This window comes from Cryptomeria japonica, chromosome 4, assembly GCF_030272615.1.
Source record: "Cryptomeria japonica chromosome 4, Sugi_1.0, whole genome shotgun sequence".
Lineage (NCBI taxonomy): Eukaryota > Viridiplantae > Streptophyta > Pinopsida > Cupressales > Cupressaceae > Cryptomeria > Cryptomeria japonica.
In genome coordinates, this window is record NC_081408.1 from 598,527,282 (window position 1) to 598,599,370 (window position 72,089).

Here is a 72,089-nt window from a genome sequence, read left to right on the forward strand (position 1 = left end):
ACTAGATAGGCCCCCAATAATGAACAATCCCCTGTAGAAATGGTGAGTGCTTGAAGACAAAACATAGTCCAATGCCTACAAACAATATTTCTCCCCTTGGGAAGAAGATACACCACGTACAAGTGTAGGAATGCTTCCCATTTTGGATAGGAATTAGGAAGTGGAATCCAAATGTAGGATGATGATGTCTCTAAAATTTTCTAATGTGTCACCAAGACCTTGGAAGATGATGCCACAAACCAATCAAGTACACACCTAATCATAAGAGAAGGTGACAAACAAGGAACCAATGTAAACTGATCTTGAGCAAGCTCCAAAGACAAAGATGAAATGACAATAGTTATACCACAACTATCATCAAATAGGAGAGTTAAACCCTCAAACGTGTCTCCCAAATTTTAAATGTGAGACTCCACAAACAATGAGCCAATGTTTGACAAATATGAATCCCAATTAGGAAGACAATGATAATACCATGAATTAAGAATGATGGAAGTCTCTAGTGAAGGCATATCAACTACCTCTAGTGAAGAATAAAGAAACTTTGAAGCATCTGCAACCTCATCTAATGTTTCCAAAAACTCCAAAGGATCATAAACGTAGATAATTATCTTTGAAGAATGAAGAGACACATGAGAATTGAATAGAAGATCATCAAGAGATAGCAAAGTAGCATGGTCACCATATACCTCCTAAATGTGAGTCCAAAGAGCATGTGGGTACTCAAAATGAATAAGTGACTCTAAAATGTCATAATTGTCATCATAAAAAATAAATCTAAAAACTCAAGCCTTATGACATTTCCAAATACTACGCTCACAAGGTGTGCTAAGAATAGGAACATCCTTATACAAATATGGTAGTAAACCACGCTCATTAAGATGAGAGATGATAAAATTATGCCATTGTCTATAATTCCCTTTCTCCAAAGAAAAACCCATTAGTATGACATCAAAGATACACTTCTCACATCATATAGAGATCAAAAAGATATTATGCAAACTAAGATTCAAAATCCAACGAACAAAATTTGGCATCAAATAGTGAAATAAATAGTAAATACCCAAAATCAAATTGACAAAAAATATTTTTTTGTCGATATCTTGTTTGCTAAAAAAATGCCTCTGTTTGCCCAAGTTATGAGAAAAACAAAAATACCCCACTTAGAGGCCTAAAGGGGCCAACATAAACCTCATCAGTTGAAAGTAACAAAATGTCTATAAAGAACATATGCTAGTTGCAAACAATGAATAGACAATGTCCAAATTGAATAGGGAGCACACACAAATCTCTATGACCGAGTCATGGATAGATCCGAGCATGCAATTATGTCGGTCAAGGAGTAACCACCTTTAAACAAGTCGATAAAGATCTCTGTGTGAGAAAAGAGCACCTGTGTATGTGGAGAAATTCTAACCTCCAATATATGTTGTGGACCATGATAGTGGAAATCGCCTGTGTCACAACGAGCCAAGAAAATATGGTGAGACAAAGCTTGAATCACCCACCAAACAATTAGCTTGAGCCAAAAAAAATCGATGTTGCAAAAACAAACTAATCACCCCACCAACGCACAAGGAGAGAAAATATCAATGATCTTGATCAAGGCAATGAACCTTGAATTGGAACTTCAGAAAATCAAATTCCCAAATGTGAATATGTGTGTTGTTGCCTTCAATAATCGAAACATAACATCTAGAAAAAAATAGCAGACCTATGAAGAGCCACCAAAATGTAATAATCTGCAGGATGACCAAACTATGAATCAATAAACACAACCATCAATATAATCGAGAATTAAATATAAAATGATAGAGCTGCACAAATGAAATGGTGCGTATATTGCTAGTTAATCTCCCGGGACCTCAACAAATTACTAATGAAGATTCTCAGTTGTTGAATGAATTTCTCTGATGCCATGTTGTAGTGATCAACCTCCTAGGAGCACCAAAAACTATAAATGTTTACACGAGAGAATAATATTTCATCAAATAGATGATTGTATTGAGATGATATGAAATTTACAAGCACTTTGTTTATAAAGGAAATGGATAGGATGCAAGCATCAATGAGGTGCAAGAGTAGGTATAACCAACTAATTGGCACAAATACCTACACACAATTTCAGCTCCACTACTTCCCTTAACATACAAAATTATTTCTTAATTTGGTCTCATTGCTCCTGTAGTAGAGATAGTTGCACATGAAGTTGATTTGTTTGGTCTCTGATGGAGCCATATTTATCCTTTCCAATGTCATATGTGTTGGCCAATTAAAAAAATTGCGACTCATTGAATCAATCTTCCCATTGATATCCTATGTGGAGTCTGGCCACCTCAGAATCCACAAAGGGTATTTTCCAAACTCCTTAAATTTCTCAATATGATCACTTGAAATTGTCCTTAAATTTCTCAACATTCTTTTCCAATAAAATATTTGCATTAGCACATTTATCAAAAATTTCAACTTTTCTTCCATCATCATCATCAAATTCAACACTCATAGATTCAAACTTATCTCTTTTTTCTTGTTGTTTCTTTCTTTGTTTCTTCTTCTCTGCAGGAGTCTTAGGTTGCTTTAGTACAATAGTAGTTGACCTTTTTCTACTAGGAGGTGTTGGTGTTACAATGGAAGGAAAAATAGTAGGAAGAGTGGCAATAGAAATAGTGAACCTTCCAGTTCTTTGTGGAGTAGGTGGTGATTGTGAGGCCTCAACAACCAATTCAGATGCCTCACCAGAGCCCTTACTAAGTTCCTTCTCTTTTATCTTCTCAAAATTTTGGCTATTTAAAATTTCATAGGTTCCAATCTCTTTGCATTAGGATATATGGGTTTGCTAAGTAATAGTTCAACATGGGCCACCCATTCATCTCTAGAAGCTCATATAGTAGCTTGGGAATCCAAGAAGTTCTAGGTTTAGTAGCCTCCATTTGACAATTGTCTTTATCAACAAAAAATTTGATTACCTCCTTATATTTTTCAACAACTTCATCTAGTATTATATATCTCATTTGCATACCCTGAAATTTTTTGAATAAACCCCAAAAGGCACTGTCAGTGACTTTTCCATCCAAAAAGCTATGCACATGATCCCTAATTTGTGAGGCAATAGACACATCTTTTTTGCAGACCACATTCCTTTTATTTGAAAATAATTTCATGAAGTAGATCTTTAGGCAGATGATTAAGGATCGATATTAGAAAGGGTATTTAGTTTCTTTGGTTTTCTACAAATTATCCATTAACTGTTGTCTCGATTTCTCACACAGATCAAAATCTTTTCCTTCCTTGACCATTTGACAGGTAGTATGTTTGGAAGTGGTAGAATCAAACCCTTCACTTTTGATGAAATAAATCTTGTAGGTGATGCGCATAGAGGCATATCAGACACCCAAAACAACAATGTCATTTATTGGCAGTGCCATGTTTCTAAAATCAACTCTTTTCAACCTAGTGACCACATCATTCTTTACTAACTTTAATGTAGGAACATCTCTGGTAGGACACAAGTCTATTACAACCCCGATAGCCTCTTTTGTTATCTTGTAGGTTTGGTCTAGCTAAATGAATTATTCATGTATCTGGCTCAATGCAATTCTGACCATATCCTTTTCATAGAACATGGAATAGTAGTTCCAAACATCCAACTTCTTTTCTTCTAAACAAGAATATTTTGGATTCAACAAAGACTCCTTATTTGCCAAATATTTATCCCTAAATTTTGCCAATTTCTTGTGATCATTTTCTGCCAAAGGATCATGAACATAACCCCAAACATCTTCAATATAAATTGCATTCCTCGATACACAGGAAAATGCTCCAACTATGTCATTTAAGATGGATTTGTGTGGTCATTTCTTGAGGATTGTTTGTGGTTCATCAACAACATCTACAACCCGAGAAGCAACCATAATATACATTTGCACTTAGGGTTAGTAGAAAACTAAGAAATAACTAGATGATTGTCAGTTAGGGTTTGTACATATATGCACTTGCAAGGATTTTTGCTCCTTAACACTTCACTCACTCTTGAATACTTCAAATGATGTCAACAATGACCAATAATAGTATATATACTATTTTTATATGCCCTATCAATACTACATTTATTGTTCATCTTGTTAAGCAACTTTTCTCTTTTTTGCCACGACAATGAATAATGAGACACTTCACAATTATTCGCAAGAGTATCATTCGCTACAGAAAACAACCTAATCAACTTGGTATAGTCAAATCATCATGTTCAAAACATCTTGGACCAATATGTTGAAGATTTCAACATCTTTGCTTCTCAAGGGTTGTAAAGGTTTGCAGATATAACTCCTCCTAAATAAGTATCTCTTTCAATTTGAGTTTATGGAAGGACCATCTACACCAATCTTAGATACAGATCCATTATCCACCTTATCATCTTCCTTATCTTTTGACTTCTTTACCCACATATTTTCTTTCTCTTTCTTTATTTGATCTACCTTCTTTTGTGGACATGAAGACTTGACATTCTTTCCTCTATGTATTTATTTATTCGATCTTCCTTATTTTGTGGACCTAAAGACGTGACATTGTTTCCTCTATGAAACTTAGCAGCATGTTCTTGTTTCTTACAATTATAACATGCGATACTCTATTGTGGAGCATTTCCACTTCTCTCTGCATTATATATTCAATTAGTTGCCTTATGCCCAAACTTGTTGCAAATATAGTAAAATTAATTGAAGGATTTAGTGATCCTAGCATTGCTTGTATTCATGAAACTATTCCTCATTAATTTACTTTTGAAATCATTTTCCCTATCACCATATATATTTCATAAGTACTAACCATTAAAAATAACTGAGGTCTAGAGGGCCTAAATGAGTTCATGTTCATTCTACTTCTACATTTTGGAGCCTTATGTCTAATCTTGTTGCAAGAAGAACAACTGCCATTAAAATGTTGAGGATACCTAGTTTGAGTAGATTTATTAGGAGTTGATCTTTTGAAGTTCTTTCTCTTGTTTCAGACTTGACCAAATTTATGTTGTCAATTGACACTCATTTGATTAGTTTCATATGTTGTCATTGATGGCAACATGTTTCGGCTTCATTCTTTGGTTTGTTTCTTCACCTGCACTGACAGGTATCTTCACCGGTAGGAAGGAATCTATGGGTACCGACATAGGAGGTCGACATCATTGGGGGATCCGACAATTGACAATTTCATTTTGATTATTTATGTATATATGTAATGAGTCGGCATGTATAATCATTTTGTAATTATCTATGTAAGCTGACATGAGTCATGAAAGATTGTAAGGGTATATAGGTCACTAGATTAGATCATTTTGTGATGTGATAGGATATGATAGTAATGATTGTAATAAGAGAAATGTTGATAATGCGAAGACCATGTATATGGGGAAATTTATGTAAGAGGTTATTCCGGTAAGGGTTTAAGGTTACAGAACTGAAACAGTCAAAGCTTGAACCAAAACTCAAACAAGCATAGCAGATGCATTAAATGAGTTCAGTCTTATGTTTTATTTTTCAAAGTGATTGTAGTCAATGAGACTCCTTTGTGTTGAGCAATGTGCTCTAGGCTGTAAGCAATTCCTGCATGTGCATGCCCCCATATTATGTAATATATTTTCATATGGGCAGTGGATTGACATTATGGGTCACAAATCCCACCGTGGTTTTTCCTCTTTGAGTTTTTCCACGTATAAATTCTCGGTGTTATGGTATTCATTTGTGTGATTGGTTCATTGATTACTTTACTTATTTCAATTATATATGTACCGGTTTACCGGTTGGTGAATGCATGTTATAATAAAGTTAAAAGTGAACATTCTGGTAGAACGCCGATTCACCCCCCCCCCCCCCCTCTCTCAGTGTTCTTGGATTCCAACAATTGGTATCAGAGCCTTGTGCCTCAGAGGAATTCTAACAGCTTGAGGAAGATCTTGAATCTGGAATCCATGGATATGAGTATGGAGAAGCAACTTGAGGTAGCACTTGAAGATTATGATGCTGAAAGGATGAAGAACTTGAAATTACAAGATTAATTGAATTCTGCCAAGGAATTCATTCTTATCCTATAGGAGAGGCTATCATCTGTTCAAGCTAGGAGGAAGGAACTTCTGCAAAATCAGGGTAATGAAGAGAAAGATGCTTAATAAAAAATGTTAGAAATTAAGTAAGGAGAATATGGTCATGAGGAATGAAATGCAAGCCCTAACTATGAGGATGTCAAAGGAGATTGAAGACCAGAAGATGAATGAAGAAAACCTTGGGAGACCTCTAAAAGACAGATTTGAAGAATGCATCTGGTTGGCTCATGAAAATTATATGTTGAGAACAATATTTGTACAATCCCAAAGAAATGAACAAGAAATTGAAAGATTTATGATAATCCTAAGAGATGATCTGGCTATTGAAAGTGAGTACAAGGAAAAATTCAAGGTTAGTTCAGCACAACTTGATGAATTATTGAAAAGTCAAAGACAAAATGGAGATTCCAGTGGACTTGGATTTGAACAAGGTCAAAGCTCTGGTACTGCAAATGAAGATCAAAACCAGAAGACACTGGTAAGGCAGCTTAATGCTGACAAATTCAATTGTAGATGTTTTGTTTGTAATAAATTTGGTCATATGGCTAGGCAATGTAGAAATAGAGAAAATCATAACTATAATTCTACTCCCGACCAATGTTCTAAATGAAATAAGCATGGTCATTAGACAAAAGATTGCAAAATGAATGTAAAATGTTATGCATGTGGAAAATTTGGACATATGGCTAATCAATGCAGGTCAAGCAATTATACCGGTTATAGAAAAATAATTCAAAAGAACAATGTTACATGTTATGCATGCAACAAGATTGGACACATAACTAAGTTCCATAGAAGCAAAAATCCATTGGTTAACAATGATGGATCAAATGATAAAGGGAAAGAAAAGATCAATGAAATCCGGAAAGATCATACCAAGAAATGGGTCAAGAAGTCTAGATCAATCAACAGATGGGAATGCTTCGGTTACTCAACTGACAAAGGAGATTGCTCCTGCATCAGTAGGAAGCTCATCCGGTTACTGAGGCAGATGCCTTAGGGGTAGGAAAATTTCATGAAAATATTGCATAAGCCTCGGAAAAGAGTTCAGGAAGATGTTCAACACATTGAAAAAGGTTTATCCAGTATGGAGATGTTCGACCGAGATTCATTATGTTCCACTAGAAGTCATTCATATCAATGACAGATTAGGGTTTCTTGAAGGTTAAAAGGTTGAACCCACTTCATTTTTTATCACCTTGCATTCAGAGTGATTAAGAGCGATATAGAGTGAGTCTAAGGCGATTTAGTGCGATCAAATATCTTCATCAACGATTTCACCAACTCTCAGAAGAATTCTCTAGGGATATTCACTGACAAGCATTTCTCAGGTACTTATCAAAATCATCTTTCATCATGGAAGCGGGATCATCCTCTACACCTACTTTCATTGCAAATCCTACTGTTGTTGAGGTTAAGGATCATCCCAGGCCAATTTCCAAGCAATGCCTGCATATTGCCACCTTAGATGATTCGGTTGGTGCATTTTTGCGTGTTTTGGAAGGAGTTGTTTATGTGGAAGACGTCAGAGCATATATTCACTACCACATTAAGGATCTGGGTACCAGTGACATCAAGAATATTTATATGAATGAGTTGATGGGTGACTCTGGAAAGATCAAGCCTGACGATAAGCACATTGAGGGTCTAGGGTTTACTGGCATTCTTGATATACCTAATTTTGAAGATGAGATCTTCTGATATGTACTGAGAAGAGTTAATGGAGAATTCATTTGGTTGGATAGGCCTTATAAGATCATGAAGGAGGCCATTAGGGCCATCACTGGTTTTGACACAGATTGGTCAGCGTCTGAAGAAAAAGATTTCAAATGATCAAGTTAACAAACTCACCAGCGCAACTTCGCACTAGTGATCGATGAGGGTCAACACCATCACTGATAGAGACATCAGATTTGGCAACATGATCATTGGGTATAAGGTAACTCAATCCAATCATCTCAATTCTGTTTCTAGCTCCTGCATATATGTCGCACATAAGATTATGAGGGAAAATGAGAAGATATATCTATGTGAATGGATGTTAGATGAGTTGTTAATTAACCTTGGGAAGATCAAAGGAGAGAAAAGGGGGATATTCCGGTATGGGAATCTTATCGTTTGCTTGATGCTACTTTTCCTTAATGAAAATCCTGATTTTGGTAAGAGACAGTGGGTATTTAATATCCCGATAGGCAGACAATTGAAGAAATCTATTGCTAGCTTAGGTAGTCAGCAAGATGATAAGGTTTGGGGTTATTTCAAGGCATTTCAGAAAGAAATGAAATCCAGGGAGAGGATTCCTAAACACATTGTTGAGAAATACTCAACTGAGATCTACTTTATGGTTAAAAAGGATGAAACCTTAATGGAAGCAGTTAAACCCTGAAAGATATGGATATAAGAGATGGGATATGAGGTTGATGCTGAGATTTTGGATGCTTATGCTAAAATGTTGATTGATGCTCCTATTGATGAGGCTGAAAACTGCAAAACAAAAGAAACAAGAGGTTCAAACTGAATTCAATCGGAAGAAGAGGGAGAAACAACAAGGGAAGGCCAACAAATTTTTTGAACAAGTATCCCAAGACATCACGACCTTAATGGATGTTGTTCCAGCAAAAGGAAGGAATAGGAAAAATCCTGAAATCTTCATTGAGTCTATTCCATCAAACTCTGGAACTGAAGATGACACTCCTTTAGCATTCAAGAGGGTATTGAGGAAGAAAGGTGAGGATTCTAAGGAGGAAGCAAGGAAGAAACTGGTAAGGAAGGTCACAATCAAGGTACCGACCAACCAACCTACAAAGAAAAGAGCCCCAAAGGAAACATCTCATACACCTTGTGCCCCATCCGGTGCTGGTAAAAGAAAGAAGATGGATGACACAAACCTTGCTATTGTATCTGGTAATGTAACTATAATCCTACCCAAGACTTGTGCAGAATTGATAGATGAAATCACTAAGGATGGTATGTTGAAAAATGTATGATTCTATTATGAGCACTTAGATGATGATGAGCAGTAAGAAATTGAGGAAACAATTTTGTTATACCTGGATATATTTAAGAAGGCTTTGTTAGAAATTGAGAAGCAAATACTGACACAACTATATGACAATCTAGATGCTAGGAGATTATCCACTATGGAGGAGGACAAGTACATAAAAATCCAAGAGTTATTAACTACTTGTGGATCCATTACTCCAAATGAGTTAGATATGACATTTGAAGTTGCAAACATAGCAAATTTTCACAACAAGCATAGGATAATTAGTCTTATGTCAGGTAGGGTTAATGAAATAATCAGTGAAACCCACAAGGAATGGGTTCAATTCTTTATTGACAACCCTGGTTTCTACACTTCACTGAAAGCTAAAACTGACACTACTAACATCTTGGTTGAAGGGAAAGGCAAAGGTATTGTGGGTGCCTCACCTACAATTTTGAAAGATACTAAGGCATTGGATGTAGAGCGTCTGACAAAATATAATGTACAAAACATAGAGGGGATATCGACAAAAGTGGATATATCGGTAGATTCACAGAATGTACAAGTTACAAATGTTAGAGAACCAGAACAGTCAGAGCTTGAACCAGAACTCAATCAGGCATAGAAGATGCATTAAATGAGTTCAGTCTTATGTTTTATTATTCAAAGTGATTGTAGTTAGTGAGACTCCTTTGTTTTGAGTAGTGTTCTCTAGGTTGTAAGCCTTCCTGCATGTGCAGGCCCCCATATTATGTAATATCTTTTCATATGGCAAGTGGATTGATATTGTGGGTCACAAATCCCACCATGGTTTTTCCTCTTTGAGGTTTTCCATGTATAAATTATTTGTGTTATGGTATTCATTTGTGTGATTGGTTCATTGATTGCTTTACTTCTTTCAATTATATATTTATCGGTTTATCGGTTGGTGGATGCATGTTATAATAAGGTTAAAATTGAACATTTCGGTAGAACACTGATTCAACAATGCAAAGGAAAATACCAACACACATTCGTAGAAAAATAGATTGTTCTATACTTAGACAAGTTTCAACAAGTAACCAAATGAGAGACTGAACTCAACCATCACAGTACTAACTTCATGAACATATAGACTTTGACCAATATTATTGCAACATATAATCAAGTTAGGGATCAAGTAAACCAATACATATTGTTTACTCTTAATCATATGAATCTCTAGACAGTCTTCTATGTCTTTGATCAGTGACAAAGCTACACTCAAAGTATTCAAAAAACACACACACACACACACACACACACACACACACACCATCTAATACATCAATAACCTCGAAACATACTCCAGTAATCTCCTTAGTGACAATACATACTATCAAACATCAGGTTGACATCAATGACACACATATTGCCAACAAGCACCGGAATTGAGGAATAAGATTTCATCTTCTGCTCCTAAGTCTACCCAATCTAAGTAAGTAGTGATTCATCTTTATTGCATAAACCTACATTTTTTTCATCTTGTATGCAGTTTCCTTTCACCAGATATTCTCTTCATGCAACCCCACCTTTTTAACAATATAACTATACACACTTCTTCCTTGGACAGAGGCCTAAACCTATTCATGTGGCCTCTAAATTCATTTCCTCTAGACATAATTAGTTTGAAATTTTTAAAGGCGACCTTGGAATAATTAATCTGAAGATTGTAATATCTGTTTTACCTTTTTAAAGCAATATTTAATAGGTTGGTTTGAGATAATTCCATCACTAACTTGAACCACATAGAAATGGATTCTTTTATAGTCCACGATATTGGGCAATCTATTTATGGGTCTACAAATAAATTATAATAATATGGGACTACCCCACACTTCTTGCAGAAGGCACCTAACTATGCTACAAATGAGGCGTACATACCTTAGCTCTTGTATGATTTGAAGTTGTGACCTCTTTTCCAAGCATATAAGATCTACACCACTAAGCTAACTCTGATGTACATCCACGTTTTACTATTACTAGTACTCATGTGAATCCCTTCAGACTAAATACCATATTACTAGTACTTCAATATCGCTTTCTTCCCCTTTCTAATTTTTACTTAAAAAGATCATCCACAGTTTAAGCTTTACATAAATAAGAGGTTCATCCATTAAGTCTTTTGTCGAAAAAAACAAAAAAAACTTCAACAAACGTGTTATTCCATTATTTTGGTTGTCGCAGAGGCCCCTTTCTATATACCTTTCCACTCATATCCAGAGGCAAACCAACCAACAATACCTTTTGTCTGCTCTCATCATCAGTTTCAACCTTCCTATCCAATTCCTCAGCTCAAATAAGGTTCTTGTATCAATCTATAAACATGGTTGAACCTTAAAATAAAGGTTTCCAACCCAATCACCTTATATTTCATTTCATCTTACTAATTCATCTTCTAGCTTCAATTGTAGTCCGGTTACGTTGCAGCTTGATATTTTTGACTTAAACATTTCTTGGGAAAAATAAAAAATACTGAAGCATAATAATTATCTTGCAAAATATGGAAAAAATATATATCTCCAAAACCAAACTATCATCTACTCTAATCACTATGACTGGACTGTTGTCTTCTACCCTTATCAATTTCAAACATGACATTGTGGTAAATGTTGGTTCTTGAAAACTTGAAGTTATCTCTGAGCTCTTTTGACAACAAAACTTACATAATGCCAGCTCCCTATTATTTTACATGCATCATGATTCATCTCTTGGACAAAATGGTCAAGTGTTCTACACTCTTTGCTCATGCTCTTGAGCTAATTATAAAAATCCATGAAGTCTCTCATTACACTTTCCTAATTAATGTGAAAAGAAGACACAAGAAACTTGGAAAGGTCTATGAACCCTGGGTTCCACTTATTTTCTCCTCTCTCTTCCTTTCCACAAAATTTCAAGTGCTTTATGCTATCTCAGAGTTTCCAACGAAGCTCAATGTCCTCTCAGGAAGAAAAAACTATTAAGAAGAAGAAAAAATCTAAATTTTGTACTGTCTACTATTTATCCCTAATATTTATTGATGCCTTTGTTCTATATGCTATCTTTTTTAACCAGTCATCATTCATGCTATTATAAATAATAATTTTAGACAATGAACAATAAATGTTCACATAACATGAAATAAACTAGAAGAAAATAAACCCTCAAAATTTTCTATTATGGATCATCTAGTCTATTATGGGATGACTCTTGGGTTGGTTATCCACCTATGGAAAACTCCATCGATATTCCTGCTACAGAATGTTGGTTTAAACAACATTGGGGTTCTCGAGTTAAAGACTAATTGGAAATGGATGACTCATCGAATTCCGAAAGTTGGAGGTGGAAATCAATTGAGGGTTTGCCAATCCCAAGGGAAGACCTAGATAAACTCCTAGAACAACTAGAAGCAAGAAATATCGGCCCCAGAAGAGGGGTAGACTCCTTGATCTGGGCACCATCTAAAATAGGGTAGTATAATTCAATAATGGCTATAGAGTTCTAGTCGGTATTGCAGATCAGGACAAGCAAGACATCCCTTTGAAGATTTTTTGGAGTCCCAAAATCATCCCAAAAGCAGGCATCTTCACATGGCTAGCCTTTCAAAAAAAATCCTAACTACATAAAAGTTTACAAAAATGGGTTACGAAGGACCATCAAGGTGCATTTTGTGCAAATCCCAAGCAGAGACAGTGGATCACCTCCTATTGAATTGCCCCTTTGCTTCTAAATGTTGGAGATGGCTCTGTGCTAAGCTGGGGTTGTTTATTTCCCTACCGAATGACATCAAATCTCTATTCCAAAGTTGGCCTCTTCCACTTAAGGAGAGCTCCCTGAGCCAAATTATGGAAGTGTCCCCATCATGCTTAGTCTAGGAAATATGGAAAGAAAGGAATCGTAGATTATTTGAAGGCAAAGCTAGGAGGAAAGAATCAGTTCTAAATTCAATTGAATCAACAATAGTGGACTCAGTTAACTGCAAAATAGTCTTTTCTTTGGACCAGCCCAAAGTCTTCTCTTCATGGGATGAAAGTATCAGGGAAAAATGGCAAGGGATCAGAATTCCTCCATCCTTTGGTCAAAAAAAAATTCGAGAAAAGATGCAACCTAGTCCCCTCCAAAGCTTGGCTGGTTAAAATTAAACTTTGATGGTGCCTCCAGAGGCAACCCAGGCCCCTCTAGAATAGGAAATGTAATCAGAGATCACTCAGGAGCAATCATAGGAAAAATGGCAAAGCTGATTCCACCAGACACCAACAATATAATAGAATTCAAAGCACTGCAACTTGGTTTGATGGACTCCATCAACCAAGGCCTAAGAAACGTCTTAGTGGAAGGAGACTCGGGGATAGCAATTAATGCAATTAGGAAGAAAAAAACTCCAAACTAGAGACTTCAAGCAATTTTAGATAAAATAATAGAAAATTTGACCAGAATTGAGCATTATGAAGCGAAGCATATCTACAAGGAAGCAAATGCAGTGGCAAATGCCCTATCAAAATTAGCAGCTCAAGGAACTTTCATTCACTGGTGGGATCAGAGTGATTGATCAAGTGGTAAAGAAGATCAGAATAACCAGCAGGATTATGTCCCTTTAGGTTCTTTGAAAAATGCACTAGATCAACTTTGAATGAGGTGGGCAGATTTCAGTTATAATTGCTTATTAATTCTAAGCAATTGTCTAAACGCATACCTTTGGTGGTCTTGGGGAAATAGCTATATATTTTTTGAATTTAATTTCCACCTTACCTCGGGTTAGTGGTGGGCCCAAATAAATGTTGTCGACCAAACGCTACACCTAACTAATCTTTTTCTTAACCTCGCTTCCCAAAGCTCCAGCTGGTAAGAGTCATCATCTTGTACCCAAGGTATGCACTATCTGCAGGTTATCCTTTTTAACTGCGCCTAGGAGATTTGGTTTGCCCAGGACAAATATTCTCCATCACCTTAGTTGGAGATATTAATGTAAACCCACTCCTCATTATTAGGTGTTGAAGAGCACGCCCGATGATCTTGTCTTAGCGTATTCTGCAAGTCATTTTCATTCCTATCCTACCAATTCATTTCATAGTTCATTCTGGTCATTCTCTCTTGTCGGAATCCTTCTATTGACAACCATGTCGACTAAGGCTCTAGATGGTTTCATTATGAGTGTTTATCCAAGGCCTTCCTCATGCTTTGGAGTAGACACTCCCATTTCCTTCTCGGCTTCCACGCGCCAATTATCCTTCAGAATAATTATAGATTTGAGACTGAAGTGCCTCCTCCTTCACTCGAACCCTCCTATTCTCCTCATAGTAAAAATGATATTGGGAAGCGGCCGTTTGAATAGGGATGAGTATCCACGAGACAACACCGGTATCTCTTCTAGATTCGTGGCCTCTCTACTAGATCAAAAATTACCTAAGCAAGCCTTATGGAGCCTCACCAAAGAGCTCTTTCCTGAGAAAATCCTTCAAAAATTTCAAGAGATTTTGAATAAGGCCCTCCATGACTCGGGTCTCCTTGGCCAAGCGAGCGAATACTATTCAATGCCCACGGTGAGCTCATCAAGTATTCCCCCTTCTTGTTGGACTAGAAAGGGAAAGACTTGGACAAACACAGGGTTTTCGTTGGAGTTGGATTGAGCTACCTCAAATGGTGGTTCCTAGGGGAAAATACGAAGGTCTAGGATAGAGAGGAAGACCTCTTTCAATTTTCAAGACTCAATGGAATCCTGCACCTGAAAACTGCAGACGAAGAGTCTCAAGCTGAACAAGATTGTCGGAGTGGAGCAAGAAGGGGTCATCGAGGATCTAGTCATGGCCGTGGCCGCCGTGCGGGCATAGGTCATGGGAGAGTGAGAATTGAATCGTCTCAATCTGAACCCTCTAATGCAAGACAGGTTCCCAAATTTGGTTCTATTTAAAATATTTTTCGAAGCATAATCCAAGACTCTGTCTATAGTTAATTTTGGCTACATATTTATGTTTAAAATATTTGTTATCTATGCAGTTGAGAATCTGCCATCTAAACTCTTTTTAGCTTTATTATCCTAGACTGCATAATTTTGCTAGGTTTTTAAAAAGATAAATCATGGTGCTTATGGTTTTCTGCCTTCTCGAAAACCATTCTTCTTTGGAAATGCTGAGAATGGTTTTTGATGCTATACCACTCAGCTATGTCAATACTGTAATTAATACAAAAATAATATGAATCTCGGCTTTGCCTTTACCGATCAAAAAAAAATTATATTATTTGTATCATCATCATAGTAAATCTCCAACCTTAGAACCTTGAATGTCCAAAACTAATAGAAGTCCATCTCATTTAACTTATGATTGATTCATCGATATCTCAGTTTGTCTTAATAAATCTCATAGAACCCCTAAATATGGCTCTATCAAAAGTCTAACCTAATTATGGTTTAGGCACAGTGCCAATTTGAAAGTTTATTGAAACCAGAGCATAATCCATAAGAATATGTAAAGCAAACTACTCAAGACTCGATAAGATTCATAACAATGCACTTACTTGAGATCATGATATTACATCACTTAAGAATTACTGATGAAAAATATATATAGATATAGTAACACTCATCTACATGTCCAGGTAATATAATCCTGAAAATCATTCAATCAAAAGAAAAGAGACATAAAAACACCCTTCTTCCCAAACCCACATTTTTCCTAAAAACCCTTATTCTCCACACTATAGTCAAGAATGACCTTATAATAGCCTGCATCATTTGCATGTTGGGTTAATCAATTCAATATCGGTTTCCTAGATATTTACCTCTCACAAAAGAATCTACTACCATGTCTTCTATATGACCCGCTTGGCCAAATGTCCTCAAAAACTTTTTCTCCACAAAACAACCCTAGTTGCCACAATTCTACTCCTTTGGAGATCTTCTATCACACACACAAAATGGTCATCATCCAAACTCTGCATCTCCTAAATTTCTTGTTGAATTCTTCTTCAAAGCCCTGTTGACATACAAATAGTTGTTCTAAGAGATCAAGGAATCCTTTCGCATAATTTGAATCCTTCAGCCTTCTCACAACAAAATTTCTTTCCTATTCCTTTTGTTTGAACTTCTATGAGCATATGACTTTTCTCATATGTTTCTACTGTTGTTTACATTGTGTTCAGGTTGAGATGATTAAAGCTACACTTGGTTTCCTAAAATATGCCAGTTCTCAAGTAGCATCTCCATGGAGGAGACCTTTGTCTATCCAGACATCAGAAATGAAAATATTATCAAGAAGAGTTAAAAAAAAAACTAAGTCCCTCCTTGGTAAGATTTTCATTTCTGATGCCCAAATAGATGTTTCCACGGATGAGGGATGGGATTTTTTTCAGAATATTTTAAAGTTGGTGGTCTCATGAATTTAGTAGTGTAGATCAGTTTAAAATTTTAATTTCTAGTTATTTGTGATTTGTTTTAATATTCAAATTAAAATTAATAAACAAACATTATTTTCTTTCAAAAATTTAAAATAACAAAAATAACATTGGAAAGTAAACATCAATTTTTTTGGATTATATTTATGTCTTCTCCATTAGTGTATGTTCAAGATAATTTGCTTGTATCATATTTATAGTTTAAATTAATTTATTTGTATTTATATTATATTAATTAAAGTGTCATAAATATATATCATAAATATTATATAATGTTAATTATATATTAATTTATGTAACAAACTAATTATAAATTCATACTAATGATGAAAATCAAGTGCCCTACACTAGGGATTTTTCGAATTGAGTGGATCATTGTGTCAGTGAAGGAAAGATGCAGTGTGCTAGAGTATCCATGCCCTAGATATGTTTTCATGCAAGTCTTCAAGCTTTGTGGGGGCGATACCTTGGTTGTTTCTGTAGCGTAGGGTGGTAGGAGGTGTTCATGATGGCAGTGTTGTTGTTTGTTGCATGTGGGGGTGGGGTCATTGTTTAGCACGAATCAAATTTTTTGTCGGTTTTGGAAGGATTGTTCTAGTGGTTCATTGTGTGGTGTTGTTCATGTGGGTTTTGTTCTTGGTCATGGTGAATGGGTTATGCTAAGCATAGTTTTTCCTGAGACCCTGATAGGACATATTCATCTCCATCATTGCATGAAATGGAGGCAAATCATTTGAACATGCATCTAGTTGGTGAGGGTTCTTTGAAAAGAGGTTTAAGATTTCCAAAAGTAAATAGGTGTTTGGAAAGGAGCTAGAGGAGAGCGCGGTTTTAGTGATCAACCAAACTTTATAGTAGAAGATGTTAATTATTTCAAGATCAATCATGCGCTTATTTATAGGTTCATGGGGTTTTGAGCCTCTCTCCCATTTATGGAACTATGGGTTCATCAAACATGGAATCCTAAGTATGACAAATATATTATGTTGGTGGTGAACAATTTCTTTGTGGTTACATTTTTGTGCCTTGCTGATAGGCATAGAGCCTTTAGGGAGGCCCTTACTTTTATAACCAGGATGGCCTTTTCATCAAACCTTAGCATCTAGGCTTTAAATCTATGCAAGAATTGTTGTCAAGAGTGCCTATGTGGGTGTGCCTCTTGAGAATTACTATCAAGGGTGCCTATGTGGGTGCTCCTCTCAAGAATTACTATCAAGGGTAGCTATGTGGGTGCACCTTTTGTTTGGTAAGTTCATCAAACTTTTGCAATAGAAGCTTGACAAAAAGGTAATCTCCTATGCTTGTGTTTGTGTTGAAATTGATTTGAATAACCCATTGCAATATTTGGTGGAAATTTCCCTTGAGCTCTCTTCTTGGATTCAACAACTAAACTATGAAGCTCGTCCTTTTAGGTACTAACTTTGTCATGACTATGGACATTTGCAAAGGAAGTGGCTAATATTTAATCACCTAGTTGATTTAGTCAAGGTTCTTCTCACGTCACACCAAAGGTTGATAAAGGAAAAAGCCCCTTTGGTTAAAGGCATGGTAGACAAGGAGGGGTTCATTCCTTTGAAACATCATAGTAAGGGTGGAGACCAAAAGGAACCCTTAGAGATAAACAAGAAGATGGGAATTTTAATCAGTTTGATGCCTTGGAAGATCTGGTTCAGGAGGGCAAAATTCCAATAGAATTACTCCCTGGTGTTGGACCTTTAGGGTAAGATCCCTTGGATCTTAAAAGGATCGATAGTAGTAACATGATTTAGGTTGAAAATCAGACTCAAATGGAAACAAATTAGACTACTATTAATTCTAGTGAGTTGAAAAAATAGGAAGACAAAGACTTGAAGGAGGGATTAGTATTGGGTGCTCCTACTTTTGCTTTGGAGAAATCAAATTTGAATATTGGAAAAGATAGTGGGGTGTCACCTTTTTTGTGAGTTCAGAAAAAGACTCTCAAAAAGGGTGATTTAGAGAAGCCTACAAAGGAAAGTCATGATGTAGAGTCATAAATTGTACACCCTTGTTAGGGTGGTACAATTTTATGCTTAGTTTAACACCCACCTTAGTGTGTTTGCATCTTGCATTGTAATTTCCCTTTAAACATTTAATTAATTAATTAAAATCTAAAGTCTTATTTCATCACTCCCCACATCATAAAATTGGGCCCTTTACCCTAAGTGTGCCTCTTTTTATTTTATTCCTTCAATGAATCAGTAAATCATAAACCTTAATTATGTCCTATTTCGACCTTTAAGGCCTGATTTCACATATCAAAACACCTCGAAATCAGTTGTAACTTTGAGATTTGCTCTAATATCATCATATCTAACGGCCCTGAAAATTTGGTGAAAAGTTGGTCGGACCATGTGCAAAGTGCATATGGTCCTCGACTTTTTTCCCAAAATTTCGGGAGCATAATCCTATGATATTATATTGCTTAACCCCAAAATATTGGTGGGAAATTCAAATTCTAGGTCGGCCTAAAGACAAAATTAAGATCTAGGGTATTATACATAAGATCTCTCTTTCTTCATTTTAAAGGATCTAAGAACTAAGATCTAAGGAAAAAGCGGTTGGAGCGAGCATGAGGAGCCTTCTATGTAGTGAAAGAGAAGCCTATGTGGAGTCTTCAACAACATTCATCAAGCATTCATCGTCAATTAGGGGCCTTGAAGACATTGAAGAATAATAGGAGATCACTGACTTGCGATTGGCTTGTACCCCTCCCTTAGGGGTTGGGTATGATTTCATGTTGTTTTCATGTCTTTGTATGAGCTTCATTACATCAATTTACATATTTACATTCATTCTTTAGATCACTTTGCATCATTGACTTAGAGCATTTACTTTGTCAATTACAATTATTTAGGGTTTTCTCTAGATTGTTTGCATTCATTTTAGGATCTTGCATACTCACAAGGTTCTAGCACACACATTTTTAGTACTTTATTGGCTATTTGTGGAGGTGGAAATCACCAACACAGGGGTTTGACTCAAGAAAAACCCTATATAGCCACCCAAACCCTCTCTTTTCAGTTGCAGGTGCAGAAATAGGTACCCCAGAGGACTTTCAACTCAGGAAAAGGCACAAGTACAACCCAGAACCCCCAAATCTGCCTTAATTTGTTAGGGATAGGGGTGTGGTTCCGTGGTCCTACCCAGGATAGGGGTGTGGTGCCCTAGTCCCCCTCAAAATCAATGAATTTTAGTAGGGTGCAAGCTCAGGATCTCAAAATTGCAGCCTTTTGGTTACAGCCTCCTATTTGCAAAAACAGGATAGGGGCGTGGCACCCTAGTCCTAGTCAGTTTGGCTCAGTTTTTAGCATCAGGTACACATCCAAATTCCTCCCCTTTCTCTTCTTTTAGTATCTCAGATCCAGATCTGCAAGTTTGTGCAATTTCAGTTCATATGTGCTTCATTGTTTATCTCCTAGTCTAATTGATCAATCAAACCCTATTTTTCTCATCCCATACAACAAGAGGAATAGAAACTCTAAGAGATAATCCTTGGATCTCTCTTTCTCACAAGAAGTAGCCAAATCGATCTATCCCCCTAGGTTCTTTCGTATTCCCAATGTGTTGGCTAAAGTGGGATTAGGTCCTAGTCACCTGGTCTCACGTTTTCCCCTCCACACATGAGAAGGACCAAGAGAAGGTGAAATTAGCTAGGGAGACATTGGTGGAATTAGGTTCTATGAAAAATATTGATTTGTACTTCTCTTCTAGGTGATGGTTCTTTCATGGAATGTAAGAGGTGTGGATACCATCCCTAGACAAAATGCTATACTAGAACTTATTCATAATAATTTTTCTTACATTATTTCCATTCATGAGACTAAAGTGTCTGTGGAAGGTATGTTTGGGCTAGAGGCCATTGTCAGTGTATAGGTCCTAATGGAAATTTAGGAGGGGTTGTCTATCTCTAGGAATCTAACAATTTTGTTCCTATTTGGTGGATCTCTAGTAGATAATCTATCTCTATTGTTTCTTCGAGTATGGAATCTAGGCAAGTTGTCCTCTTCTACAATATTTATGCTCCAATGGAGGTCTTGGGAAAATCCTTTCTTTGGTCATTGTCAAATATGTTTGATCTATATGCTTGTTTCTTCCTTGGATCCTCACTGGAGATTTGAATGCTATTTCTAGTTTGAAGGAGAAATAGGGTGGTAATGATAGGCTTGATCCTTCCAATATTCTAAGAGATAATATAAGTTATTGAAGTTATAAGATATAATACTTTCTAATGCTATGTATACTTGGAACAATAGAAGATGTGGAGAGGATTCCATCTATAAAAGGCTAGTTAGGTTTCTAGTTTCTAGCTATTGGGTTGGTGATAATTGGGCCACTAGTTTAGAGAACCTAGATTGGATAGGATCTTACCCTTGGCCAATCAAAGTATCTGCTAATTTTTTCATAACTTCAAAGAATTCTTCTTTTAAATTTCATCTTATGTGGCTTCAAGAGTCTTCCCTTCAAGATTGGATAGGGGAGTGGTGGCAGCAAGGGAGGCTCAATTTTGGTATGACTATGTATCCCTTTGTTAAGAGATTATCAAGGTCTAACATCATATAACTATAGAGAAGTTGTTGTTAGAGCTCTAGAGGAATGGGAGTTGTGTGAGGAGATGTTTTAATAGAAAAAATATTGCATCAACTATCTCAAGGAAGGAGATAAAAATAGTTCTTTTTTTCATAATTCATCTAGAGACAAGAGATATGGGAACTTGATCTCTTCTCTGATGTCCTTTGAGAAGCTACTCAGTTTTTTTTAGCTTTATTTTTTTGAAGATTCTCTTCCTACCAGAGGTGAGGAAAACTTGATTTTGAGTTGCATTCCTTCTCTATCCTCTAAAGGCATGAATGAGACTCTTATTATACTTATCTCCTTATATGAGTTGGAGGGGATTGTGTTTTAGATGAAGAAAGGAAAAGCCTATGGCCTAGATGGTTTTTCAAATAAAATTCTATCAATAATTCTACCAAATTATCAAATTTGATCTTTTGGAAGTTGTCTAGGGTTGCAAAGGAATGAACAAATGTTGAGATCTATGAACACTAACTTCCTTGTTCTTAAATTCCTAAAAGAGAAGGGGATAACTCTTAGGATCTCTTTAGATCTATTTCTCTTTGTAATAATGTCTATAAAATAATTACTAAGTTAATCACAAAGAGACTCAAGCCATGGCTTAATAGATTTATCTCTAAGGAGCAAGTTGGCTTTGTTGGAAATAGGCAAATTTTGGATGTGATTGTGGTCACCACTAAGACTATTCATTCCATGGATTCTTCTAAGGAGAAGGCTAAGTTTATAAAGTTGGATATGGCCGATGCTTATGATTGCATCAAATGATACTTTCTTCATAAAATTCTTACAACTTTTGGGTTTTGTAGTGAGTGGATTAAGTGGATTATGAGTCGTGTCACCTCTCTTTGATTCTTGATTCTTATAAATGGTGAGCCTTCAAAATTATTTAGATCCTCCAAGGGCCTTCGACAAGGTGACCCCCCTACCCCTTATTGGTTCATTTCAATGGTTAAAGGATTGGGAAGATTTACTAAGTCTCATGTTAGTTAGGTCCTAATCCATGGGTGGAGTTGGAGTAATAGTTTTCCTCCTCACTCCACTTGAAATTTGTGGATGACATGGCATTAATGGGCTTATCAAAAATCACTAATGCAATTAATTTAAAGAATGACTTTGGATATATAATTAGTTGATTCTCGACGGAAGATTAATGAGTATAAATCTTCTATTTTCTTCTTTAAAACTCCAAGGCTTATGCAAAGCAGGATTGCTCAGATTCTAATTAGATTTCATATTGGCTCTCTTCTATTTGTTTATCTTAGTATTTGTCTTGATGTGTGGCCTCTACCTAGAAGGTTGTGATGTGATTTTCTAGATAGGTTTCGTAAGAAGGTGTGTCATTGGACTTGTAGGTGGTTGTCTACTACGAGGAGAGTTATGCTCTTGAAATCCATGGTCCAAGATCTCCCAATCTATAGATGCTTTCAGTTGACTACTCCTTCAATTTTCATTCAAGATTTTGAGGCTCTCTCTTGTTAAATCCTTTGGGTTGGAAAATGTATTTCATCAAAGTGGAGCTTAGTTAATTGGGATTGTGTCTACCAATTGAAGCGAGAAGGTGAGCTTGGACTTCATCAAGCTAGCCTTAGTGGTCAAGTTTTGGCAACTAATCTCTATCGGTGTTGGTGTTCCAATCAAGATCAGGAGTGGGCTAGGATTCTTAAATTTAAGTATCTCGGAGTGGTGGACAAGGAAAATTCTCCTTGATACAACCTTGCAATTAAGAGTTCTATGATTTGGAACACTCTCAAGAGAGGTGCTAAATTAATTAAGAAGGGACTATTTTGGATCTATAATAGGGTCTCTAAGGCTCTCTTTTGGTTTGATTCTTGTCTTTTGGTTTGATTCTTGGGATGGTCATCCCCCTATCATTTCTATGTATCCTCATTTGTAGTCTCTTTGTAATAGCTTTCTTGAAGCTAGTTGGACTAGAGTTTAGGATTTTAAAATAGTCCAAGTCTTCAATCAAGTGGAATTCTATAGGTACCACATGAGTGCCTCTGGGAGGTTTAGAGGAAGATCATTTGGATCTTTCTAAGATCTTAGTTGATACAATATGTAATTCCTTGAGGGATAGGGATGTTCTTTCTTGGGGTCCTGATGTGAAAGGCAAGTTCATGGTTGCTTTAGGGTATCAAGAGTTAGACTAGCATGTCCATGGGAGAGTAGTGGCTCCTTGGTGGAAACAAGTGTGGAACAAATTTTCTTAGACTAAATGTAATTAAAATGTTGTAATTGTTATTATATAAAATCCAATTGAAATTTATTTATTGATCACTCTTTTTAGACTAATGATCCCATGATCTTTTTGCAGGAATGATGTTTTTAATAAACATCTAAATGATATTACATTAGAGATCTTTGAGCCCACCATATGTACACGATGGAATGCCCAAAATCAAGATTTAAAAGATGAGCTCATTAACCGTTTAGTTGTGTTGTTCGGTAATAACACATTCAACCGAACCAAGGTCTTTAAGAAAGTTGGTACCTATATAAAGTATGTGAGGGACCAATATAGGTCACATTTAGAGAAGAACAAAAGTACAAGCATCCCCCCATGATTCTGGAGAGGGAGTGGAAGGACCTAGTGTCGGATGGAAAGAAGAAGGCCGGAAAGAAAAAATGAAATACACCACCAATCCAAGGAAGGTATGTGGTACTATTAACAATGTAATTATATACTGTAGACACATAAAATTGACCAAATTATTATTTAATTAATTATGTCTTTATTGCATGGTTAATTTAATTAATCACATTATCCTACCATTACCTTCTAATTAATTAAATTATATTTAATTAATATCCCCTTTTCACTTCTTCCAAATATTTATTTATTTCAATAAATCAAACTCACCTTTATGGAATATTCTATTATTGTCCCTAATCCTAATTAGTTAAATTAATCTATGATTAATTAGGCTAATTTAGTGATTCCTACAAACCTATAATATAATCCCCTCATTATCCTAATTAATCCAAAGCCTAACCAATGTTAGTATTTATTCAAATTAAAAAATACTACACATCTACCCAAACCCACATGTGAATCACAAGTTACTTCACATGTCCACATCACCTTTGACCAAGGGGTTCTAACACGTGTGAGGATTCTCTTCCCCATAGAGCCACCCTACTCTTTCCCCTTTTGGCCAGTGTGTCATAAACTCTCTTCCACTAGCCTTTACACCTTTCCACAATTGTTTTCACTTGTCATCTCTTTGTTTCTTCCAAGGTTGCTCACACATGTGTGAGCACACATCCCCCTTCCCCCTAGGACCTTTGTTCCTCCCAAGGTGGAACCACACATGTGGAACCACATTGACTTTCACCCCACTTCTCCTTGTGACACTTCTCACAAGGCTAAGCCTTCAAACCTAGGACCACATTCCCTTTCAATATAAGCCCTTGATCCCCCTTTTTAATCTTGACCGTCCATTTCTAGGCTCCCAACTCTATAAATTGAAGCCTCTATCCATCAATCAAGGATCCACCTTTTGATAAATCCTCATGCTGGCCTTTGATCCACTTTTTATGCATCCTCATGCTACCTTTCTATCCACTATTTCATTGCAAACTTGTGTTGTCCTCTTGACATCATAAGCATCTCCATAGTATCCTTATCATATCCAAATCATCATCATCCATACGTCCTTACTTTTTTATGCAAGTGTGAGCAATCCACACTTAACTCCGTTCTATCTCCCAATCTTCATTTGACAACCTCAAAGCAATGCAGATTGTGGAGACGAGCAGGACAAGGAAGAGCTAATGGCATCAAGGGCATCTTGAGGGAAGTTATATTGATTTAATCATGTTTTCTCATTATGTTTTTTTTATATGCGTAATCTTCCTTGATAATGAGTTTTAATGGTTTAGTTTTACGTTGATTTGACTAACCCCCGAATTAACTGTTTTATGACATTACATTTGCTGAACCCAAAGTGAATCGATGGCATAAATATGGCGGAAAATTTAAATTTTCTATCTAATGCTCTTCTTTGATGATGCTTTTGGTTGATTTGGTTTGTTTATGGACTAACCCTACTAATCATTTTAATGATGACATTTGGCATGCTCGAGGGGACTTCGGTTTTCTCATTTTTGTTGAATAGTTAATGCGCCTTTGTCTAACATTTCTGTGAGATATCTCGTTTCATAGTTCATTTTCCTTTTGATTTAACCAATCCTTTCCTATGTATATGTTTTGGTTCTATTTCATACATTCACAGAAAACCACGTTGCACCAAAGGTACGTGCTCTGTTAGAAATTGTTTCCAAGCTCCATTTTACTGCAGGTGACAAATCCATTTTAGGCATATCCTACCTAAAAGATCTTTTTTTTTACCAAAAAAATGGAAAGAGGAAAGCCCACGTGGGGGGGGATAGGAGAGTAAGGTCCTCCTTTTATATTAGTTTTCTTTTAACTTTTTAGATTAGGTTTTTTTTTTTTTAATTTGGTTTTTAATAAGATTTAAAAAAAAATAATAATGGCTCTTTAATTAGTTCTTTAAAATACTTTTGTTTTAATTAGTTTAAAAAAATGTTTTTATACTAGTTTTTTTTACAAAATGATTTTTTTTTTGCATTTTTTTAATTAATTTTTAAAAATAGTTTTTAAATTAGTCTTTAATTTAGATTTTAAATTAGTTTTAAATTTGATATTTAGATTAGATTTAATTTTATTTGTTAGTGTAATTTTTGTTAGGATGATTAAATTAGTGATTTTAGTTATCTTGTGTGGCTATTTTTTACTTTGGAGACTAATCTTGAACTTACATATTGTGCAAGATATCAAGGAGCGTTTTTCTAACACATTGTTCTTGGCAGGTTCTGAAGACTTTGCATTTGCAATTTTTCTTTGAAAAAACTTTTAATGGTGCAAATTGATCGATCCTAGGATAGGCAATTTTTGTTGTGTGCAACAAATGGTTTAAAATAAACAATCACACATTGCTATCTTGGACTAAAACGAACAAACACATCTTGCAATCTTGGCTAAAACAAACACTTCATTTTGTTATCCTGGCTAAAAAGAACATCATGGTTGTTGGAGCAACATCTCCAAGTAGCAAATAGATCACATTGCGATGATGGGTTAAAAAGAACAAGTGTATTTTGTGTTTGACATGCTTGTGCAAATTTGTAGATTGGTCCCAATTCTAACACACACTATCCTCTCCCTTGGCTCTTGTGGTCTTAGGTGCAAGAGAAAAGTGTTAGTAACACTCTAAATTTTCTATTTTTTAGAGAGGTCTGCCAAGGGACACATCATCCTTGGGACGACCTTGAGTGGTAAAACCTTCGAGCCACTATAGAAACCAGGTGATAGCTAAAGCAGTAACCTTAGGTGTATATGTTCCTATAGTGTAACTTGTCGAAAGGACATATGGGCCCCACCGTGAGTTACTAGGCTCTTAAGTGAGTCACTGTAGAATGAACTTACATCTAAAGATATTGAACATTACTAGACACCTCTTATTTTAGAAGCTCACCCGTTCTATTGATTGAGGATATTTGTGAAAAATTTTGTGCAAGAGCAAAGGTTTTGCTCCCAAGACACTCACCATACATATTTCCTTGAGTAGAAACAAAGCTTTTTGAAAAGCTACTTGTAGCTTGATGAAAGTGGTGACTCCCCCATCATAGGGATCACCTATCTGTTATGCTCATGCAAGACTTAGTATATCACATCCTTACTTGTCACGCAGGATACATAAGGTATGTAGTACCAAAATCAAAGAAATATCAAGTTGTGGGCTGAAAATATTGCAACTAGCCATTTTCCTTAGGGATAAAAAGTGTTTGAGTTGTCTTCGTCTTGTTTCATACCACTGCAAATTTGGGTCGACTTTAGGCCTATGACATACATGCATTATCAGGGTCAAAAAGTTCATGAATGGGTTGATTTAGACCCACACCTTTTGTGCCATTTTTGAAAGGGCAAGAATATGTGCTTGTGTGCTTGATGTGTTTTCTTGTCAAAGGAATAAAACATTTGAAACAAGTTACACCCCAACAACCGATCAAAAAAAATCACAACAAATTTTGCAAATGCATCATATTATCAAATCCCTCAAGAAGTCATTCACTTCTAATCTTTCCAAAATCAAAACATCATAATCATTTTCTTCCATATTTCTCACTTCAAAATCATTTCCAAAATCAATCATCAAATTCATAGTCCCTTAGTATAAATTCCAACGTTCACATTCTTTCCACAATCCAAACATCAAAAATCCATTCAACTCTCAACACAAAGAGGTCTTGTCCTTAGTTCTTTTGGATATTGCTTATCATACCAACAAAATTACTTTCTTGTGTGTCTCTACATCTCGGATCAATCATCATAAGGGACATTACTAAGCATCATAGATAGGTTAAAACAAGTTCATGAGTGCATCCTCTCATTACTAGGTAGCTTGGAATTGTAACAACACAAATCTTGCTACACCTCATCTCACAATTGTTAAAACACCAAACAAGCAATCTCAAAAAGGACTTTGTTGATATCCAACCTTTAGTGTAGGAGATCACTTATCTAGAAACATTTCAACTCATCGTCATCATCATAAAATCTTGGAACTATAAGAAGGGATCACCCATCCACTTTTTCATTCATCTCATTCTCAAAACACACTTTAACATGGCTCAGAATAGAGCTCAGTATCAAAGATGCAAACAAAGTGAAATACACCCAGAATCAGAAGAGGATGAAGAACTCAACAACCCCTTTCATGATGATTAATTTTTAGGGGAAGAAGACCCAGATTCTCCCACACAAGAATAAATTGAGCGAGCAACACATAACCCATGATTTAACAAAATCTTTGATAAGATTCTTAGAGGGAATGTCAATGCTCATTTTCTAAGACTTGCTTGAGAGGCTGCAAAACCCCCTTTAAATTTTGACTTATCACAAATTCGAGAAACACTAGAGCAAGCCCAAAATAGTCACCACAATGAGAGAAGACATCAAAACACCCACAATTGCGATGACACCTATCACCAAAGGAACCATCCGCCTCCTCTCACAAAAATGGATATGTTGAGACAACAAATACAAGACTTGGCACAACAAGTCAATTCAGGAAGGTCACAAAAACAATACACTCTCGAAGATATTTGTCCGTATCCATTTGATAGGAACATGATCATGCCTCCTTTCCCATGCAATTTTGAAACACCAAAATTTGATAAATACAAAGGGAAAGGAGATCCAAGGGACCATGTGAGAGAATTTTACTCCACATGCTTGGAGGTGGCATATGATGAAACATATTTAATGCACACTTTCCCTCAAAGTTTAGGCGGATCGGCCATGCAATGGTTTTCATGCTTTCCTGGAGGAATAAGGACATTTGAGGACCTAGTACAAAAAATTATCACTCATCATTCACATAACATAGAACGTGATGTCTCCATGGTTGATTTATATAGCACCAAACAAAAGAATGGAGAGTTATTCTCAACATTCTTACAAAGATGGAGAAACTTGTCTAGCAAACGTTCCTTCCACAAACCTAAGGAATAATTGGTTGAAATCTTCATTTCAAACTTAAATGAAGATATGGAATTTTACTTAGAAGTCAAATGTTCAAACTCTTTCAAAGACATGATAGCCCAAGGACATAAAATCGAGAAATACCTTATCAAGAAGGGACTTTTCAAAATTTACAAGGACAATAAGGATGGTCCACGACCAACCTACAATAGTGATTGTAAAGCGGAAAAATCGAACCCTAGTCGTTCTCCCCTCCCCAACTCCAAGGAGAGAGAAGGGATAGTCACTAGGGTTGATGGTTTTCACTTAGGGGAGACTTTACATTCAAAAGAGGGGTTGAAACCCACAAGATCCAATCCCACGCAATGCAAGATTGGAATCTATATGAGTTTCAAGGGTTAAGACATCAAGGATACCCTCTTTTGTAAAGAATGTAGATAGAAAGATTGAACTAGGAATGCATGTAAAGTAGGAAAGATTCGCTTATAAACAGAGATAGGGATATGGGATGAAGCTGCGGACTTGGAATTAGTAGTAAAATGTCGAGACAGTGCTGTCTTGCAAATTTGCGCGAAAGTTGACGGGACGATGGCGCCCGGCGTGCACACGGTCCTCCGCAAAATCCGCGAAACGAAGGGGGATCTGTTCATCTCTGCACAAGGATTCTAGATCTTCAATTATATCCGCGTACCTGCAACCTACACACATAAAAGAGAGGATGATTGGGGGGTTAGGGATGAGGGGTTTGCCTTTAGGTCAAACCCCAGTTTTGGAATTAACCAAGAAATGAGAATGCTGTAAATGTAAATGTTTGTAATGTAAACAAGTACTGATACCTTGTTGTAAGAATGTTTGTATTCTTACATGCGAAGGTGTAATGTATGTAGTATGTTGTATGTTGTATGTGATCTCCTCTTCAATGGTTGAATCCCTGTCTTGAATGCAACACTTAGCCTTGAATGGAGACTTAGAATGCTCAATTGCTTGAAGGAATGCTTGAATGCTTGAATGCTTGAATGTTTGAATATCGCTTTCGCCTTTTGTTCTTGCTTATTTCCTTTTTATGACCTCCTCAAATGGGAGAGGAAATGTAGTTTATATACTTGTCAATTAGGGCTAATAGACTGATTTTCCCGACCTTAGGCCGACTAGGAAACATTATTTTCCAATTTGCAAACTTAAAGACCCGAAGCCCCATAAGAGACCGGGCCCAAAATAGGGCCAGGGACCAGGGTGCTGGGCGCCCTAGTCCAGAAGGACCAAGGCGCTGGGCGCCATGGTCCCACCTCCCGGGGCAATAGGGTGCAAGGAGGGATCAGGCCAAGGTGCTAAAAAATGCAGTTTTTGATGTCATGAACAAGTTTCGGGGTCTCCATTCAGGTTCCGTGTTGCATTGCCATCGTGAAGACCCAAATGCAGTCGAAATTGCAAGTGTCGCAATTTTAGGACGCTACATTTAGCCCCCACTTTAGCGGGAGTATAAGCGTACGCTCATACTTCCGGTAAAGTACAAGGAAACAACATTGAAAAACTTTCACCACGTCAAGGAGGCAAGATACACCAAGCCCCCAGTGGACTAAGGATCTTACGACTTCGATTGACAAAGTATAAGGGAAGATCATGAGGGAGAACCATGACTGTCAGTAGTAAGGTTCCCTCACTATGAGTCATGCAAGAAAGATATCAAAATTTTTCAAGGCAAAGCTAAATTTGTCAAGAAATTTTCAAGTATCTTGAAAAGATATGAACGGGATGTATGCCCCCCTACGTTAAAGCGATCGCACATGCCTCACCGAGGGTGATTTCTTTAAGGTAGTGATACATATAAGAAATGAGACAGGAAAGGAGCACGTTATCACAAGGATTTAGCCCCCAAGTGTGAGATAAGCCCAAGGATAATAGACACAAAACACAAAGCACAAGGTGACTTCGCTTTCCTCGGGGTCAGTATGCTGTATGATAATTCATGTATATCATATATATGTATGCATAATTGTTCTTCATTCCCCAATCAAGGAAGGTCACCTAGAAGAAGGGAACACATGTGTCTTTTGAGTCAACATGAGAGAGACCAAAAGAGATCTCAATGCTTTGCATCGTCCTCAAGTAGACAACACTAAGGACAAAAAATAGAAGAATGAGAATAACACATAGAAGAAGTAACAAAAGAGAGGAGGAGAGAGTTTGCTATGCTAATGAACTAGTCTAGCACGTCATCTACCCCCCGATCTTGCTGATCAATATTTCGGGAAGGCAGGAAACACGCTAGAGGAGGAACATCCAACACAGCAGATGGAGCTACCACAAGATCCAAACAAGGGCTATGTTCATATCCCAAGCCACGGTGTTCTTGTCTAGGAGCTAGGATAAGTGCTTTAGAAAATTCGTTAGATAAATGGTTATCAATATCAACATATTCATATTCACTATCAGAATGAACAGGAGTAACATTTTCATCATGAATAACATTTTCATCTATATCATCATCAAGATTTATAAAAATAGGATCTTTAACTCGCACAGGATCAAGACCATCATGCATCTTATGTTCAGGAGATTTCGGCTCAATCGTCAGCTGAGGAGAAAATGGAATAATATTAGTTGAAGGTGTTTTTGGGGATTGCAAAGTTTGAGAAGCAACTGCCTAAGCTCTAAGACGACGCTTTCGTCGGCGTTCACGTGCAGAACGATTTCGTCTAGTCTTAATAGGGAGTTGAGAAGATTAAGGAGGAGGAATGTTCTCATCCTTATCACTTGGGTGTTTAGGTTGTGGTCTCTTAGGTTGAATAACAGGAGAAGAGGAAGGTCTCTTCTCTCCATAAGAGGAAGGAGGAGGAACTGCTCCATATAAAGGAAGCATATTCGGTTTAGGAAGGAGACCAAGTCCATCATGATGAGGAGGGATAGGTCTACTTTTAGGAAGTTTATTAGATATAGGCATAGTCACATTCATAGGAATGGGTTGGGAATCTTCTTGAGGAAAAACATTAATTTTATCTTTCAAAGGAAGAACTTCCTTCTCAAGAATGATAGGAATGTCAAGTTTGGGTGTTCTAGGTTCACTTAGAGATAGGATCATGTCTTTTTTCCACTTTTGATAAGATTTGAAAAGATGATCACTTCACGGAGGAAGAGATTGGAATTGTTTAGGCCAAAAGTAATCAATAGGAACGCTAGAAGTTCTTTCAGCTGGTTTAAAGAGACTATGATTGACAATAACAACTTCACCATTATGGGGAAATTTCAAACACTTGTGAATAGGAGAAGCAATAGCTTTCATGGAAGATAGCCAAGGATAGCCTAGCTTCACACAAAATTGTTCGGATGATGGAATAATAGCAAAGTCCACATCAAGGGATTTGTTATGGACCTCAATAGGTAATGTAATAGAACCAATTGCAAGAGAAGAAAATGCATCAAATAGTTTCACAACCACATTTGTTTCATCATAGATCACTTGATTCAATTGCAAAGTAAAAAGAAATTCTTCAGTAATGATATCAACCATACAAGAAGGATCAATAAGCACTCCACGGCAAGGTGTATTCTTGACTTTTGCAACTATATATAAAGGACCATCAGGTGCCCTGATAATTTCACTAGAATCAAAGGTGATGGAAGGTTCTTTAGGGATTTTCTGTTGCTCTACAAAGTTAATCACATTCGGAGTCATGGACACAAGATCATCAGGTGAGACAAAGGAATCATTAGTATCAATCGCATTAGAGGTATGAGAAGGCAATGGATCAGTAAAAATCTGAAGATTTTGGTTAGGAGGAGCTACAGATGTGTTGCTTTTATCATTCACACCAGAAATAGAGATAGTATTATTATCAATCAAATCTTGAATTTTACCCTTTAAAGCAAAACATTTTTCAGTATCATGCCCAGGATGACGATGAAATTGACAAAAAGATTTGTTATCAAAATAGGGTGAATTAATCTTTGCAGGATCTATTTGCCTTATAGGAGGAAGAGTAAGCACATTTTGTTCCAATAACTTTTTCATAATACTATGCAATGATTCATTCAAAGGAGTAAACTTTCTTTCTTTCTTGAAAAACTTAGAAATAGGAGGCACACCTGATGCCGCATTCACATTGTTGTTGATGATGTTTTCATTGAATTTAATGGACTCTCTATTCGGTTTAAACTTCCCAAATGGTTGTTGACTACTATCACCCTTATCACTCAGAGCCATAGGATTTGCTTGTTCCATTTGACTCACAGTCAGTTGATAATTGTGAAGAGTTGCGCACAATTGTTGGAAAGAAGTAAACTCAGAAAACAGAAGTTTTTCTCTAATATCTTTTTGTAAATTAGAAATAAAGATTCTTTGAATATCATTGTCAGGTACTGGAAAAGAAATTTGAGCATACAAATGCTTATATCTACCAATGAAATCAGTCACTTTTTCTTTAACACCTTGTTTACAATGCATTAAATCAATCAAAGTAACTTTAGGACTTATATTGTTTTAAAATTGTTGAATAAAACCATTTGCAAGTTGTTAGAAAGAAGTAATAGAATAAGAAGGCAATGAGCAATACCATTGTAGGGCTTTATCTCTTAATGTTCTAGTAAACAGTTTTGCAAGCAACCTTTGGTCATAAGCAAAATCAGTACATATTGTTTGAAAGGTCTTAACATGTGTTAGAGGATCACCCTTACCATTATAAAGCTCCAAATGCGGAATTTCAACATGTTTAGGGGGGGTAGCTCGAACAATGTCAAGAGAAAGTGGGCTCGCAACATCAAATGTGGGCACACTAAACTTAGATTGATTCATAGAGGCAATTTGTTGCTGTAAGGAAGAGACAGTTTGTGCAAGATTGTTAATGGTCGCTTCAGTCGAAGAGTTCATGTTAGATGTGTTAGATTGTGATGGAGGTGTTATGTTATTGAAAGAAGGTAGAGAGTAAGGTGGTGGGACACTATGATAGTTAGTCATAGGAGATGATTGGAAAGGAGAAACACTACAAGGAGGAATGGAAGGGTTAAATGAATTGCCCCCTTGCGTCATGTTTATTTGTGGAGATATAAGAGGAACACTCATTAAAGGAATGAATGAAGAAGCTGGATTGAATGAAGGAAGAGGATTGATTGAAGAAGAAAGATTTCCCCCATGACTAGTGATCATAGGAGGAATGTCTTGTATTGAAGTAGTCATTATGTTTGATGTAAAAGTAGGTATACTAGCAATAGGAGTTGTCAAAGGAATAGAATGATTAACTTGAGTAGGAGGTTGTGTATAACCTAAGGTTTTGGCACAACTCTTCATAGGCATCACATTCGAATCCACAATGTGTGCAATACCATGCAAAATATCAATTCCATTCTTATCACTTTGAACCATACGTTTTAGACCCTCAATTAAAGGAAGAGCTTGACTATCAGGGTATTCTTGAGACATCCATTGTCGAAAATCATCAAATTGGTTATCCAATTTTGAAAGTTGTTCTACAGAAACCTCATGGAGAGCTTCTTCATCATTAAGAGGATTAGAGGAATTACCCATGTCCTCGTTAAAAAGGCCATTCAAATTAGGTTCCATCTCCTCAGTAATTACACCTTGGAAAGACTTAATTCTAAGGCTTCGTCTAACGGGAATAGTGTAAGTAGGGCTTATTGTTGTAAAACTCATGCACTAAAGAAAGAGAAAAGATTTTGAATTTTAGAGGTAGCAAATTTCAATAAAACCAGCCAATCTCCTAGATTTAAGCTGTTAAATACAATCAGGACAATCTCCTGAAATTTCGGAAAAAATGTCCAGGACCGTGGCGAACGGAGTGCACACGGTCCTCGCAACTTTTTTCGAAATTTTCAGGGATGAAAGTTATGATGATTTTAAAGCTAATCTGAAAAAATTGAGTGATTTTACGATCTGTAGATAGGCCAAATTAAAGTTGCAATCTCAAAATTGAACCCTACCAAGATTGTTGAAAAATGTAAAATTTGAATTTTGAAAAAGAGGGGGAAACTGAAATTTTGAATTTTATGATTTTAGAGGGAATGCTGAAAGCAATGCAAGTTTTGAAATTTAAAAGTTGACTCGATTTCATGCAAAATTCGAATTTGAAAGTGGAAATCAAGGTTGTTGCAATTAAACACTTAATTTCAAAAGTCACAAACTGCAAAAATTTGAATAAAGCACTGAAATTTCGAATGAATCCCAACACACTTTTCAGATTTAGGATTGTAAGAAACACAATTTTGATATGAATTTCAATTTCAACAATTTTTGAATGATTAGAAGCCTCAATCCAAGCAATCGCTAGACCAATTTTGACTTTAATTTTGAAAGTGTTAAAATTGATAAAATCAGCCAAAATTCTGGATTTTAGCAAGAAAATACAGTAAGATCTAGCTCCCGAAATTTCAGAAAAAATGTCGAGGACGATGGCGCTCGGGGTGCACACGGTCCTCGCAACTTTTTTCCAAATTTTCAGGGATGAAAGATATTGTCATTTTATTGCGGAATCCAAAGTTACAGCCGATTTGGAGGTGTTTTGATTAGTGAATTTATCAGTCAAAGGTTGAATCAAGAAGGTCTTAAAAATTAGGGTTTTGACATTTAACCACTTAATTTTCAGAATTAAGGCACAAATATGAATTGACAATTTGCAATAGAAGGGTAGATCTGAAACAAGCATTAACAATTAAACATTTCACAAGTTTAATTTCTTAAAAAGAAAATTTTAGGGTTTTTATGCAATTAGCCTCTAAAATTTGCAAAAGATCAAACATGGAAATGTAATTAGGAAAGCAAATTTTTCAGATCTAACCACGAATAATTAGAATGAGGATGTTCACGTCAGGTTCACCAAAATGTAAAGCGGAAAAATCGAACCCTAGTCGTTCTCCCCTCCCCAACTCCAAGGAGAGAGAAGGGAGAGTCACTAGGGTTGATGGTTTTCACTTAGGGGAGACTTTACATTCAAAAGAGGGCTTGAAACCCACGAGATCCAATCCCACGCAATGCAAGATTGGAATCTATATGAGTTTCAAGGGTTAAGACATCAAGGATACCCTCTTTTGTAAAGAATGTAGATAGAAAGATTGAACTAGGAATGCATGTAAAGTAGGAAAGATTCGCTTATAAACAGAGATAGGGATATGGGATGAAGCTGCGGACCTGGAATTAGTAGTAAAATGTCGAGACAGTGCTGTCCTGCAAATTTGAGCGAAAGTTGACGGGACGATGGCGCCCGGCGTGCACACGGTCCTCCGAAAAATCCGCGAAACGAAGGGGGATCTGTTTGTCTCTGCACAAGGATTCCAGATCTTCAATTATATCCGCGTACCTGCAACCTACACATAGGAAAGAGAGGACGATTGGGGGGTTAGGGATGAGGGGTTTGCCTTTAGGTCAAACCCCAGTTTTGGAATTAACCAAGAAATGAGAATGTTGTAAATGTAAATGTTTGTAATGTAAACAAGTACTGATACCTTGTTGTAAGAATGTTTGTATTCTTACATGCGAAGATGTAATGTATGTAGTATGTTGTATGTTGTATGTGATCTCCTATTCAATGGTTGAATCCTTGTCTTGAATGCAACACTTAGCCTTGAATGGAGACTTAGAATGCTCAATTGCTTGAAGGAATGCTTGAATGCTTGAATGCTTGAATGTTTGAATATCGCTTTCGCCTTTTGTTCTTGCTTATTTCCTTTTTATGACCTCCTCAAATGGGAGAGGAAATGTAGTTTATATACTTGTCAATTAGGGCTAATAGACTGATTTTCCCGACCTTAGGCCGACTAGGAAACATTATTTTCCAATTTGCAAACTTAAAGACCCGAAGCCCCATAAGAGACCGGGCCCAAAATAGGGCCAGGGACCAGGGTGCTGGGCGCCCTAGTCCAGAAGGACCAAGGCGCTGGGCGCCATGGTCCCACCTCCCGGGGCAATAGGGTGCAAGGAGGGATCAGGCCAAGGTGCTAAAAAATGCAGTTTTTGATGTCATGAACAAGTTTCGGGGTCTCCATTCAGGTTCCGGACCCAAATGCAGTCGAAATTGCAAGTGTCACAATTTTAGGACGCTACAATGATAAACTCAAATTTTGGTCCAAAAATAAAAACATTGTTAATGATGGTGTGGTAGACGTAAGAACTGTCAAAATCGCCCAACCTATAGTCAAAATTACGGGACAAACAAATAATCGTAACAAACACAATATCAATCAAGGTCATCCCCCAAACAATCAAAACAATCAACATTCCAACACACAACAAGAGGCACCTAATAATAGGTACTCTAGCTACAAACCCAATCAAACATATACACCCTTGGGAGAACCTCTTGAAGTGGTATTATGACAACTTCTATCTTCCAATCTTATCAAGTTGCCTAGAACGTCATATTATGAGCCTCAGATTAAACCTCCATGGTGGAGGGATAATGAGTATTGTGAATTTCACAAAGGAAATGGTCATAAGACAAATAATTGCCATCGACTAAAGGACATTGTTCAAGACCTCATTGATCGAGATGATTTAGAAGTTGATGGTCACAATGCAAAAAATTCCAACATGGATCACACCATGTTCAAGAATCCACTCCCATCATATGAGAAAGGAAGTCCATCCCATCAAGGTAAGAACCATGACAACACGACAGACTATACACGCACAACATATACCTATACTATCAATAATCTTTATGATGCCAATGAACAAGTTGCTACCATTACCATCAACAGAAAAAATCATGCATGCAATGGTGTTACCTGCTGCAACAAACTTGTCTTACCAGGAGCACCATCAAAAGAAACATACATGCCCAAACATTATAGTCTTGTTAATCAACTCAATAAAACTCCCGCACTCATTTTCATACTAGAGTTGTTGCGCCTATCACCCTCACACAAAACTATCTTGGACTAAGCTTTCCAAGAAGCGTTAGTTCCATCCAACCTAAACACAGATCAATTTCAAGTCATGGTTGGAATTCTCAAATCATCACCATTTCTCACTTTCATTGAGAGTGATGATGTATCCTTTCAGCAGCCACATAATCCCCCTCTGCACATTAAGGGACATCAACTTAGAATCAAGCGAGTATTGATTGACAATGGATTTGGTCCTAACATTTGCACCTTGCAAATGATTATAGTATTGGGATATTCTGAAGGAGAAGTAGATGCCAGAAAGAAGATCACCATCAAGGCCTATGATGATGTTGAACATTCCTCAAAAGGGAGCGTCACTTTACCAGTAAGGGTGGGGCCTGTGGTGAAGGATGTGATTTCCCAAGTCCTAGACCTCCCTCTTCCATACAATCTCCTATTAGGTAGACCATGGATTCATGCCATGCAAGTAGTACCATCCACTTACCATCAATGCATCAAATTTCCACATAATGGAGTAGAGATCACTATCCTGGTGATTCCAATCCATTCACCTTTTGTAATAATATAAGGTATCAACTTGATATCATAGTACCTAGCAATAGAGAAGCCACCGCCTCATCATCCTACATCCACCCAACAAATCTCACCAACACACCAATCCCTACACCCGAACATGAGAGGTTGAAAATGAAAGTATAGGACGAAGGCCTAGTAGAATATAACATTAGACAACTTTTTTGTAGTGGTCAACTGCCCCTCTCACCTAGGACTCATGGAAAACCACAAATGTTACTCAAGACCCCTATTGTGGCCCATACCGGCACACTTGATGGATTCATCCCAACCAAATCACAAGAATAGGAAACTATTATGAAGACTTGGCAGGATGGATATAAAGAGACCCTTCTGATACAACTAGACAACATGTCAGGATCCCTATAGAGAGGTATGGTAAAGGTTTTAACCTAATGCAAAATATGGGCTATGATGGCCATAGTACATTGGGATCCCACAAACAAGGTGTACAAGAACCATTATAACCATGATTACAACCATGGGATACAACTGGACTCAAATTTAACCCTGGTTCGGGAGGCTCTCCTAAGCTCAGAATTCTCAGAAAACAAAAGAAGATCACTTCTAAGATCACCCCTTCTAGAAGCAGGACAATGTCTATTGTAAATCACCCTACAAAATCTAAAAATACAAGTCATGCCAGCACCTCTCACTCATCGAATGCACGGACATTGAACATGCAAAGGGATGCACAAAGGTCAATCACTTCCAGATTGCCACTTCTATCCATTTTAGATACTCAAACAACACCAACAACCCTGTTAGATACAATACCTATTGCAGTTGTCACCAAAACTTTCACACCAGGAGGCATCCCTATAATATATAGTGATAGAGTTCTACCAAGTGATTCTGAGATGTATTCACATGAATACGAATGGGGTTCTTTGGCTTCACATAAAACTAAAGAGGATTCTCCTAGTACTCTTATAGACACAAGTATTAAAGGCAATGAATGGATTAAGACCTTTTGGTTTCCGGATGATGAGGATACTTCTAATATAGATAGGTCACCTCCCAAGCACAATTACAAAGAGGATAGTACAAATGATGACCTTGATACCTCCATTTTAACCATAACTAACGCATCATATGAGCTTGACCTAATCGATGAGGCCATGCCAATCATCCACTTTGAACTTATTGTCTGGAACCAACAAGATCCCCTGTGCCTTGACACTTTCCAAAATGATGAGGCAATAGTTGACTTTCTCGAATTACAGGATAACATACCAAGTGGGGATCAAAAGGTTGAATTTTCTATTGAACTCAACAGTTCAACTTACTTTGGAGCGAATGTCAATCCTTTTAAGTGCAAAAATTATAACAATAAAAGATGGATCTTCTAGTGAAAACCACATTGTGTCACTTCTAGATCCCAAAAAAGTAAAAACAAAGAGCACATCCAAAGATGAAAACCTCTCTAAGGTGCCTAAGGATGATGACAACTATGTGTCTTAAGTCATCTAAGTCCTATAGTTCAATCGGTAAGACTTAACCGATAAAGTAGAGACAGTTTCATCAGAACCGGTAATTAGGACTTCAACTGGTAAATGGTAGACGGAGTTACAATCCGATAACCGGTACAGGAATTCCATGAAGGATGAAGTGTTGTGGTTTTGCAGAAGCATTGAAGACTATCAAAAAAAGACATGTTCATGACCGCACAAGCAGATTGGATCAGGTGAAAGAATTTTGATTGGTGGAACGGAGGAGGGTGAATTCACAAAGCTGGTTCCCACTTTTTGGTACGTCCTGATTTTTGCTGAAATCATACATTTTTTAAAAAATATAATGATTTAAGCTTTAAGAGGTCCCATTTGAAGTAATTAATTGAAGAGAGTTAAATCAAATGCTCTTAGATCAAAATTTCTTGGATAGAACCTCTCTACTTCTAAATCATACTTGCAATGGAGTCTCCTTTGCATCTATCAAATGCTGATAAACAACCAATTTTATATTAGCTTTTGGGGGGTCAAATTAATTCATTTAAAAGTTTTTTTTAAAAAGTATTTAGTCCTTATTATAAGCTTTCCAAATAGTATAACTTTTAATATATTTAATTTCATTAATATATTTCTATTTTATTTCTTATGAATGTAGGTTTTTCACCGGACATGAACTTCTTTGTTCAATGCATTGGGAAAAATAATAAACTAATTCAAAAAAAATTTGAAAAATATCTATGCACTAGGTATTGGTGTTTTCTTTCTAACAAAAAAAAATAAATTGAATTTTTATATATATAGAACAAGTTATGTGTTCAAACTTACACCTATATCCAAATTATAATTAGTCGAACTTCAAAACTTAATAAAATAAAAAATATTCAACATATCACTATCAAACCAAGTGCATGGACCCTAGGTATTGATGTTACAAACCAAAATTCAAAAGAATAAAGTTTTTATCATTTATAGAAAAAAAATTATGCATTTCGGGATACACATCACTCTTAAAAAATGTTGTTTGCTGTAAACAACTACTTTTTGAGGGAGATGGAAAAATCAATAAAATTTTATTCAAACAAATTTGCAAAAAATATATTTATAATCTACAAACAAGATGTTAAAAATCACGAGTTTATATCATCTTCAAATTCTTAACGGTTTAAAAGTTATAGGTGTCAGAAAGTAAAGGTTTTTTTCAAAATATTCATCTAAGTGTCAAAGTTGGTCAAAAAGTGGGAACCAATATTGTGAGTTCACCTAGGAGTTGATAGAAACTTAACCGGTAGTGATGATAATCACTCAAATCGGTTAACCGACACAAAATTTGATGTGTTAAGTCAGTGCACGACTTATGTAAGAAGTGTATTGCATGTTTATCTAGATTCATTGAACCTAGGGAATTGTTCCAAGGTTCTAGCCGACTTAATGATTTTTTTATAATGTGTGATGAGGTATGAAGAATATAAGAGAGTGTATGAGCTTGAATCCATAAGATATCATTAGTGATTGTTGTATCTCTGATAGTGTGGTGATCAAAGAAGTTATGAGATGAAGTGTATGTGATGATGTAATGATCTGAAGTGGATCTTATCAGACACATAAGGTTTTATAAGAGGATCTTCTCACTGTTGTTATCCTAACAATTACAACAGCTAAATCCCTTAACTGGGTAGGTCCTAACAGGCCTTAAATCTTTAAGTCCCCTAATAGGGCATCTCTCAAAAAGGGTGGTAAATCCTCACACGAGGTTGATCCTAACAAATCATTAGGCTCCTCATAGGGATGATAGGTAAATCCCCTAACTGGGTGACTCTTAACTGGGTATGCTCCTAATAGGGCATATAATTGTAAGACCTTAACCGGGCAAGATTTCTATTCTGCAGATAGTTATCTTATGGGTGCTAATTCCCATTGTGGTTTTTACCATTTGGGTTTTCCACATATAAATTGTTTTTGTTTCTCATTTGCTTATCAAGTTTCATGTTGTTAAGGTGCATAATCAGATTTGTGTTATTTTTACTTGCACTAATTCACCCCCCCCCACTCTTAGTGCCTTATAAGTTCATCAAAAAAAAAAAGTGCAATGTACTACATCTCTAGGACACTAGTAGGGTATGAGCTCAATTATACCCCTATTGAAAGATCTTGTCTCGCAGTGATTTTAGCAGCAACCAAATTGAGACATTACATGCTCACACACAAGATACAACTCATTGCCAAGATAAATCCACTCAAGTACCTACTTAGTAAAGTAGCACTAACAGATCGATTAGAAAAATGGGTTATGATCCTTAGTGAGTTCGATTTTGAGTATGTAGATTGAAAGGCAATCAAAGGGCAAGTCATTGCAGATCAGTTGGTTGAAGCACCACTCATAGGAGAACATCCATTCATCTCAAATTTTCCAGATGAGGAAATATTCACAGTCATGCCAGCACAACATTGGAAGCTATATTTTGATGGGTCATACAGTAGGCATGGTTCCAAAGATGGTATTTTTTTTTATCACACCTCAAGGTGATAGCATCCCAAAGTCATACAGGCTCACATTCCCATGCACAAACAATATAGCAGAATATGAGGCCTTAATCACAAGACTCTGAATGACATTACAATGGAACTTGAAGGAGCTACAAGTATATGGCGATTTACAGTTGGGCATCCGACAAGTTAATGATGAATACCAAAATAAGGATGATAAGATCATGCCTTACAAGAAAATGGTTGACACTTTCAAGGAATTATTCATAGCTATCACTTTAATTAGATTCCTCGAGAACATAACAGAGTTGCAGATGCAATGGCTACAATAGACTCTCTTCTTGATCTTCCATAGCACTCAACACGCTACGAGTTCTTAGTAGAACAACTTTGGATCCCTGCTTATGATATCCCAAAATTTGAGATGGTATGTCACCTCGTCAGTCCTAATTCCCCATGGTATGGTGAGTTTTATGCTTACCTATGCGACCAAATATTTCCACCAAACCAATCAAACGACCAACGAAAAACCTTCATACGTCAATCTGCTCGATACAACATCATTGTTGAAACCCTAAACCGACGAGGTCTCGATGGTACTCTCCTCCAATGTTTAGAGAAAGGTGAGGTGACTACAGCTTTAGAATAAGTACATGAAGGTATACATAGGGCTCATTCAAGTGGCCCTTCATTAGCTAAAAAGATCATGCGAGCAGGATACTATTGGCCCTCTATAGAAAAAGACTCCTACTACTTTGTTAGAAAGTGCAATAAGTGTCAAGAACACGGAGATTTGATAAATGCACCAGCATAGGAACTACAACCCATCATAACACCATGGCCCTTTTGTTAGTGGGGACTAGACATGGGTAAAATCCATCCATCTTCATCCAGTGGTCACAAATTCATCATTACCGCCATGGAATACTTCACCAAATGGATCGAAGTTGTTCCACTTACCAAGTAACCGACAAACAAATCGCTTAATTCATTCTCAATTACATCATCTATTGGTATGGTGTACCCACGTCCATCATCACAGATAATGGGCTTTCCTTCAAAAATCAGGATGTCTGTAAACTTTGTGACAAGTTTCATATCCAACACCGTTTCTCCACCCCATATTACCCACAAGGAAATGGTCAATCAGAAGCCTCAAACAAGAATATATTGAGGATCCTAAAGAAGATAGACAATGATATCGGTCTAGATTGGCACATTCGTTTGAATCTAGCACTATGGGCATATCGAACTAGCATTCAAACCCCTATAGGCACAACCCCATACTCACTTGTATATGGAGCAGAGGATATCTTTCCTATTGAGGTAGAATTACCATCCCTATGGGTTTCCTTGCATAATTTTATTAAGGATTAAGAGTGTCTCACATCTTCAGGACTTGGAACTGCTTGATGAGAAGCGCCAGGCTGCCTATAATCACCTAAAATCATATCAGCAGTGCATGAGAAAAATTTACAATCATAGGGTCAAACCTCGCACATTTGAGGTAGAAGATATTGTTCTTAGAGAGAATCCTCGCAATCAACCAAATAGAGAACATCGGGGAAAATTTGAATCCAATTGGTTGGGTCCATATGTCATCACTACAATCTTCGGGTCTAGGGCATATCAGTTAGCAACTTCAGAAGGAAAACCACTAATGGATCCAATAAACAACATGCATTTCAAAAAGTTCTATACATAAGCTATGCAGAGCATCAGGCTCATCAAATATCATAAAATACCAAAAAAGTTCAGAAAATGTCTTAAAAAAAGTTAAAAGAAAAATTAAAAAATCAAGAAAATAGAAAAGAAAAATCATTTGTCCAAATGGTGAAAATCACTATGGTGGTACCTTACATAAGTACGGTGGTGAAAACCTGGCAAACATGTGCCATTCGTAAAGTTTTTGGCTCCATTTTATTTCAGACTTTTTGCAATCACATCGATTGCAACCATTCATACATCATTTATATCATGGCTTGTTATTGATCTGCAATCAGGGTTATTGCCTCATGTGTCTCGCATCATGCTTTCACATTGATAACTAACCAGGGGAAACTTTGTTAACCTAATTATGGGAGTGGATTCTCCATGCTTGTGATTAACTGAGTTACTCAATCAAAAAATGTCTTGAAATAATTGCCCCCCCACCCCCCCAAAAAAAAAACATTCGTAAAATATTGAAATAAACCAAAAACATTTGAAAAATGTCCTGAAATATAACCAAAAACATTTTTAAAAAACTCAACAAAATATCAAAAAAATTGGTAAAAATTGCACAAAACTAGAAGATCCAAAAACATCACAAAAACCAATCAAAAACATTGCAATAAACTGATTCTAGTTCACACAAACATTCGATCAGATGCGAAATCAAACTGAGCCTACAAATCAAATACATAAACAAGACAAACTATTAATTAGTCTGCAAACGGTCAAATGCCTAGGCTAAACATCAAACAACTGTCTTAACAAGGATGCATCCTTCCTTACAACAAGACATGATGACACATCTTTTGGCAAGAAGATTCTTTAGTTGTTCAACTTTTGATATTGCTATTGTCTTTTACTAATCTATAACATGTTCCTATGCTACTCCATGATATCCACAAACGATTAGAGTGGCCAGGATGGTTCATGGTATCTTTTCTTTGTTTTTTGTCTGCAGACTTTTCCAATGAAGTTCTGGGGAAAATACTAATGGTGTCTATGTGGAAAGTTCACTAAGCTATGAGATCCCATGCAAAAATATAAAGTCGTGGATCACTATGGCCTATTGACTACAACATATACCTCGACCATCAGTATGTGCACTAGAATGGAGGGGAATATTCCTTGTCTGTAATTTGTTTGTTTATAGGTGTAATACTCAGCCTTGGTTTCTCATATCTCAGTCAAGATCAGAACATATCCTACCATTGCATTTCATCCATCCATCAATCCATATTGTTGCATATCTTTCATACATAGCTAACTCCCCCCTCACCCTCCCCATCCACGTCATCATCGCCGCATAACCTGCATCATGTTTCATCTACTCGATCAAGCTATGTATCCCTCTGTCATTTAGGTCATCTTGTACATAACCACAATTTGTTTGTGTATGCCTTTTAAACCGAACGGTCAATTGTTCAACCAATTAAACACAATCCAAACAAACAATTACATCAATTGTCTAAGTCTCAATAGGTAATTTGACTCAGATACCTTGACTCATCAAACAATTACATCAGTTGTCTAAGTCTCAACAGGTCACTTTGACTCAATTACTCAGACTTTATCCCATCCCAGCAACCAACTGACATCAATTGTCATGCTTTGACTAAAACTGGGGCAATTCAACCAATTTCTCTGGATTGCACCAACACTATATCGATCAATTGCACATCACTCAAAGGCATCACAACATTGCATTTGTTCAGTATTTCCTGCATGAGCTAAGGGTACAAACTGGCTTATCATTCTCTTTTTTCTCTCACCATTCACTTTCATCCTATCCTCACCTCCCCTTGCATGAGATGATGACCTAATCCACTATTGTGAATCCAAATATTCTCATCAGTCTGAGCTTTTTCCCATACATCTGAGCTTACCTAGACTCACACATAATCCAAGCACCTATCCACAATGTGTTAACCAAATCCAAGCAAAGATCCTCTTGACTAGCGTCTCTCTCGGTCAACTTAATCTATTTCCTATCATCAATCTATCTTATCAATAGTACCCATCGGGATTACTGATAGCTTATCCAAATCCATGTTCTACTCTTGGCAAGAGATTTTTGTGGACCACATGATTCGTTTGCTTGAATGATATTTTCGCTTTGATTTTATTTTATTTCCTAGGACTATACCTCTTCATAGGTGCCTTGATCATTTTATATCTTGATATGTCTGGGTTGATGTACATTGCGGCATAGTTTTTGTGCTATGGTGTGTTTGCGGTTTCTCTTGTATGATCCATCAAGTCTCACATTTACACCATCACGGGTGTTTGTGAACTTGTATGCATTGAGATAACCTATTGTATGTGAGTCTAGTCCATGCATCAAATATTCATTACCTTTCGATTCCTATAATCAGAAATATCAATAATCCCTTGCAAAATCAAACCTAGGATTGCTCTCTATATAATGCATAACAACAATCCTATCATTTTCATCACATTCCATTTAATCCATCATATCCTCTTTCATTCCATATCCTCATTTCACCTTGAGGCTTTAGTTTATTCACCTTTCTTATCCCTCCCTTTTCCCTTTCATTCTCTATTCTGATCCATTTCAAGAGCACACATGTGTTCTTAACCCGCATGTCCTTTCGAGGGGGCATACCACGGCTTCCTCTTCATCCTTCCTCAACTTACTAGTGACTAGAGCATCATGTTGCTCGTCCCTATCCTTTTATACCCACTAGATTTTATTCTTTTTTCACATAACATCACTTCATGATGCTACCTCAAAGAGGGGCAAATGTAGACACATAAAATTGACCAAATTAATATTTAATTAATTATGTCTTTATCGCATGGTTAATTTAATTAATTATATTATCCTACCATTACCTTCTAATTAATTAAATTATATTTAATTAATATCCCATTTTCACTTCTTCTAAATATTGATTTATTTCAATAAATCAAACTCACCTTTATGGAATATTCCATTCTTGTCCCTAATCCTAATTAGCTAAATTAATCTATGATTAATTAGGCTAATTTAGTGATTCCTGCAAACCTATCATCTAATCCCCTCATTATCCTAATTAATCCAAAGTCAAACCAATGTTAGTATTATTCATATTAAAAATACTACACATCTACCCAAACCCACATGTGACTCCACATGTGAATCACAAGTCAATTCACATGTCCACATCACCTTTGACCAAGGGGTTCTAACATAGGTGTGAGGATTCTCTTCCCCATAGAGACATCCTATTCTTTATTTCTTCCAAGTTTTTTCACACATGTGTGAGCACATATCCCCCTTCACCCTAGGACCTTTGTTCCTCCCAAGGTGGGACCACATTTACGATCACCCCACTTCTCCTTGTGACACTTGTCACAAGGCTAAGCCTTCAAACCTAGGACCACATTCCCTTTCAATATAAGCCCTTGATCCCCCTTTTAATCTTGACCGTCCATTTCTAGGCTTCCAACTCTATAAATTTAAGCCTCTATCCATCAATCAAGGATCCACTTTTTGATACATCCTCATGCTAGCCTTTGATCCACTTTTTATGCATCCTCATGCAACCCTTTTATCCACTTTTTCATTGCAAACTTGTGTTGCCCTCTTGACATCATAAGCATCTCCATAGTATTCTTATCATATCCAAATCATCATCCACACATCCTTACTTTTTTATGCAAGTGTGATCAATCCACACTTAACTCTACTCAATCGCCCAATCTTCATTTGACAACCTCAAAGCAATGCGGTTCATGGAGATGAGGAGGACAAGGAAGAGCTAATGGCATCGAGAGAATCTTGAGGGAAGTTATATTGATTTAATCATGTTCTCATTATGTTTTTTTAATATGCTTAATCTTCCTTGTTAATTTTTTTTAATGGTTTAGTTTTATGTTGATTTGACTAACCCCCAAACTAACTGTTTTATGGCATTACATATACTAATTACTCTTTCTTTTTACATAATCTAACGTATTTCAAACTTTTCATAGGCTGACTAACACATCGAAGGCAACAAAGGCAAGACTATAAAAACACAGGCAATACAAACTTGGCTCTAGTGGTTATATGAAATTAGTCGCACAAATTGTAAGTATCAATAAATGAAATATTGCATCCAAATAATAAAATTGCAAACAATTTTGGTTTTATCACACCATAGAAGCAAAATTCATGATCTTATGCAAAAATGCAAGGCTTTGAATTTAATAGAGTGCCCACAGAAGAGGACCTAAAGATTGCCTTCTAGCAAGGCTATGGAGTCATAGCTAAACACCTAAGAGTCTTGACTGGGCAAATAGAAGCTTCCACTACATCTGACACACAGGTAAATAAATTCAATGAAGTTTATTTAAAATTGAATACTTGTGCAATCTATTCAATATTAATTTCCACCATAAAGTAATTATGTGCCTATTTTTTTAAATGGGCAAGCAATGAAAATACTGCATATGACATTGGAATGCAGCTTGGTGAGGGTGGAGCACAACCTACAGATGAAGGTCATGGTGTGCAGCCCGATACTAGATGTATTCATGTGCTATACAAAATGCAATATGGATTAATACAATTAAACATCTTTAATTGCAATTGGTGTATTAATTAATGTAATCTTTTGTGTTTCAAATTTAGACCTTGTAGAGCATGATCAACATGTTGAGCATGAATAGGCTAGACAAGATTGGGAACATGATGTGGCCCCATCTGGTAAAGAGGACCACTCTAATGTTTTTTAAACACATATATTTAATTGAAATTGGTGTATTAATTAATGTAACCTTATGTGTTTCAACTCCAGAGGATTTAGAGGGTATTCAACATGTTAAGCATGAGGTTATAAGACAAGATCAGGAACCTGATGTGGCCCCATAAGGTAAAGAGGACCACTCTAATGTTCTTTTAATTAATGAAATACTTGTAACAATAATAATAAAACATATCAATTTAATATTTCTTTGTTATTTCAGAGGTCTCCACGTATTGAGTACACAACTAGGCATACATTAAGATCACGAGTAGAGGGAGGAACAACTAAAGGGGGGACAGATGATTTAGAAAATGATACTCTAGTTCTTCTTTATTTAGCTGCAAAAAAGAAACCAAAAAAAAGAGAGATTGTAATCATATGATGACAACCATATTTTTGAATATATGATAATGAATGTTAAAAATTGATATTTTTTACAACCATATTTTTTATAATATGTAAAAACTAAAAGAAAGAATGTTATATGTTAATGAATGAATGTGAATATGTTAATAAATGAATGTTATATGCTATTAATGGATGAATGAATAATTGATGTTATATGATCGGGTATGGGGAATTGAGAGTGATATGAAGGGGGGGGAGGGGGAGGGATGGGCCCTCTAGTCTATGAAGGTTTGTTTAATATGATTCCATCGAGAGATGGCAAGTGTGGAGTTTTGTAAGGAGGTTTGATAGGGAAAACTAATGAAATGTAATTTTCCTTCATGTTTCAGATCTGTATGACAACAATACTCCAAGGATATAATGTTATTTGGTTTAAAATAGTCTTATATATAACAAGGCATGTTGATAAATTTATTTCCTTTCATTAGAGTCCAATTTCAAAAGGAGGAAGTATAAGGAAATGAAGTTTTGGTAATAGGATGACCAACTATCATATGGTTCTGCAACTTTATGACTATTACAGTGAAAGAGGTGACCAAATATTTATTCATTTTACTCTACACTCGGTTGTGGACTCTAGAACAAAGAATCTTCTTTTGTTTGAATCCATTTTTTATGAGTTTTCACATTGTCTTTTGGAAGTTATGTTAGTTTTTCCAAAAATAGTCTGAAACCCTCAATGAGGGTAACCAACAAACAAATTATTTGTATAACTCCTAATATAGCCGATGGGAAAATCTAGTTTTTGGTGATGTAGGGTTTATATATATACTCCAAGATTTAAAAGTGGTAGGCTGATTCGTAGAGGTTTGGGAGGGTTTTAATGATGCCCTAGTACTGCTAAAACCATGGTTGTGATCAGTGATAACAGTGACAGTGGATTGTACCTTTTTTTTTGCTTTTGAATATATGCTAGATACTTTCCTATTGCAATCAATATCTAACGAACATATTACATTAATTACTTTGTGTGTACCTATGTTCTTCTTCTGAATATATGCTAGATACTTCCTTGTACTAATGAATTGATTACATCCTGTAGCTCCTGTTTCTTTATGTTACATGGCAAACCTAATGTTGAATATTATTGATGGCAACTCCTGGAGATTTCACCCGTTCTGATTATAATTGAGCACCTTCCTCCTTTTTGTTTATTAGATGTATCATTGGAATTCCTACCTCATTTATTGTATCACATGTAGAGATATGGCTTATCATTTAGTTTCTCTACCTATTGGCACTATGAACAACCAAGCTACATCTTCCTTTAGTCATCACAATTACTTAGAGGTACATTTTATTATCTGGAGATACCATTCTTGTACTTACAGTATGTATTTCAACATTGTTTGAAAACATTTCATGCCTCATGAACAACCAATGAATGCGAACCTGTATCATCTCTATTACTGTATCGACATCCTTAGGAGGCAAATGTTGTATGTTTTATGTTGATGTATTAGTGATCAATATTCATTATTCATGTTATCTTGATGTGCATATAAATGCTCTGATACTTTTGAATCTTAATTGTTGAGCACTAAGTTGTTGTTGATTTCATTACATTGTCCTATTAATTTCAAATTAATGATGTTTCATGTAGCTTCCATCATGTGGCAATGTACTATTACACCATCAGCATAACAAAAACCTGCTAAAACGACAGTATAAGTGATTTCGATGACATAGTATCAATTCTCCTCTATCGGTATTGGTATCCCAAAATGAAATCCCATCGGAATCCCCAACACTATCAAAATTGCATAAAAAGGATAAACCCACAGTATAGACTTACTCTGAAAATGCACCTTGGAACACTATCGGTATAGATATATCAATCAAGACTCATCGGCTAGATTTATAGTGTCAGAATAGTACAAAAACTTTAAATCGACAATATAAACTATTTCGATCACCTGGCCATCAGCTAAGTTATCCCTATAACTCTTGTCAAGGTAAAAACTAACCATCGGTAAATTATCTCAATATGCTTCCATTGAGTCCAGAATAATTTTTGAACAAATTATTTACAAAAAAAAATTGTAGGGTTTCATTGCAATTTCAATGAAAATAGATATCGACATATCTTATACCGATAAATAAACTTCCTAAAAGATTACCTTTTCGGCATAGCTATATCAATCACCAAAAGGATAGTTCTATTAGAATAGGTATCCTGATAACACAAGTCAATCCAAAAATACTACATTAGAATAGCGGTCTCGAACAACAACTCATCGACCAACCTAACATTGTTGGGATAAATTGAAAGGGGTACACCGATTCTAAAAGTTATTCCGATCAGTTATTGTCATTGAACCTTTGATGTATGGAGCCCAACAAACCACAAACATTTGTGACGAGGTTGTTGTACATGCGACGTTGATTTCATCGTAATGAGAATGAAAGTTTGCTCCACCTCGTCAAAAAATGGACAATAGTTAGGTGTTTTTTCTATGATTTCAAATGAGTGTTTTGTAACGTTTTGTCATCTTTTTCCATTGATAGATGGACGAAATTTTGCAATGAACACCACAGACATTTCCCTTTTCATTGACTGACGATTTTGGGTCGTCATTTCGACGAAAAAGAAAATGTCATTACAGTAATGAAATTCAAACCAAGGTTTCATCGGTAAATTGACAATATTTTGTTGATATGTCACCAAACATTCATCAGAATTTGGAGTCAAATATAGTAGTGTCAATGACAAATGGGGAGATTGTTACAAATATATGCTTTGTTGTCATTAATGTCAAACAGTGTGGCCTAGCTGGGTTTTGGTCTAGACATCATTAGAGTTAGCTACAGTGATGAAGTGTTTATAGTAATGTTTTTTTGGACTGAAGGTCACTATAGATTGGTGCTTTGATTTGGACTTAGATAGGTTGCATTGGCAATTGATCCAATTGATATTAGCATGTTTGAATGTTGTTGAGGGTGAGGATAGTTGGTTCGGATGTTATTCATTTTGGTCTAGACTTTTGTAATTGTGAAATGATATGATTGGTACATGTGTTTGATTTATCCTATTAGAGTTAGATGTGACATATATTTTTGGTCTGGTGATGGCATGTGGAGTATTATTTTGGTTTGGTGTTGCATATTTGGTTTTGGTTTTGGTCCAGATTATGTTCTATGTGTTTCATATTTTGGTCTAGTTATATATTTTGGGTCAAAGATGTGCACACAAGTTACAACCTTTCTTTTGGACGACAAGATGAAGATTTTTTTTGTTCTAAATTGGTACATATACATACCTAGGATATAGTGAGATATAAATGGTGTGTGGAATACAGTGATGATGTGTGTATGCAACTTGATTGAAGGATGACAATGTGAGTGAAGTTGCTACAAAGGTGGGAATCGATATAAGAGAAATGATTCTGAGACTTGGAGGTCTGGATATTTTAGCATGGTCAGAATTTGTGCTATAACAAAGTCTGTAATGAGCATTCTAAGATGCTCTTATTCATACTATTATTTTTCTATAAGTTGTAATTTTGTATCTTTCCGTGTTGTAGTTAGCATCAGGTTTGCAAGTTTGGAGCAGTTAGTTCCCTTTTTGTAAAACATTTCTATATAGTGGATCATTTATGTGATTTGGCACTCACCATGATTTTTCCTAGTTTGGGTTTTCCACGTATAAAATATTGGTGTTCATGTGTGATCAGTGTGAATGATTTTATGATGTCTCCATTTAATTCTTTTTGAAGTGAATGCTTGGATAAATCTGTTAGATGTAAGATTGAAGACTGAAATTTTAGTTAATGTTGATTCACCCCCCCTCTCAGCATTTGATGTGTGTTCAACACCTAGATCCTAAAATCCTTGAGCCCTAGACCTCCCATATGTTTGGGAAGGAAACACCACTCCCATTTTACACAATGTCTATTCTTATTACCTATGCCATCTGACCACAAAAAATCTCTCTATTTTTTGAAGCTTCCCAATTTGGTTATTAGCAAATAACCAAGCTAAAGAGTGATATATAGCATGAGAGGAGATGACTTTGTACACAACCTGTAGACACATAAATTTGTCCACTTAATTAAATGAATATTTAGTATTTATTTGATTATTTAACCATTAGTCAACAATTAATTAAATTGATATTTAATTAATTAATCTTCAACCTCTTCTTCTATTAACTAAACAAATTATTCAATTTATTTAAATTAATTCATTAAACCACACTCTAACAATCAATTAAATGAATACAACATATTTGTTTAATTTAACCCCCTTTCCTCATTTAAATAAATAAATAAATATTTTTTTAAAATCTATAAACCCCCCCCCCCCCCCCCACTTGCATTCTCCTAAGTTGCACAATTTTAGTTGAAATAAATGAATTGTATTTTAATTAAAATCCTATTTTCTCTCACCCACCAAATCCACTTGCATCCTAAACCTCTTCTAGATTCTTCTAATCCATTCCAAATTAGCCTAATCCTATCCCCTAATTACTGTCACATTCCTAAGCAAAGAGAAGTCACTTCTCAAAGCCTCCAAAGTCTTTGAAAAGTATCAAAGGTTTTTATTCTCCAACAAGTTAACCCCCAAAGTCTTCCAAACCATTTTTGGCTCTTACATAATCATTAATGGTTAAAATCAACTCACCCACATGGTTAGAGACTTTCCCTCTAACTCAACCCTCATTTAACTCATAGGCCTCTTCAAGCATTCATTGCTTTGACCATGGTTATCCCCACTAACTCTTGCACAAGAGTTTTTCCATTGGATAAAGGCATTATTCATTGGATAAAAGTTTTATTCACTAACTCAAGCCTAACCAAACCCTCCAAAGGTAATCTTCATGTCATCTCAAGCATTTAATGTTTCTTCCCTCTCCTCTCAAGCCATCTCATGTTGACATTTGTCATCATGGGATTGGGTTGAAAGCCATCACATGGATCATAAACCCATCAATCCTGGCCCTTGTTGAGATTACTCAATCTCAACCATCCATTTCTCCATTTTTCCTATAAATAGAGCCCATTTCTTCTTCAAAAGGATCCAGAAATCTTGTATGCATCAAACTTTTAGTTATTTTGAGAGAGCATTTAAGAGCATTTTTTTTGTTATTTTGCTAAAATTAACATAGACTAATTAGGTGCTTTCTCATAGTAGCTTATTTACAATTGCATAGGCATTTATTATTATTTTCATAATCTTCTTGAATCTTCATAAGACATCCATAGATAGTGCAAAAAGTTGAGGGCTACACTCATGTGGAACTTGGAGAGGAGAGGAACAAGGGATGAGCAACTATGAGCATGTTGGGGAGCATCTTAGGGGGTTTCCTTTCCCTCTTTCATTTGTTTATGCTTCTTGTTGTATGATTTTTATCTCTCTTGATATGCATGTTTAGGTTCATAAGTTTATTTGTGTTTCGTTTTTGTTGTCAGTAACATACTAATGATTTGAACTTGTCTTGTTCCTCCTTTTTAGTGTGCACCACAACCTCTAAATTTCCAACTAAGGAAAGCATATGAGTCTGCAACTTCACATATTCCTTCTCAATCTTATGAAAAAACCAATCCCACATTGATTTTAAGGAGGGGTCAATGGAGAATGGTATACCCAAATACCTAACCACAGATGAAGGATTAGATCACTGTCAACCCTTACTAGCCAGTCAGTTGGGAGGCTCTTTGGTCCAACCCATCACAGTAGATTTACTAGGAGAGCTTTTGGACCTAGAGGCTACACAAAATATTTGCATTCTAGGCATAACACTATCAAAATTCTCTTCAATTGATTCAATAAGCAAGCTAGTGTCATCTACAAATTGGGAATTGATCAATTGATCATTATTAGGAAGTCTAATGCCATTCACCAATGGTAAGATTCAAGTGGTCCTAAGAACATACTACATAGCATCAGTAACAATAACAAACACATCAGGTGCAATAGGGAGACATTGTCTTATAGATCTTTGAAGAGAGATAGGACCTATAAGTTCCCTACTGACATCAATATGAGTAGAAGAGTCTTGAAATAATATATTGATCCTTCTACAAAAATAGGGGAGAAACCCAAAGGCTTTTAGCATATCACTAATAAATGACCATTCGATCCTATCATACACCTCAAAGTCAAGGAGAATCATAGCCACATTTTGGCCATCTTGTTTGGCCCAATGCATTCCCTCCCAACTAGTGATTAGATTTTCTAAGATATACCTTCCCTTGATGAAGCATATTTGAGTATCTGAGATCACTTTACTTAGAACTCTAGAAAGCCTCCTAGCCAGTGTTTTAGCAATGATTTTATTGGAAACATTAAAAAGAGTTATAGGCCTCCAATTTTTAATTAGAGGTTTATCTCCCTCCTTTGGGATTAACTTAACAATACCTTTATTAATGTTGGGACCAAAGGTACCATTTTGGAAGGCATACTTGTATAGTTCTCATAGTTCATATCCAATCAAATCTAGGTTAGCTTTATATAATTCAACATCAAGACCATCTACCCCCAAAGACATATCATTGGTTAGGTATTTCATAGTTTCCACAATTTCTACAATAGTTAGATCCTTATTCAATAAAGCAACATCCTCTATCACCTTTCTAGGAATCAAGTTGAGGTGAAACATTCTAGCTTCGAGTTGATCTACATTTGTTTCAGAAGAAAAGAGCTTGAAGAAACAATAGAAAGTTTATTTCATAAAGGATGGGTCTTTATGAATGCTCAATAGCTTGCCCTTGAAACTATCGTGTCTAAAGACTGAGAGAATTTTGGGGTAAGATGACACCTTACCATCTTCTCTTTGTTAGTTTTCTCCTCCATTGATGAAGATTCCCCTTCCCAATCCATCCATCTTGGTCCTCAATAATCCTCCTTCCTCTCCAGAAGCATTGGCTAGGAGAAACCTTCCATTGTTTTCAATGAACTTGACAAATGCAAGGAAATCCTCACAACAATGTTTGCCTTCACCACATCACGATATGACTACTCAATATTTGCACCATTGTCATTTCCGAGGGTAAGAATATCACCCATTTCTTTAACATTCACATTAATTGAAGCCCATCCCTATTAGAATTAGGGTCATCACTCATTTCCAACTAGCCCAAGAGAGAGAACTAGTACGACTCAAGGCCAATACACTTAATGCAAACAAATGGTCGATAGACATTCAAATTGTATTAAGTCAAAAAAGCCTATATTGAATTAATTAAGTTAAAATTGCATTATACTTTCTACTTAAAAGAGTATATGAAATATTGAATTAAGTTAAAAAATAATATTACGTTTTGTTAGACAATTTCATTATGTTTTTAGAGAAGGTATTAGTTACACTTCCAATGACATAAAACATCAATATAACGAAGGAAAATTCCTATCTAACCAAAAAGGCCACAAGATTTGGACTTTACAAGTTTCTATCACCAAGCATTAAGATAATTTTGGAAAAAAAAAGTCTAAAAAAGGGAAATGTTGTAGGGGTGTAACAAGTTCCATGGAGGCAGCTTTCCAAGATTGACTTTATGGGTTTACCTTAGAAATTTAGTACAATTTAAAGGCAAATAATTCAATGGTAGATAAAAATTTTAGAATCTACATTAATACATGCCACTAAATTTATTGAAGAAATAATTAAAACATTAATATTAGATATGAATTTTATTTGGCAACAAAATCTTAGCTCCATGTTTGTAATTAATTTAATTGCTTTGACCAATTCAAAGAATGTTTCACATGGGTGCCACAAGCTCTCCACATCTCTCTTCAATGTCCATGAAAAGCATTGCTTTGGGCTTCTTTGGAAAGATTTTAATTCTTCTTGCAAGCTCTACTAATCACCTTATATTGAACCAATTATAAGCAATGGTAATAGCAGTGATAGCCCCCTCTTGACCAATCCTATGTGAGGTGGATATATTGAACAAATGGCAATAATCATTTGATATGATTTATAGATTAGAATGATTGAAGGCATAATTTTTGTTTTCTTATAATGTCAACAAAAGTTTGTGTAAACACCTTGGAAGTTGGATTGCCTTTGATAATAATTTGTAGTACATATTTTTGTTAAAGGTTAGCCCAAAACATGGTGTAAAGGGAGCATTAACAGATTGGCCTTAAATGGCAACTTTCTCAGAAAGAAAACTGGTACCCAAAGGTAGTTTCCACTTTTTGCAAAAACTAATCTTTTGGGTGCTGGCTATAACAATGAAGTTGGGTAGAGATTTTTGTAAAAGGTCAGCCCCAAATATGGAGGAAAGGAGTAAGAGAGCATTGACATGCTGATCTCAAAGGGTAACTTTCTCATAATGTAAAGTGATATCTGTTGTGATGTATTCACACATCGCCCCATTGCAAATGGGGACCCCACTTTATTTTTTGCTTTTTAGGAGTGTTAGTCCTTTGCTATTAGCCTTTGCATTGAAGAGGTATAGTTTCATAAGTAGCAAAAGGGTTCATCAAGTCAAGTTTGTCTCCTTAAGTTTTTATAAAGACGGTCAATTATCAAGACTTTTGGAATGGATGACTCGTCTTCTTCTTATAGGGCTATGATTGGAATGAATGACTAAGATAGGTTAGGTTGAGTATGGAAGTTGGATGGGGGAGCACTTTATATCAAGCCTAGTCAACATTGCAGCATTTCCTTCATCATCCAAATGATTTGAGCTTACTTAAATGAGAGGTGATATCCAGGAGAAAAAAATTAATTAAGTATTCTAGAATTTCCTTTGTTCCAGTTTAGGAGCGAGTTTTGCTTCCATTGCTCCTTTTCAGGAGCAAAATCCCTCTCTAGCACTTCAAATCACCTAAAATTGCCCCTAGCTATCATGAGATGTCTTGGTTTTAGTAAAGGATTTCATCTTTGATCAAAGGCCTTGAATTAGGTTAAGTATGGGGGTAATTTCCTTTGCTCCCTAGTTGGAGCAAAATCTACTTCCTTTGCTCCTTGGTTGGAGCGAGATCTTCTTCTTTTGCCTTCATCTTGGAGTGAAGTGAACTTCTTGAGCATATTTGAGGAAAATGAGTAATTTTTAATATGTTTGACATCATTTTGATCAAAGGAGAAGTGAAGAGCATCATAATTTTGACTAAGTAATGGAGGGAAGAAGGTATATTTGAGTCATTTCCTTTGCTCCTCTCTCAAAGTGAAAAACACTTCCATTGCTCTCCTTTGAGAGCAAATTTCCCTTCCATAACCTTGGGGTGAGAGTGAAATCCTATCCAAAGCAAGAAATGAGGCCTTTTGATGAATGAAAGCTAAATGTAAGGTGTGAGCTCATAAGACTAAGCTAAAGGATACATTTTGAAGTCACTTTCGTTGCTCCCATTTTGGAGCGATTTTCACTTTCATTGTTCTCCTTTGGGAGAGAAATTTACTTCCTTTTCTCTCCCATGAGAGTGAATTCACTTCTAGAGCCTCACTTGAGCATGATTAGATATATTTAATTTGACAGAATGAAGGTTGATGAGTAAAAGGGAGATAAACTTCAGCTTGGAGTCCATTTCCACTTCTCCTCCTTTGGAATGAAATCTACTTCCTTTGCCCTTAGATTGGAGTGAAATTCTCTCTGAGGCTTTCCCTAAGGCTAATTTGACACATTTACACACTAGGAAGGAAAATCCACAAGGTCTAAAGTTGATGCAAAGGCAAGGAATGGATAAAACCTAGCTAAGGGATGATTTTGAGGTCTACTTCCTTTGCTCCCTGATAGGAATGAAAGTCCCTTCCATTGCTCCTTGTTCAAAGAGAAATTGTATTCCTTTGCATGAGTTTGAGAGTGAAATTGATCTCAAAGCCTTTATTAAGGTTGATTTGATGCACTTGAAGTGATGAAAGGCAAAATTTAAGTGTAAGTGAATTTCCTTCGCTCCCTTGATTGGAGCGAATTTTGCTTCCAGTGCTCCTCGGTGGGAGCGAATTTCTCTTCCATTGTCATTTTTTAGGAGCGAAATTCCTCCTAAGGCCTTCTTTGAGGTAAATTTGATATGTTTTCATGTATGGATGGCTAAAAACTAAAGGTCTAAGTCAGTGGAATGAAGGTAAGTGAAAGAAATTGAGCTAAAAATCCAAATTGCAATACTTCCTTTGCTCCTTGATTGGAGCGAATTTTCCTTCTATCCACTAATACATTTGGACTAGATTTCCGACTGAGGTTTCCAACGGAGAAGGTATATTGTGGCAAAATTTTATTTTTTTTGAAAAAATGCCCGCATTTGTTGTAATTTCGACGAAAATTTCCCATTTGGTTTCGACGAAGAGGGCATTAGCAATGAGAATTTTCTTTTTTTTCAAAAAAGTGCTCAAGTTCGTCATAATTCCGATGACAACGACCATTATTTAAAAAAAAAGAAGAGGGGAATTCATTTGTGCATTGCAATCCCGCGTAGGCATCCGTGGCGACTTCAACCCCCAAGAACATCAAACCTGCATCGAAGGCATTTGTGGCATTGCTTGCAATCCCACGCAGGAGGTAGATTGAAATTGCCCTAGTTTTTAATTTCATGTTGCAATAAATATACATGTGGTGGTTAATTGCCCTAGTTTAATCTCGTAAAACCATAGAACTGTGATTGAGGAGTGAGCGTTCAATTTTGTAGCAGCAATCCCTTCCTCCCGTATACGCGCGTGTTGATTGTTCACATGAGATCACATCTCTTTGCAGCATCGTATCAAACAATTCACGAGCCTTGTCCATGTTTCCACATTTTGCATTCATGTCAAGCAGGGCATTTGCAAGTACAACACCTAACAAAATTCCTCTATCCGTTATGCTTTGATGGATGTCCATACCCTTTTCCAAAGCTCCCATTTTTGCATAGGAAGGGAGGATGCTGGCAAAGGTTGTGGAATTTGGCTTTATGCCTTCCAATTTCATTTGCTTGAAAGTGTCTAAATCCTTTTCGACAAATCCATTTTGTGCATATCCAGCAATCGTTGCAATCCACGAGACAACATTTCTTTCAAGCATTCTATCAAATAGTTCATGTGCCTTGTCTATGCTTCCACATTTTGCATACATGTCTACCAGGGTAGTTGCAACTACAACATCTGACAAAATTCCTCTATCCTTTATGCTTTGATGAATGTCCATACCCTGTTTCAAATCTCCCATTTTGGAACAGGCAAGGAGGATAGTAGCAATGGTCGTGGAATTTGGCTTTACACCTGCCGATTGCATTTTCTTGAAAGTTTCTAAAGCCTTCTCAACAAATCCATTTTGTGCATATCCGACAATCATTATAGTCCAGGAAACCACATTTCTTTGAGGCAATATGTCAAATATTTCCCGTGCCTTGTCTATGCTTCCACATTTTGCATACATGCTAACAGAGCAGTTGCAACTACATCTGACAAAATTCCTCTATCTTTTATGCTTTGATGGATGTCCATACCCTGTTCCAAAGCTCCCATTTTGGCACAGGATGGGAGTACGCTGGCAAATGTAACTAAAGAAATGCAATGATCAGCTCCAAAGACATCAAACCACTACTAACAAAACCGAGAGTCTAAAATATGATAGGGAATAGTGTGAGTTGTCCTGAAATAAAATATTTTATTTTCAATTTCAACTAAAACATAATTACTCAGCCATTTAATGTTATTAATAAGTGTTTAATTTATGAAAGAGATAAATGGTTGGCCACAAGTACATGAGTTACTAAATGCACACAAATAATTGAATTTGATATTCAAAACTATCTACAATGAATTCAATTCTTGTCCATTAGTCATTTATGTTTGCAATAAGCATCTTTCTTTGTTTTTCTTAATCTTTATTCATAGTTATGTGCATATTTCACATTCTATAATTAGGATATCAATTACTATGGTTGAACACTAGCATGATGTTTGTGTTGTGGTATAGATGCGTGGAAACATAATTATGGGATTGTTATATTATAGAGATCATAAATCTAGATATCACATATTAGTTCTAGCTCTTCTTGGATTGAGTCTAAAGTTGACATATAGTCATAAAGCCATTATTAGCATATCTATCCATTTCTAGTAAAGACAATTGAGAAAGTCATTTTGATATTGAGAGTTTCTTATTTGTTTACCTATTGATCATTATTAAGTCATAATATTTAGGTCTATTTATCTCTCTTGCAAAACCTTTGTAAGTGTCCTAGATTGTCCCTACTACTCACTCTTCAATGAAATAGTGGAGTTCTAAAGATTTGTTGCACAAGATGGTGTTGAATATATCAACAAGGCTAGCATGGAAGGCATGTTCAAGCTTCCACTTGTACAACTTACAACAAATGATTTGTTGATAGAAGAAATTCTTGAAATAGGGATACAATCGAAAGACAAGTAAGTACATACAAACCTCCTCAGTTGAAAGTAAAATTTGTGTATAAAAAGAGCACATTGAATCTCAATCCATAAACACAATAGAGATACTGATGGAGACTTAATTGGATGTAGCATGTCTCACCAAAATTGTTAGAGTATGCCAAGCTAGTACATAATGTTTCGTAAAGCTACATTAGTATTTTACCCAGATCATTATCTACCAAAACTAACTATAGTAATCCTTTTGAGGATTCATTTCATGGTGCTAGATCTTCATTTAGTTCCACTTCTTGTTGGAGAAAAGAACAGTTATTTCTTGAGGTAGATGAATATCCCATCAACAAAGGACAAGACCCTTTCTAGAATATAACAAATTCTACTCCAACAAAAGATCATGGGGGTTTCACTAGAGATATTGAATAAGAGATAGAGTTCTACTGTTGCATTAAAAGCATTGGCATGTTCTTCATTTATTGATGTAAACTCTCTGTGACGCCACCACAACCAACAAAGGTGTAAGTTGTTTGCAATGCATGGATTTTTAGGATTGTCCTTTGAGAAAACATAATTAAAGTATGGAAGCAGGATCTTCCAGCTCCTGAGGGAATCTTGATGAAAAATAACTGTAAAATATTTGGGTGAGCTTATATGCAAAAACTCATGCTTCCTAATGGGTTTATGTATAGAAATAAGCACAAATTAAGTGGTAAAGGGGCTTCTGGAAACAAGAGGGACAGAGAGGCAGTGGAAGTGAAAACTTCTGGTGTTGTGTCTGCTCCATCTTAGAATGGGAATTGTGAAGGTGATGTAAGAGGAGCTGAGAAGGGTGTTGGTGTAATACCCTAAAATTGGTCATCTAAACCATGGGCCCCTAATCTCGACAACATCACCAAGGTCCTAACCAAAGGCAATTAAATCAATCTTGAGCACATTATTAATTCTTTAATCATCAAATATCACATGGCAAATCAATTACTTGATATTAATTAAATATTTATTTAATTAATTGAATCATTTCCAAGAATATCATTGTGATCAATTATCCCATTTTAATTTATTAAATATCCTTGCATATTTAATTAATTAATATAAATTGCCATTTAATCATGCAAAGAGAATTAATTTATTATAAAAGAGGAATTGATTGCAAAACAAAGAGCTAAATTGAAAATAAAACACAAAAAGAATTGAATTGAGAAAGAAATCAAATTTGAGATATTATTTCTTTTTCTAAATTTAGAACTTGAAATTAGAAAAGTAATTAAATTGAATTATTGAATTATTCTCTAAAATTGGAACTCAAAGCTTTTCAGAAAAAAGAAGTCCAGTTGCATTAAAAAGACCTTTTTCTTGAATAAATCAAATATGTGCATGGAATTATCTATTTTAATCATATATGCATGGAATTAATTTATTATTATTTTCCAATGCAAATTGGACTTCTAATTTGAATGCATTTCAATTAAACTATAATTGGAATCTATCTCAAGGTTAACTAAACATGATTTCTCAATTATTTTCAATTAATCCTAAATTGAGCTTTTTCTCTTGCAATTCTCTACAAATTCAGTCTTCAGCTCTCATTTCAATTTACCCCAGAGATTTTTGAGGACACTCTTGGAGATTATTATCGCGCTAATTTCGCTCTAGAGTCATTGACGATTATTGTGATTTTTAGATTATTTTCATCCATTATTGTTTGCATCCATCATTGCTTGAATTGATTTTGGTTGAATTATTCACTCATCTTGCATCCATATAGCTTAATATCATATAGATTAAATCCTTCGTCTTGGTGTAGTCTAGTCACTGGTATTGCTTATGACAATATGAGAGCAATCTTATACTTGCATCTTTTAAAAGGCAATTAGTTGCTTTGTTATGGTTTTTTACTTATTGATTATTGATTATTAACCATGCATATAATGACTTAATTGAAGTGTTGTTCTTACAGCTATAGGTTCACTTTTCCACACACACATTTTTGGCACCCACCGTGGGGCAGAGGACTACATTTTTTGGCCTCCAAGACTGACTGCTTTGTTTTTTGTTATTTTTCTCGTATGACAATTTTTACAGGCTTAAATGACAAACTGTAGGTGTCGTACGAATTGCAATATCCTATCGTATGAGCAGATCCTCTGTCATAGGAGCAGACAGCGTCAGCAATCTTCTTTCGTACGATACTAAATCCTATCTCGTATGAGTCAAGTATCTGTCGTACGATTTTGTATTTTCTGGTAAAAGAGGCAAATTTCAAAATTTTCTCATTTCTGATTGATTATTTTGACGACTGACCCTGACTGTTTATCTGTCTATCTTAGAATTTTTCACAGCCTAATCAGTTTTTGCAGAACGCTTGTCGAAGAATATGCTTGTCGCACAAAGACAATATGACTACTGATTTGTTGTCTTTGCAAGTTGCCTAAGGAGAATCGACTAGACATCGTGTATTCTTTAAATTCATTTTTAGGAACCTAACTTGCTATCTGGTTAAAGAACAAATTTGTCTTTCGTTCTTTTAGAAGATTCTGAGAGGTAGGAGAGTATGCTCTTGTCTTTTTCTAGACAATCAGAAATCCAGACCCTTGAAGCTTTTTCTTTGTTTGAGATTTGTACATCTTTAGCAGGCCTGCCCTCCCGAGGGGTTGAAAAACTCTTAAAGCCGCTACGACCGGTGTGAGGGGAACGACCTAAGTGGGAACGACTAAACGCCAAGTACTCCAGCCCACTATAAAATAAACGTGATTTTGATGAAAATCAAGTCAACGACAGTGCTCGGGAATAGCTCTCCTCCGTACCTTCGGGTATATTAAACCTTGGTTTTCAAGGCTGGGAGACCTCTTAATTGAGTTTATACCTTGACGCACCAAATGGATCCTTGACTAAATCCAATTCAAAATTAGAAGCTACCTGGTTCACCTCCAAAAGGGAGATAATCTTTGTGCAAGAGAGATAGTAACTCTCCTAAGATACTTGTCATTTCGTGCCCCCATTAGCGTTTGGAGTCAGATAATACGGCGTTGAGAATCCATTGCGTGAGACTCAACGGCCGTATTCTGATTAGCTATTGGGTGTGTACCTGAGTCTACAAGCAAAGGTTTTCTTTCCTCACCAAATTCCTTAGGGTTTGCATGTTGTGATTAGAGTCACTATACATACTACTTGTTTTCTGTGTTCTCATCCCTGAAACAAAAAACTGAAATACCAAAAATTGGTGAAGACCAGAAACAACTCAGTGAGCCGAAACTCTGTCTATGTCAGAAACTAGTCCATCCTAAGTCAAAACTCTGTCTGTGTCAGAAAATAGTCCATCCTAAGTCAAAACTCTGTCTGTGTCAGAAACTAGTCCATCCTAAGTTGAAACTCTGTCCGTGTTAGAAACTAGTCCATTTTAATTTAGAAATTTGTCCATGTCAGAAACTAGTTTATCCTGGTAAAAAATCAGTCCATCTCAGAATTAGTCATACTCAGTTATCATACTCAGCAATCGGAAAAACTCAAAATTTCTAGGCTCTGTCCTGAGAACAGTCGTACGAGTCTGATAATCCATCGTGCTGCACCAGGTCCTATGTTGTACGAGTCTATAGGTTTGTCGTCCTATACCATATTATCTGTCCTACAAGTCTTAGTCATCTATCATCCTGCACTATATCCTGTCTCGTACGAGACAGGATTTCCCTCAGTCTTTTGCCATCCTGCACATGCCCATTTGTCATACGGTATGAGGCAACAACTCGTACGAAATAGAACTATTGTCGTCCTGTAGCTGCTAAATTATCGTCCGGTCCAGAAAATACTATCGTACGAGTCTCTGGTTTTGGCAGAACAGAACAATCAAACTTGCCTAAAAATAGCTTATAGCGAACATAATACTGGTTATCATTTTCCTAAGCATAAATTGATCAAGACAGTGTACCTCTGCCATTTGCATTGCACGATTTGGTCAATCGCCTTTCAGCTAGTTCTATCAACTACCTATCAAATTTTAGTCACTTAGATAACGTCTTATACAGGATAGATCATTCCTGAAACCAGACTAAATCTTACACTACGCTTAGAATCAACTTAGATAACGTCTTAGACAGGATAGATCATTCCTGAAATTAGACTAAATCTTAGTTGTTTCTTCTAAACAATACTCTAAATAGAATAACTAGCTCTGAAATTGATCTTGACCTCTGCATCACAAACAACTTTAGGTCACACTAATCCATAAAAATGCCTATTCAAACCATGAGTTCTCATAAGAAAGAATCCAAAGGCAAAGGACAAACCTTCACCTATCAAGATAATCCATTCTACATGAAGGATCCACTCACTGACATGCCGTCATCATCAGGCGGACTGATTTTTGATGAACCAAAATCTTCCACTATACATGAGATAGAATACAATGATGGAAACAAAAATGACCGTAATATTCCTGAAACTCATAATGACTCCACATCATCAAGTGAGACTAACGAAGACACTGAACCTCCAGAAAAAGAAATCCTTGATTGTCAAAAGGACAAAGACTTTACAAAAATGATGAAAGTTATCATGACCCGAGAAAAGGAAGACTATTTATTAGAACTAGCAAAACAAGGTGCCAAACTTCCTCTTGGATATGATGTCCAGACACTTGTTACTAAAAAGGAAGACTCACCTATACTTATGGTACACAAACAATTACTAGCTTTGCGGATGGAGGTCACAAAACTGAAAAATAAGGACAAGTCCCCAAAACAATATTCTCTAGAAACAATATGTCCCTTTCCATTTGACAAGAATCTACACATTCCTCCATTTCCTCCATGAGTGGAAATCCCAAAATTTGATAAATATGATGGTACCTCAGATCATCAAGATCTTGTCAGGGAATTTAGTGCTGCCTGTATGGAGTTCATGCACGATCAAACGTACCTCATGCATCTCTTCCCAAGGAGTTTAGGGGGTCAAGCAATGGAATGGTTCTCAAGTCTACCCAAAGGAATAAAAACATTTGAAGAATTAATCCAACTATTTTTACAACAATACTCATATAACATTCGACATCCTGTGACTATGATTGATCTTTGTAATACTCAACAGAAAATAGGGGAACCTCTTCTTACTTTTCTCCAATGCTGGAGAAAGATGTTCTATAGGTACCCACGACCTATTCCAGACTCTGAGAAAATGGATATATTTGTCAATAACTTGGTCCCCGAATTGAAATATAGCGTATAAATGCAAGTACACCATCATTTAACAAAATGGTAGATAATGCCATTCGAATGGAAGATGTGCTCATAAAGAAGGGGGATATCACACCTTGGAAAGAAACACAAATAGGATCTAGCTCTAAAGAGAAAAACAAGTATTGGAAATTTGGCAAAGACAACAATAAGAATGTTGTTAATGATGGAGTAGTAGACACTGTTAAAACCAACTCAAAATCCACAATATTCAACTTGGCTAGTGGTACACAAGCACTTAAAGCTGCTAAGGCTGCCGTAGAGAATTCACCAAAGAAAGCAAAGGAATGGTTCAAAGAAAAGCCTTGGCTTTCCAAACCTAAGTGTGATTTTACTCCTCTTGAAGAATCATATGAATCCGCTTTCAAAACTCTATTGGCAAACAACTTGATAACACTACCAGATAACTCTAGACCATATGATCCAGATGTCAAACCAAGATGGTGGAGAGAAAACGAATACTGTGACTTCCATTGGAATAAGGGTCATAACATAAACAATTGCATGAAGCTAAAACATGAGATTCAAGATCTCATAGATGCTGGTAAAGTTGTTGTTGGGAATCATCCAACCAATGCTGATCATAAAGCATTTAAAGACCCTTTGCCTGTTTACGAACAAGGTGATTCCTCAAAAATGAAAGGAGGTGCCAAGGTAAATTATACTTATGCCAGCCAGGACAACGTTATCAACATGATTGAGCCTTCACACTCGGAATATTGCAATGTGATTATAGTTCAAGATAAACCAAATTAATCACGATATGCAAGAGCTTTGACTCGATCTCAAAAGAAAGTTACCCTCCAAGGAGCTAGTTCTTCCAACACGGCTCAAGAAACATCAAATCCAACAACTTTGTCAAAAAAACAAAAAGAATCAACCTTGGACAAATTTAAAAAGTTAACTTCATCATCATCCTCTGGATACATCGTGGTTGAATAGTTAAAAAGGACAAATGCTCAAATTTCAATTTTTGAATTGCTACAACTCTCATCTGCTCACAAGGAAATCCTACCAAGCATTGCTACAAAGCATTGCTCACTACCAACATTCCAAAAGATTTAGACATTGATCGGTTTCAGTCTATGGTGGGTCATCTGATTTCACCTCACTATTTGACCTTCTCTGAAGAAGATGACAATTCATCAAATCATCCACATAACCAGCCATTGCATATTGATGCCATGATCCACAAACACAGAGTTAAATGTGTTTTGATAGATGGAGTCACGGGGTTGAATATTTGTACTTATCATCTGCTTACACAACTAGGATTCTTTGAAAATGTAATTGATCCCAGCAAGAAAATAACAATAAAATCCTATGATGAGGAAGAAAGGACCTCCAAAGGTCTAGTATCATTACCAATCAGAGTGGGACCAGTAGAGAGAGATGTCCTTTTCCAGGTTCTCAATATTCCATTGTCATACAATATTTTACTGGGCAGGCTGTGGATTCATGAAATGAAGGCAGTACCATCAACATATCGCCAATGCTTAAAGTTTCCTTATAGCGGGGCTGAAGTCAGTATTCCCGCTGATACAAATGTTGTTTGTAATGCATTGACAAAAGGTGCAGATACTTTTGTGCCACATAATAGGGTAGCATCTCCAAATGAAGATCTAGAAGCACTGATGAAAGACTTAGAAAAGAGATTGAAGATTACAAATATCGACATGGATGGCTACCAGATAGAACCGGTACTTTCATTAGTTTCTCTCCCTCTATCACCAAAACAGTTGGGAAAACCATTAGAGGCTATGAGAACACAAACTTCAGCTCTGAATAATATATGATGGTCTCTTTGTACAGTCTTCTACCTCCTTGGCGGATGAAATAGAAGAGGATGTTGTTCTTAACTGGCTCTTTAAGGACGATAGTCAAAATGAGGAGGTATGACATTGTGAGATTTCCTCAAACCAATATGGTCGTGGTTACAAAATGATTCAGTGCATGGGGTACTCAGGTACTGGTCCTTTGGGCAAACAAAAAGAAGGTATTACTTAACCAATTCAGCTACAAACCAAATCCACACATGATAAGGCTGGACTGGGATACAATCCGAAAAAGACATCAGTCCAAAAACATGTTTCTAAGTCTAAGTGCCCGAAAAGGATATCACCTTTAACATTACACAAAGCAGATCATAAACAAACAAAAGTAGAGTGTAGAAAAGCGAAAGAGGAATCAGTAGTCAAGAAAGAAGAAATAGTCAGTGCTCAAGCTTTGACGGTATCAACTATAATAATACAGGAAGTTGAGGTCCCTGAAGATATAAGAGATGAAGTAGTAAGAATCAGAGAATTGTTTGCACCATTAAAAGTTCCAGTCATATATACTGACAGGCAGCAAGTAGACGATTTAGAGACTGATTCAAATGAGTATGAATGGGGTCCTAACTATCTTTTAGACACATCCACTACAGGAACTTCAGAGGAATCTAGCAGTGTCATAGATGATGCTCAAGAGCTGATGCGCATAAAACTAGAGAAAGAAATACTAGAAATTAGACAAAGGAGACAAGCAAATTATGAACAAAGACTGAAAGAAGGGAGAGTACTAGAAAGATTCTCATCTATGTGCCCTTATCCTAAAACAAAACAAATTAGGTATAGCACTACACAAGAAGAGTTGGAAGCTACAAAACAAGAGCCAGTTATCATACTAGAAGAAGTTGAATGGAGTAGACGACAACAAGTCACAGAAAAAGCAAGATCATGTCAATAGGTGTGTCTAATACAAATGACAAATGAACCACAACATGAAGGAACTTGTAGCATTAAAGATTTTGGTATTGATACCATACATATGCTTACTAAATCACCTGCAAAAGTTTTGGAAACTTCATCTGATGCCTCTAATGACAGTCCTATTCAAGACACTATCTACTCAACTTCAAATTCTGAATCATCATATACAAATAATGAAAAATTGTCTACTAGTATTATTATGGTTAAACCACGATATGAAGTCCAGTCTGGCATAGTGAACGATGTTACAAGTATGTCTATCGGATTAGATCGGTTAAATATTAACGTGAACTTTAATAATCATGATTTGACTCTTCCTGGTCTCGAGACACTTACGCAAGATATCATTCTGGAACTCAACTTTTCGATCCACAGCTATGATAACAATACCATGAATGCTCTTGAACCTATCCAAAATTTATCCTTAGTACATCCCAAATTGATTGATTGTACTTTATAGAACCAACCCATGAATATAACTAATTTTGCCAATGATTATACATTAGCTTATTATCTCAATGCAGTCGAACCTATAGACTCTTCCACCAGTGAACAGAGTGAAAATATGACTGAAGCGGATATCAAGTATCTTAGTCGCAAAAACAAGAAAAATAATAATAAAAGATCTGATGGCAAAAACCACATTGTGGCGGTGTCAGAATCTAAAAAAAAGAAAATAAAGGATGTACCTAAAGGTGAAAACCTCTTTGAGGCGTCTGGAGGTGAGATACTTGGTATATTGCCCAGTCATTTCCAGGAGCGGTCTTCCATATTGATCGAGCCAACTCAGCCAGTAAATATCGGGAGTCAAGAGACACCACAAATTATTCACGTAGCTCAATCACTATCAGCAGAGGAATTGAAGGATTTCACTCGGCTATTCTCATAAAAGAAAATAAAATTTGCATGGACATACTCTGATATGTCAGGCTTAGATCTTGATCTCATAATGCATCACCTTTCAATCACACCAAGAGTAAAGCAGTCAAGCAAAAACTTCGCAAGATGCACCCACATGTGGCACTATTAGTCAAGGCTGAACTAGAAAAACTACTCAAAGCTAGATTTATCAGAGCAATAGATTATGCTGAATGGATTTCAAACATAGTACCTGTGTCAAAGGAAGACAAATCTATCAGAGTTTGCACTGAATTTAGAGATCTTAACAAAGCATGTCCAAAGGATGACTTTCCATTACCAAATATTGATATGATAGTCGACATGACTGTTGGGTATGAAATGTACTCACTAATGGACGGATTCTCCGGATATAATCAAATCAAAATAGCTCCTAGAGATCAAGAAAAGACAACTTTCACCTGTGCGTGGGGAACCTTTTGCTGGAACGTCATGCCATTTGGGTTAAAGAATGCAGGGGCGACCTATCAAAGAGCAGTTACAACTATCTTTCATGACATGATGCATAATAATATGGAAGATTATGTTGATGACACCTTAGTGAAGACTATGAAGATATCAACACATATTCAAGAGTTAGGTCCTATACTTGACAGAATGGAAAAGTTCAAGCTTCGATTAAATCCAAAGAAGCGTGCATTCAGAGTGACATATGGTAAGCTACTTGGCTACATCATTTCAAAGAAGGGAATCGAACTTAATCCTGAGAAGGTCCAAGCTATAATGGAAATGCCACCTCCGAAGAACATCAGTCAAATGAGAAGTCTACAGAGACATCTCCAATCCATTAGAAGATTCATTTCTCAACTAACAGACAAAGCTCAACCTTTCACAAAGGTATTGAGGAAAGGAATAATATGCAGCTGGGATTAGCAATGGGAACAACATCTTCAACAGATAAAAGAGTACCTATCTAATCCACCTATATTGATGCCACCTATTCAGGGTAAACCACTAATCTTATATATATCAGCAACTGATTCATCACTGGGGGCACTTCTGCCGCAACAAGATGACAACAAAAAGGAACGAGCTATTTATTACATCAGCAGGACATTGGTGTCTTATGAAATGAACTACAGTATAATATAAAAAGCATGCTTGGCATTAGTCTTTGCATCACAGAAACTGAGGCACTACATGCTAGCACATTCAGTCAAGCTAGTGGCCAAAATCGATCCACTCAAGTATCTTCTTAATAAAGCAACACTTATAGGAAGATTGGCAAAGTGGGTAATGATCCTTACAGAGTTTGACATTTAATATGTGGAACACAAAGCCATAAAAGGACAGGTAATTGCTGATCAACTTGCTGAAGCTCCACTTGAGGATACTCAACCACTACACATCGAGTTCCCAGATGCATTAATAATGCATATTACTCAACAACCCTGGAAGATGTTCTTCAATTGTTCCTTTACTCAAAATGGTTCAAGTGCTGGCATATTATTTATTACTCCTCAGAAGTATTCAATCCCAAAGTCTTACAAGATTCTATTTCCCTGTACAAACAATATTGCAGAATATGAAGCTTTGGTGAATGGAATAAAACTAGCTATTGAATGGAAGGTTGCTAAATTATATATCTATGGAGATTCTCAGCTGGTCATCAATCAAATCAACGATACATATCAGACTCGAGATGAGAAATTGATGCCTTACAAGAGGATGGTGGACGATATCAATAAGTACTTTGCTTTTGTATCATTCCAACAGATTCCTAGATCATCAAACAGAGCAGCAAATGCTATGGCCACCTTGGCATCTATACCTGAGCTGTAGGAGTCCAATTTTCGCTTTGATTTCCTGGTGGAAGAGTTATATTACCCTGCTTACGATTCTCCTGAGACCCAAATAGTTTGTTCTATTATTGGACATGACTCATCCCGATACAGCCATATTTATTCCTATCTATGCGATCAAATTATCCCTGAAAACCTTACTCGTAATGAGAAAAGAAACCTAACTCAAAATGCTTCGCGGTATGCTATCATAGCTAACTATTTATTTAGATGAGGTTTGGACGGCACATTGCTTAGATGTCTAGAAACTGAAGAATCTAAACGTGCATTATCGGAGGTTCATGAAGGTATTTGTGGATCTCATTCGAATGGTTTTACTTTAGCTCAGAAACTATTACGGGCTGGCTACTA